At 44.8% G+C, this 72,089-nt stretch overlaps 1 protein-coding gene across 1 annotated transcript; it reads right to left on the bottom strand.

The window, feature by feature from the left end:
• Positions 1-31,584: 31,584 nt before the first annotated feature.
• On the bottom strand, positions 31,585-63,844 carry LOC141129119 (uncharacterized). Its single transcript, XM_073616929.1, has 4 exons — positions 62,207-63,844; positions 60,845-60,922; positions 57,175-57,315; positions 31,585-33,590 (listed from the first exon to the last, which is right to left on the bottom strand). The coding sequence occupies exons 1-4, from the start codon at positions 63,842-63,844 to the stop codon at positions 31,935-31,937; spliced, it is 3,513 nt and encodes a 1,170-aa protein (XP_073473030.1). The 3' UTR covers positions 31,585-31,934.
• Between the last annotated feature and the right edge of the window lie 8,245 nt (positions 63,845-72,089).

Genomic DNA, 72,089 nt, shown 5'->3' with positions numbered 1-72,089 from the left:
TCTTTGCAAATTAAGGGTTTTTTTTATTTTTTATATTTTTTCAGAAAATTGTCATTGTAATAGCTTATTTCTCTCACATGGAATGTGCATACCACAAATGACACCACAAAATACATTCGGCTACTCCTCCTGAGTATTACAATACCACATGTGTGGGACTTTTTCACTAACTGGCCACATACAGAGGCCCAACATGCAGGGAGCATCATCAGGTGTTCAAGGAGCATAAATTACCCATCTAACTTGTTGACTACCTATTACACTTTTGAAGGCTCTAGAGCACCAGGACAATGGAAACGCCCACAAAATGACCCCATTTTGGAAAGCTAACACCCCAACGTATAATCTATGAGGCATAATGAGTCTTTTGAACAGTTCATTTTTTTCCAGAAGTTTTTGGAAAATGTGGAAAAAAATGAAAACGCATTTTTTTTTTTACACAAAGTTGTCCGTTTATAAGATATTTCCAACACATAGCATTTACATAGCAAAAATAACACCCCAAAATACATTCTGCTACTCCTCCTGAGTAAAACGATACCACATGTGTGAGACTTTTACACAGCCTGGCCACATACAGAGGCCTAACATTGAAGTAGCACCTTCAGGTGTTCTAGGAGCATAAATTACACATCTCGATTCTCACCCACCTATTACACTTTTGAAGGTCCTGGAGCACCAGGACAATGGAAACGCCCACAAAGTGACCCCATTTTGGAAAGCAAACACCCCAACGTATAATCTATGAGGCATAATGAGTCTTTTGAATGGTTAATTTTTTTCCAGAAGTTTTTGGAATATGTGGGAAAAAAATGAAAACGCATTTTTTTTTTACACAAAGTTGTCCGTTTATAGGATATTTCCAACACATAGCATTTACATAGCAAAAATGACACCCCAAAATACATTCTGCCACTCCTTCTGAGTATGGCAATACCACGTGTGTGAGACCTTTACACAGCCTGGCCACATACAGAGATCCAACATGCAAGGAACACCATCAGGTGTTCCAGGGACACATAGCATGCATATACCAAGAATTACACCCCAAAATACATTATGCTGAGCAAAGAGAAACAAAAGATTACCTGTGGTTTTAGTAGTACAGTTGTCCACAGGAGGATAGCACTGGTCCAGGCAGCAAGCAGGAACTTGGTCAGCAACAGTGAACACAATTTTTCAGGCAGCAGGCAGAAATACTGTTCATTGTCAGTACAGGCAGCAGGCAGGGATACTGTCCATAGTTCAGTGCAGTGCAGGGTCAGTGCAGGCAGAGATTGTCAGCAGTGCCAAAATATTGGTCTTGGTAGTAGGCAGGAACAAGGTCCATGAGCTGTGGTCAGTGCGACAAACAGAGGCATGATGGCAGGAACTCCTACAGGCAGCAGGCAGAAGTAGGGCCTCGTTCAGGACAGAATGGGGACAGGGGTAGAGGCTTCTCCCACCTAAATCTCTTTGAAGCCTCCGAGTCTCCAGACCCTCATCTAGGAATGAGAAAACAAAGAAAATTGTTTTCTTCATCCAGAAAAACTATTCTGGAGCCCCTCACATATGTGAGACCCCTGTGTTGAATCCCACTAGTCCAGTTGCAGGGTACAAGATCAGTCCAAGAGGCAGGCAAGAGGCATGGTCAAACAGTCCAAGGTCAGTTCCAGATCAGGCAAAGGTATGTACAGAATCGTTAGGCAGAAGCATGGTTGAATAACAGTCCAGGGTCAGTTCCATATCAGGCAGAGGTATGTAAAGAATCGTTAGGAAGAAGCATGGTCGAATAACAGTCCAGGGTCAGTTCCATATCAGGCAGAGGTATGTACAGAATCGTTAGGCAGAAGCATGGTTGAATAACAGTCCAGGGTCAGTTCCATATCAGGCAGAGGTATGTAAAGAATCGTTAGGAAGAAGCATGGTCGAATAACAGTCCAGGGTCAGTTCCATATCAGGCAGAGGTATGTACAGAATCGTTAGGCAGAAGCATGGTTGAAAAAACAGTCCAGGGTCAGTTCCAGATGAGGCAGCGGTATGTACAAAATCGGCAGGGAGAAGCGTGGTCAAATAACAAGCCAGGGTCAGTTACAGAGCAGGCAGTGGCATAAGGGGTGTGAAGGCAGGAACTGAGGATTACGGTTACCATACTTCACTAATAATTTAGTGAAGTATGGTAACGGCGGAAGCATTCACCTATACAGAGGCCTGGTTCGGAAGGACATTCTGCACAATAATAAGATGTGTCTCTTCTGACTCCTGCTCTGGTACACACCTTACATCTTTTTTGACGTCTTTGGCCTGTTGGTCTGGGAGGGAGTTTATCTGGAAAGTGGCGCTCGGAGAGTCGACTAACAACATCTGATCAGATGTTTACTGGTGGGCCGTTCGGGAATATAACGGCAGTGTAAATTTCCTCCTGGTAGCCAAGGAAGGGTTGGGGGTTTTGGGTGGATTTGCGGTAAATGATATAGGAGTTGTTTATGGCCAATTGAAAAAAATAAATCGCTACTTTTTTGTACCAGTGGTATGTCCTTCTTGAGGCAAGATATGGTTCCAACATTTGATTGTTGAAGTCGACTCCCCCCATAAACAAATTGTATTGATGGATGCATGTGGGTTTCTGGATGGGGCCATTCCTTCTGGGGATTTCCACATAGGTGTTGTTGTGGATGGAAGACAACATATACACATCCCTTCTGTCCCTCCACTTCACTGCCAGAATCTCTTTGTTACGCAGACATGCCGTTTCTCCTTTTCTCAACTTCTTATTAACCACTTCAGCCCCGGAAGGTTTTACCCCCTTCCTGACCAGAGCACTTTTTACAATTCGGCACTGCGTCGCTTTAACTGCTAATTGCGCTGTCATGCAATGCTGTACCCAAACAAAATTTGCGTCCTTTTCTTCCCACAAATAGAGCTTTCTTTTGATGGTATTTGATCACCTCTGCCGTTTTTATTTTTTGCGCTATACACGGAAAAAGACCGAAAATTTTGAAAAAAAATGATATTTTCTAATTTTTGTTCTAAAAAAAATCCAATAAACTCAATTTTAGTCATACATTTAGGCCAAAATGTATTCGGCCACATGTCTTTGGTAAAAAAAATGTCAATAAGTGTATATTTATTGGTTTGCGCAAAAGTTATAGCGTCTACAAACTAGGGTACATTTTCTGGAATTTACACAGCTTTTAGTTTATGACTGCCTATGTCGTTTCTTGAGGTGCTAAAATGGCAGGGCAGTACAAAACCCCCACAAATGACCCCATTTTGGAAAGTAGACACCCCAAGGAATTTGCTGAGAGGCATGTTGAGCCCATTGAATATTTATTTTTTTTGTCCCAAGTGATTGAATAATGACAAAAAAAAAAAAAAAATTACAAAAAGTTGTCACTAAATGATATATTGCTCACACAGGCCATGGGCATATGTGGAATTGCACCCCAAAATACATTTAGCTGCTTCTCCTGAGTACGGGGATACCACATGTGTGGGACTTTTTGGGAGCCTAGCCGCGTACGGGACCCCGAAAACCAATCACTGCCTTCAGGATTTCTAAGGGCGTACATTTTTGATTTTACTCCTCACTGCCTATCACAGTTTCGGAGGCCATGGAATGCCCAGGTGGCACAAACCCCCCCCAAATGACCCCATTTTGGAAAGTAGACACCCCAAGCTATTTGCTGAGAGGCATGGTGAGTATTTTGCAGCTCTCATTTGTTTTTGAAAATAAAGAAAGACGAGAAAAAAATTTTTTTTTTTTCTTTTTTCAATTTTCAAAACTTTGTGACAAAAAGTGAGGTCTGCAAAATACTCACTATACCTCTCAGCAAATAGCTTGGGGTGTCTACTTTCCAAAATGGGGTCATTTGATGGGGTTTTGTGCCACCTGGGCATTCCATGGCCTCCGAAACTGTGATAGGCAGTGAAGAGTGAAATCAAAAATTTACGGCCTTAGAAAGCCTGAAGGCGGTGCTTGGATTTCGGGGTCCCGTACGCGGCTAGGCTCCCAAAAAGTCCCACACATGTGGTATCCCCGTACTCAGGAGAAGCAACAGAATGTATTTTGGGGTGTAATTTCACATATTCCCATGGCATGTTTGAGCAATATATCATTTAGTGACAACTTTGCGCAAAAAAAAATAAAAAAAATAAAAAATTGTCTCTTTCCCGCAACTTGTGTCACAATATAAATTATTCCATGGACTCAACATGACTCTCAGCAAATAGCTTGGGGTGTCTACTTTCCAAAATGGGGTCATTTGGGGGGGTTTTGAACTGTCCTGGCATTTTATGCACAACATTTAGAAGCTTATGTCACACATCACCCATTCTTCTAACCACTTGAAGACAAAGCCCTTTCTGACACTTATTGTTTACATAAAAAAATAATTTTTTTTTGCAAGAAAATTACTTTGAACCCCCAAACATTATATTTTTTTTTTTAAAGCAAATGCCCTACAGATTAAAATGGTGGGTGTTTCATTTTTTTTTTCACACAGTATTTGCGCAGCGATTTTTCAAACGCATTTTTTGGGGAAAAAAACACACTTTTTTACATTTTAATGCACTAAAACACACTATATTGCCCAAATGTTTGATGAAATAAAAAAGATGATCTTAGGCCGAGTACATGGATACCAAACATGACATGCTTTAAAATTGCGCACAAACGTGCAGTGGCGACAAACTAAATACATTTTTAAAAGCCTTTAAAAGCCTTTACAGGTTACCACTTTAGATTTACAGAGGAGGTCTACTGCTAAACTTACTGCCCTCGATCTGACCTTCGCGGCGATACCTCACATGCATGGTGCAATTGCTGTTTACATTTGACGCCAGACCGACGCTTGCGTTCGCCTTAGCGCGAGAGCAGGGGGGACAGGGGTGCTTTTTTTTTTTTTTTTTTTTTTTTTTTTTTTCTTTATTATTATTATTTTTTTATCTTATTTTTAAACTGTTCCTTTCATTTTTTTTTTTTAAATCATTTTTATTGTTATCTCAGGGAATGTAAATATCCCCTATGATAGCAATAGGTAGTGACAGGTATACTCTTTTTTGCAAAAATTGGGGTCTATTAGACCCTAGATTTCTCCTCTGCCCTCAAAGCATCTGACCACACCAAGATCGGTGTGATAAAATGCTTTCCCAATTTCCCAATGGCGCTGTTTACATCCGGCAAAATCTAAGTCATAAAATGCTTGTAGCTTCTGGTTTCTTAGGTCATAGAGATGTTTGGAGCCACTCTGGTCTCTGATCAGCTCTATGGTCAGCTGGCTGAATCACCGGCTGCATTTTCAGGTTCCCTGTTGAGACAGGAGAGCCAGAGAAAAACACGGAAGACGTTGGGGGGGGGCATCCCCTCCCACTGCTTGTAAAAGCAGTCTAGAGGCTAATTAGCCACTAGGATTGCTTTTACATGAAAGCCGACCGCTGGCTGAAAAGAATGATACCAAGATGATACCTAAACCTGCAGGCATCATTCTGGTATAACCACTCAAAGTCGTGAATACCGTACCTGAAGACAAAAAAATGGTTAACAATAAAGCACAGTAAACGGTAAGGTATAAAAAATTGCATACCTGAAAAGCAAACATGATAAAACATAATAACAATAAAACATTGCAGAATAGAATACAGTAAAAAAGAGCAGAACAATAGAGAGAGAATAGAGAGAGAGAACAATAAAACGACAACTATTTTTTTTTTATTTTATATTTTTGTATGTGTTTTTTTTTTTTTTTTTTACACTTTTTTTTTTGTAACTGTAACTTTTATAACTGTAACCGGTTCCAGGTTCGGGTCTCTCAAAATGCGATGGCATCTTGGGAGACCCTGTGAAAGTGTGTCCTAGTCTGTGCAATGCTGTACCCTACGCTAATACTCAACTAGTGAATGGTAGCGTTCAAAACATTCACCAATGCAAAGACCAGGATTGTCAGGACAGGAGGGACAATAATAGCGGGTGTCACGCCTATATCCGCGCTTCCTGCAGACACAACATCTTTTTTGGGGGGGGTTCGTTGGGTAGGGGTACTCGGGAGGATATAAAGAAAATGCCTCTCATGCAGCCGACTGCATTTGGTTGGGGATGTGAATGGGGGAAGTACGGGCACTGCAGAAGTGGTGGGTTCCCAATTAGGATTGGCGAATGCAGCAGGAAGGGCACTATGGACACGACGGGCCTGTGTTTGTCTTCTTGGTGGCAGCGGGACACTACTTGTGCTTGCCACCTCACCAGCTTGAACTGCACTTATGGGACTCGCCACGTCACCAAGTGTTACTGCAGTGCTGGTTTGACTACGACCGGGGTGTACTAGGCCGCTGGTGCTTGCCAGTTCACCAAAACGCTACCAAAAAAACTGTTAGCGATCGCAAGGATCAGGCCTGACTCTGCGAACGCTGCAGTTACGCGTTTAGTGTTTTGTAAGTGACAGTGATCGATCGATACTGCACTTGGGTGGGCTGGGCTGGGCGGAGGGACAAAACGCAGGTGCTAGCAGGTATCTGGGCTGATCCCACTAACACTGCGTTTTTGGGAATCCTAAACTGCTGGGGACGCTAGTATAGATCTGATCGGATCAGATATTGATCCGATCAGATACTATACCACTAAGGGAGGCGTATGGTGCGTGCGTGGGTGTTAGCGGTACTGGCGCTAACCTGACGCTGCCTGGGGCTGGTGCTTGCCAGTTCACCAAAACGCTACCAAAAAAACTAATAGCGATCGCAGGGATCAGGCCTGACTCTGCGAACGCTGCAGTTATGCGTTTAGTGTTTTGTAAGTGACAGTGATCGATCGATACTGCACTTGGGTGGGCTGGGCCGGGCGGAGGGGCAAAACGCAGGTGCTAGCAGGTATCTGGGCTGATCCCGCTAACACTGCGTTTTTGGGAACCCTAAACTGCTGGGGACACTAGTATAGATCTGATCGGATCAGATATTGATCCGTACAGATACTATACCACTAAGGGAGGTGTATGCTGCGTGCGTGGGTGTTAGCGGTACTGGCGCTAATCTGACGCTGCCTGGGGCGACGCATATCACCGCCGGGCGATCAGGGGGCTAAACCTTTATTCGGTAATAAATGGCGGGTGCCCTGACACTATAAAAAACAAACGAACTAACCAGCGTCAACCGTAACGGTTATACGGTGATCAGTGGTGAAAGGGTTAACTAGGGGGCAATCAAGGGGTTAAAACATTTATTCGGTAGTATATGGGGGTCCCTGATGCTATAAAACGCTGACGACGAACCTAAATATTTACGTCCCTAACTACCGTCACCAGCGACACTAATACAGCGATCAGAAAAATGATCGCTTAGTGACACTGGTGACGGGGGGTGATCAAGGGGTTAAAACTTTATTAGGGGGGGTTAGGGGGGTACCCTAGACCTAAAGGGGGCTAACAGTAACTGTCCTAACACTGTAACTGTCACAAACTGACACCATGCAGTAATCAGAAAAAAAAAAAAACCTGCTTGGTGTCAGTTTGTGACAGGGGGAGGGGGGTCGGGGGGTGATCGGGGGGGGGATCGGGGTGTTTTGTGTGCCTGGCATGTTCTACTGTGTGTGTGTGTGTTGTGCACTCACATTGATGTCTTCTCCCCTCAGGGTGGGAACAGAAACTACCGAGCCGAGGAGAGATGACATTTCCTTTGCTGCTGTTTAGCATACAGCAGCAAAGGAATGTTCCCATTGGCCGGCGGCGATCGCGAGGGGGGGGCCACGAACGGATGGCCTCCCCCTCCCCTCCGATCGCCGGGGAACAAAACGGGACCGCCTCGGGCACCGGGGGGGGGTCCGATCGGACCCCCCACCCGCAGGAGGCAAATCACGTACATGTACGTGATTTTGCCTGCCCGTGCCGCCTTGCCGACGTACATCGGCGTGAGGCGGTCCTTAAGTGGTTAATGAACTGTTACTGCAAGTTAAAGAGGAAGTAAACCCTCCTGCAAAAAAAAATCTAAACACACACCCTGCAAGATAAAGGCATAATGAGCTAGCATGCATAGCATACTAGCTCGTTATGAATTACTTAACCGAGAACAAAGCCCCCGCAGCCGTCCTCGACTCCCCCTCAGGAAGCCGACATGTCGCCCGGGGCTTGCTTCCGGGTATCACAGCTCCGACGCTCTGATTGGCCGGAGCTGCGATGATGTCACTCCCGCATATTGGCGTGGGGGAGCCGCCGCGAACAGCACACAGTGCAACTGAAGCAATGGCACGTATGTACCATTGCTTCAGTTGGCTTAAGTGCTCATGTGCCGCATGACGTCGGCAAATACAGGGATATCTCCTAAATCGTGCAGGTATAGGAGATATCCAGTGCTCCAGGGAAGTCTAATTATAGGTTTGTCTGTAGTTTAGGGTGGTTATAAAGGGTTTACAACGACTTTAATTGCTAAATCATTACAGTTATTGATTTGCTGCCAATAGACGATCAATACAATTACTGCAAAACCATCGAATTATTGTGAAGTCTCTGAATTGTTGCCGACTGATGAAACTGTTCCTGATTATTACATATGGCTGCTAATTACTCTTTTATCTGCTTACCCTTCATATCTGTGAAATCCATCTGAAAAGATAAATATTTATTTAGAGGCTTGGGGGACTTTTTCCCATTTTTCTTGTCCATATTGGGGTGAGCAGCATTGATATCGCTCCTTAATGTGTCTTCCCTCTTTGCAATAAAAAAGTTAAACCTCAGAAGGATCACAAAAAGGGGTTTAAGGAAATCTGTCCAAACAAAGAACAGATTCTAATAAGATGACAAAAGCCATAATAAATGAGAATAGCAAAGCTGGAGCCAATCAGGATACTCAATGAATCTCAGAGTAATACAGAAACTACACCCCTGACCAGGGCTTTTTTCCCTCAAACAATAGGTGCTGGAACTTAACCACGGCCCCACAAAACTCCTCCCCCTACACACACCCTCCAAATCATATCAAATAGTGGGTGTGGTCAGTCAAATTTCACATAAACAGTAGGAGGGTCTTAAAGGAGCAATAAATATCAGGATTGCATTACATACAGAGTGCAGATCTGTCACTTGTAAACACAGAAACCAGACTTCTATGTTTACAAGGGATTGTGGTGAGCAGCACCAAAGGGTCTGAGCCAGAGGTGGTGGAACTGAGTTCACCAAGTTCCCCCTGAAAAAAAGCCCTGCCCCTGACATATATACTTCAGCACTCTACTGAATCAGTCCTGTCCTTTGCACAGAACCGTTTTCCCCTTTTAAACCCCAACATAGACGGAAATGGATCACCATTTTCAGAATTGTTAGTACATACCACATCATTAGGTTTAGATTTAACCCTTGTCTCTCTGCTACAAAGAGCATTGCATGGAGACAAGTCCTTATCAGTCCTCAAGCTTGCTGCAGGTTCAGATTTAAACTGGGCTTTGCTACTAGACGGGGTATTCATTTTCATCAAGTCTCTGAAAAGCAGATTTTCTCACTGGACTTCCTCCCACTTCACAGGGAATAGTCCCAGGACCCGTCTCTCTCTCTCTCTCTCTCTCTCTCTCTCTCTCTCTCTCTCTCTCTCCCTCCCTCTCCCTCTCTCTCTCTCTCTCTCCCTCCCTCTCCCTCTCTCTCTCTCTCTCTCCCTCCCTCTCTCTCTCTCTCCCTCCCTCTCCCTCTCTCTCTCTCTCTCTCTCTCCCTCCCTCTCCCTCTCTCTCTCTCTCTCTCTCTCTCTCTCTCCCTCCCTCTCCCTCTCTCTCTCTCTCTCTCCCTCCCTCTCCCTCTCTCTCTCTCTCTCTCTCTCCCCCTCTCTCCCCCTCTCTCCCCCTCTCTCCCTCTCTCCCTCTCCCTCTCTCCCTCTCTCCCTCTCCCTCCCCCGGTTCACACAGAGGTGACTTAGCCGCCTGACAAGTCGCGTTCCATTCTGTATTACGGAACCGTTCTAATAGAAGCGACACAAGTCACTCTGACTTAGAAAAAGGTTCCTGTACTATTTTTGGGGCGACTTCAGGCAACTTGCATTGACTTCTATACAGAAGTCATTTTGCAAGTCGCAATTGAAGTCGTGTGCAGGTCGCCTCGGTGAGTCGGCCTGCAAGTCGCGTTGCCCCTGTGTGAACCGGCAGTAACAGTCTTACCAATCCAGTTGTCAGGTGTGGAAAGCTTCCATTGAGGGTGTTGTCCCTTCTTTGCTGTGCTCTCTAATGCCCCCTCATGGACACGGGGCAACATTGCATCTTTCTTGGATTTTCCAACATTCCCTGCAGGCCAAACAGGTTTCCTGTTGCCAGGGGTAACAGCAGACCCACACACATTGTCACACCCCTTGCAGGATGCTGGATACGGTGCCTCTTCTCTGGGCTGACCACTTCACACAAGCAGCCATAACTTGAAACCACTGGTTTCTTGTGCTCTCCATCACCCCCTGCAGGCTGAACAACATTTTCTAACATTTTCTGTCTGTTGTCACCAGGGGCAACAACAGACACTTTTACACGAACCTCTTCACTCAGAATTTGAGCCACATCTATGCTCTAGCTCCTCCTTTCTGCAAACAGACTCTCTCCGGTTGCTATGGGAGACCACATTCTCCCCGCAGAACTTTTCCAGTGCTCCATAGACTGGATGTCTTCTAGATAATTATCGGAGTCATCTCACTCATAACCCATCAAGCGGTTCACCCCTTGGTACTCTTGTGTCAGAAAAGGTTGCACCAATTCAGCCTAGCGGTATCTGGGCCACCCTTGGTAGGAAGCAATCATCACAAATTCATCCAAAAAGTCTTCAACATGTTCAGAAGACAACATAGACCGTATGAAGTCAGCTGGACGGATTTCTGCTTTGTTGCCACGGCAACCGCACCCATCTGCTGACTCTTTGCACTAAGTGACGGCTTGCTTTCCTTTTGTCTTTGCTCCAGTGCCGCCAAATGCATCTTGTACCAGTCTGGAGCAGAGATCAGTGACGTGTCACAGCTAGCCCATCCCCCCTACAGTCAATATACACTCCCCTAATACTGACTTAACCCCTTCCGCCCCCTAGTGGTTAACCTCTTCACTGCCAGTGTCATTTACACAGGAATCAGTGCATTTTTAATCGTTTGTATAAATGACAATGGTCCCAAAAATGTGTCAAAAATGTCCGACATGTCCGCCATAATGTCACAGTCACGATAAAAATCGCTGATCACCGCCATTACTAGTAAAAAAAAAATTATTAATAAAAATGCCATAAAACTATCCCCTATTTTGTAAACGCTATAACTTTTGCGCAAACCAATCAATAAACGCTTATTGCGATTTTTTTTTTTTTACCAAAAATATGTAGAAGAATACGTATCGGCCTAAACTGAGGAAAAAAATGTTTTTTTATATATTTTTGGGGGATATTTATTATAGCAAAATGTAAAAAATAATGCGTTTTTTTCAAAATTGTCGCTGTTATTTTGTTTATAGCGCAAAAAATAAAAATTGCACAGGTGATCAAATACCTCTAAAAGAAAGCTCTATTTGTGGGAAAAAAGGACGTCAATTTTGTTTGAGAGCCACGTCGCATGACCGCGCAATTGTCAGTTAAAGAGACGCAGCGCCGAATCGCAAAAAGTGCTCTGGTCAGGAAGGGGGTAAATTCTTCCGGGGCTGAAGCAGTTAATGACCATTTTCATTATATGATGTAATGTGTAAAAAATAAAATATATCAAGCTAAAAGAAAACCTTAAATGACCACATAAGCCACATAAAAGATAACTCATTGCTTAAAACACTTAAATGATCGTTAATCTTCAATACAAATAAATAAACAGCCTAGCTATGTTCAGTTATCACACATTCTATGGACCTATTATAATGTAGAAAATCACAAACCAATGTGAGTTTTATACTTCCGGACGACGTGGAACCTTCTCCATGATTACAGGAAGTTCAGGAAAGAATAGTAAACTTGCGATGCTCAGCAGATTCTCTCTGTTGCTTTGCTGAGTTTTGGTGTCAGTTTTATAGTTATCTTATCTTTTCTTCTTCTACATGGGCGGGACAAGAACAATACCATCGGCAGATACTATTTTATTTTATATCATGGGGAGAGTTGAACTTTTTTTTTAGGGCTCATTAACATTTTAGTAAAACCAGCCAATCCGCTTCTAACTTCAGCTTCTCCCAATGGGCTTTGACAAGAAAACCCGGAATCTGAGGATTTCAGTATCTGAAACTGGGACACAAATCAGTCATTTTACCAACACAGTTGCAAAGACTTTTCTGAGTTCTGCACAAGTATTTAAGGGGACAACCACCCAGAAAAGTACCACTTACTTTATTTCTACTCAAAGTATTGAAGCCACAGACAGCCCTGCAACCAGCATTGTCCAAGATAGATTTTATCATACAAAATAAATAGGTTTTCTTTACATGTAGACTGGAGATCAACATTTGAGAAGAACCTACAATATCCTAAATGTCAAGGTCACTGCTTAGTCCTCATTGAAATGATCTAAACCAGAGTAAAAGAACCAATTTGTTAAGCGCTTTTCCTGAGTAGCAGATATTTTGTAACACAGAATAAAAAAAAAACTTCAATGAGATTTGAAAAAGAAGATTGATGGAAATTGGAGAAGACTTTCAGATACCTGGCAGTTATTGGTGTTGGCCGAGGTTCACACTGACAGCGGGGATGAAATTGTACGAGTTCAGCTGAATGTCAGTCCGATGTCAGACATCTGCAGGTTTCTACACAGATATCTATGGAAATCGCACACCCAAGTCCCTAATAGTAGTACAGAAACAACTTTTTGGGAATCGGTGCCACAAATGGAGCGTCACACCACTTTGGACAAATCTGCAATGTGAACCAGAACTTCATCTGACACTTTGTGTTCATTTCTTTCATTTTCTACACCCAATTGAACTGTCAGCCTAAATCTCGGTCCACACATCAGCTTATCGGACAAATATTCCTCGGTTTTTGGTGACATGCTGGTCTCATATAGAAAATGAACAGGTTACTGCAATGTTTGTAAAACCAAATACAACTTCATAAGTGATGTCATGTGATTAATTGTTTTGTGTGTATTTTTTTGTTTGCGATCATGCGCAGTCTTGCTTTTACAATTTTATTTTTTTACAAACTGTACTAATTAAATGAAAATCGAACTGTCTCTTCACGTACGATAACAATTTTACAGCCTGCACCATCAGTTTTTGTCATCCAAAAAGTCAGACTTGGCAGTCAGAAGCCCAATACTAAGAATCAGACGATCAGCCGATTGTTCATAGTATGAAATGTTACTTCTGATTTTCTTTTCCTGTGAACGGCTCTTTACTTTCCAGTCTTTCACTGACTACAAGATGGTGAGCCGTTCTAAAGTGACTGGAACCCTCCGACACCCCTCCCAACTTTCTGAGATGGGAATGAGGGACACCTATCAGCAAAAGTGTGCAGTCATAGGACACGCCCCTGGCCACGCCCTCTTAAAGGAGAATTGTACAAAAAAACAAAGATTGCTTAAACCCACAAGTCCTTTTTTTTACCACTACTATTCCTTTATATTGGCCTTTGGAATTTATAAATGCAGCAATTTAGATGAATCAGATGAAAGGTTTAGTGCTGGAAAACACTTTTTGATAGATAAAAAGTGCATTTTATATACATCTATAGAGATCAGACCAAAATGAGGGACAAATGAGGAGAAATGAGGGACAGAGGGACATTGCTCCAAATCAGGGACAGTCCCTCGAAATCAGGGACAGTTGGGAGCTATGCCCTCTGGCAGCAGGTTGTCCAGATGGAGGGCAAACAGATGACCCTTTCAGCCATAGCAAGAGAAGTTTGTCATTCCAAATCTGTGATTTCTAGAATATTGTATCTTTACAATGTCACAAACTCATTCAAGTCCCCCAAGAAGGCTGGTCGTCCACAAAAGACAAATGTAAGAGTGGACAGGATAATGCTGAGAATCTAAATGGGCGATCGAATCAACACTGCAGCTGGGATTGCTCGCCAGTTTAGCGCTGAAAAGAGTAAGGATCTGTCTCCTCAAGCAGTGTCTCTCCGATTAGGAGAATCTGGACTGAAAGCCAACTCTGCAATGACCAAACCTCTCTGTAATAATATTCCATTATAATAAGTCCCTCCATTTCATTTTGTTCCTGCTATTTCAGTATAGTCTCCATTGCTGTTGGTTTCAGTCTATATATGATTGTGTAGGAATGTCTGTATAATAGCACGGTACCGAGGGTCCAAGTGGCTTCTCTTTGTGCACAGGATACACACTGATGTGAAGTGGCCTCTTACCTTGCGGTAAAGAGGTAACCGCATATAATCGCTAGTAATGGCTGCCTCTCCCTTGTATTCCTAACTGCCTCTCCCTTATGTTCTGGGCTGGATGGAGCTGTTAGTAGGTCTTTGTCTCTCAGCGGAGCAGGAGGGGGGGTAAAGGAAAGAAGGGGCCAGATAGTGTAGTAATTCCAATCAGAGGTTGGTATTTATTAAAACAGTAGTGAGGGTAATCACATAACTTACATGTAAAACCAAACAGAAAACTTATCTCCTACGAGCGGTGAGCTTGTTAGCATACATCAGTCTGAAATGTCTATCCCATCCATACACGTGATGTCACGGTCACGTGACTTCATCAGGGGATAAAGGGAAGGCATAGTAGATGTCCTTAAAAAGTATCTCCCATTAAGTTCAATGGGCGGCCATTTTCTGTAGCTCCATAAGATACTAGCATTGGCGGCCATTTTCCCGTAGCTCCATAAGATACTAGCATTGGCGGCCATTTTCCCGTAGCTCCATAAGATAATAGCATTGGTGGCCATTTTCCGGGAGATCATGGGCGCAGACATTTTCTTGGTGGTCTATTACTCTATAATCCAGCCGCCAATCACAGCCTGTTTGATACTGAAAGGGGCGTGGTCAATACCCCAGTCCTCTGTAGGATGGGCGCGGCGGAGGGAGGAGGGAGAACTGTCAGCAGAGTATCGAAGGGCTAAGATACATACTGAAAAGTGCTGACGTGACGGACTGACATCGCAAAAACCGCAATAGAATAAGACAATCTAAGAAATCTAAAAAAATAATATATTTTTCGAGATAGACAAAAATAAACAGCAATATTAAAAAATAAAATATCAATAAAAATAAATGGATTTTATTAATTCGAAATATAAAAAAACATTTGTCTATGGCGAACGGTTAGGGCGCAACACTGACGTGTGCATATATACGAGCAAAATAACACAGGCATATAGTACAAACTCAACCTGCTAAAATCAATGATGATAAGAAGGGAAATATGTATCAAGTATATCTTGATCATAATATATATCTCCAAATGGGCAGGGGTAAGTAGCAGCAAGAGGAAGAAAGGGGAAGGTGGGGGGAGGGGAGAGGACTACATACCATTGGACTACATACCTAGTCCTATTATATTTTGCACACCGTTGCTTTGCTTGAATTTTCATGAGTTCTACAGTGGACCTTGTTTTCTGGCTATATGTGTTTTGCATCTTCTGCACATATTGATTGCACTCCGCACATTTAGTTCATTGTTGCTGTTTTTGCACATTATCTTTTGCTTATTTGCACAATCTATTGAGGTTTTTAGTGATTGTATATTGATTTTACCCATTCCAGCTAGATATTTATCACATCTGGTTTAAAGTCATTATTGATTGATTTTTTGCACTTTGCGATTATCACCGATTACTTTGGTATACCACACTGCACCTATTGGGTATAGAAGCGTTCTTATAGTGATTGTATATATTTTTATATTGTTTCTGACTTTTTATATTTATATTATTTCACGTTTTTATTACACTTTTGTGCTGCCACCTTTAGCAATATAGGTTTTATCCATTTTTTTAAGATCAGCGCAGCACCAACTTCTACGTATATCTTCTCTCTTGCTGTATGGGTCGGGTTTGACCCATATTCGGTGCTTGCAGCAGTTCAGCGGTTTTTGCTCTTCCTTTACATGGTAGCGCAGGAATAACTACACACTTCAGTTCCAAGTGACTTGCCGAATTAACCAAGGATGGCCGTCCAGAAGCAGAATTCCTTTCACTCTCTTTGGCAGGAAACCTCAACAGGCTGGACTAACCTTTGCTGAGGATCATGTTGTGTGGACAGAGGAGAACTGGTCCAACCTTCACTTTAGTGATGAAATCATGTTTAATATAAATGGGAAGCATTATGTTTGTCATCAAATTGTGAAAAGACTGAACCCAAAGTGTGTAAAGAAGTCAGTGAAAGGTGGGAGGGAAGCTTCATGGTTTGGGGGATGTTTTCTGCTGCAGGAGTTGGGCCTCTCATACAGATACATGGCAGAGAGATAACATGGGGTTCCTTCCCTGCATTCATCACCCAATCAACCAGCAATTTTCATGCACAACAATGCCCCCCGTCACACAGCAAAATGGGCATTGGTGTGCACAGCCTATTGTATTAGGGTGTGCACCCTAACGCTCAAGCACACATGTGTACCTACACATATATGGTGCAGGCATGGAGATCAGTCTCCCTGCTGGCACAGTGAAAGAGAAGTGCGTAAGTACTTCTCTTATGGCAGAGCAGGTAAGATGGAGATTTTTCCCATCTTCCTGCTGGCACACAAAGTGATAATGCTAATGTGCATGGGGTGATTAGGGTGTGCCCAGGCACACCCAGCACACCCTGTGCGTACACCTATGAAAATGGGTAAAACCTGTTTCTTGAAGCTGAAAACATTGAATAGGCCGGCCCAGAGTCCTGATCTAAACCCAATAGAAAACCTGTGGAAAGTTCTTGGTAACAAGGTTTGGGCCAATAAACATACTACAGTGACGGAACGGTGGAGGAGACTGGAAGAGGAGTGGAAGAAAATCACACCAGAGCAGTGTGAGAGACTAGTGATGTCCTGTGGATGCAGATATACTGAAGTCATTCCAAACAGGGGCCTGTACACTTCCTATTCATTTATTGAACCTTCAGAAATGTTCGTTGTAATCTTTGTCCATGCTACAGTCATTGCTGTCCTCTCATTCTGATCATTGTGTTTTCTACAAAATAAACCTTTTTTAGTTGAAGTGCCTTTTGTTAGTTTGAAATACGGGGGGGGGGGGTTATTTACTAAAGGCAAATCCACTTTGTACTACAAGTGCAAACTACAAGTGCAAAGTGCACCTGAAATTACACTGAAAGTGCACTTGGAAGTTCTGTCGCTGGAGATCTGAGGGGAAGATCTGAGATGAGGGGAAGCTCTGCTGATTTTATCATCCAATCATGTACAAGCTAAAATCCTGTTTTTTATTGTCCTTGCATGTCCCCCTCAGATTTCCAAGTGAACTTCCAGTGTAATTTCCGGTGCACTTTGCCCTTGTAGTTTGCACTTGTAGTACAAAGTGGATTTGCCTTTGGTAAATGACCCCCATAGTCTTGCATTGTATGTGTGGACAATGCACATTCGCTCTCTTGCTCTCTAGACTGCTTGTAATTGTCAGTCTTACAGAAGTCTGACATAGTTGCCAACATTGGAAAAAAAAATTTCGGGACACTTTTTTGGCTGTAGCCTATAATTAGGGGGCGGGGCATGCGTTAGTAGGTGTGTCATAGGAAAAGTGAAAAATATGGCGCGCAGTGCGCCGCGCAAAAAATGGGCGTGGTTTACGTGAAATAGTGTGCGTGGCTTACATGGGCGTGGCTAAAATGGGGTGTGGTTAGAGTCTGAGATGAATGAGGGATGCAGAGGGAAAGGAGGAAAGGGGGGTAGAGGGAGAGGGATGGAGGGACAGCAGACCCAGATCCTACACTACAATAGCAATGTGTATTCCAGAGTTTCACCATCAGCAGATAAAGATACTCCAAACACCTGGTGTTGGCGCTTCAATCATCCCGACACCATGGTTGTTATGGTGTCAGGATGATTGAAGAAGATTATTTCTATTATTACATTGTAATATAAAATGAAATCATTCAACTCACCATAATGCAGAATCAGTGGGACCACTGAGCGTGTCACCTGCTACGTCGCCTGCCACCAGATGCCATTAGTTTCCCCCAGCAGAGTCTGTCCTTACATAAGGTGCCCCCAGCAGAGTTCATCCTTACATCAGGCATTCCCAGCGGAGTGCCTCCTTACATCATGTGTCCCCAGTACAGTACCTCTTACATCAGGTGTCCCCAGCGGAGTGCCTCAAATCAGTGCCCCCAGCGGAGTGTTGGCTACAGTCTAGCTACATCTCCTCAAGAGTGGTGACAAGGGGAGAGAGGTGTGTGGGTGGAGGCATGGTGACTTGGGGTGTTACAGGCTGACTTGGGGAAGGGTGGAGACAGGGTGGTGATTTGGGGGTGCAGGCATGATGGTGACCTGGGGGGGCAGGCATGGTGGTGACTAGGCCGGAGGGGGTGCAGGCATGGTGGTGACTAGGCCAGAGGGGGTGCAGGCATGGTGGGAGGGGGATGCAGGCATGGTGTTGACATGGGGGAGGGGGGTGCAGGTATGGTGATGACATGGGGGAGGGAGGCAGGTATAGTGGTGACATAGGGGGAGGGGGCTACAGGTATGATGGTGACACGGGGGGGAGAGGGGGGTGCAGGTATGGTGGTGACACAGGGGGGAGAGGGGGGTGCAGGTATGGTGGTGACACGGGGGGAGAGGGGGTGCAGGTATGGTGGTGACACGGGGGGGAGAGGGGGGTGCAGGTATGGTGGTGACACGGGGGGAGAGGGGGGTGCAGGTATGGTGGTGACACAGGGGGGAGAGGGGGGTGCAGGTATGGTGGTGACACAGGGGGGAGAGGGGGGTGCAGGTATGTTGGTGACACAGGGGGGGAGGGGGAATCAGGTATGGTGGTAACATGGGGGGAGGGGGGTGCAGGTATGGTGGTGACACAGGGGGGAGAGGGGGGTGCAGGTATGTTGGTGACACAGGGGGGGAGGGGGAATCAGGTATGGTGGTAACATGGGGGGAGGGGGGTGCAGGTATGGTGGTGACACAGGGGGGAGAGGGGGGTGCAGGTATGGTGGTGACACGGGGGGAGAGGGGGGTGCAGGTATGGTGGTGACACGGGGGGAGAGGGGGGTGCAGGTATGGTGGTGACATGGGGGGAGAGGGGGGTGCAGGTATGGTGGTGACACGGGGGGGAGACGGGGGTGCAGGTATGTTGGTGACACAGGGGGGGAAGGGGGAATCAGGTATGGTGGTAACATGGGGGGAGAGGGGGGTGCAGGTATATTGGTGACACAGGGGGGGAGGGGGGAATCAGGTATGGTGGTAACATGGGGGGAGGGGGTGCAGGTATGGTTGTGACATGGGGTGCAAGAGGGGAGCCAGGACCATCAATGTCCCCAGCTAGTAGAGCCCCGGTCCTTCCATGCTGGACCTCAGCATTTGAGAAGTGTATTGCAGGGAAAGCTCCAAGCCTCCCATACACTGAGTACACCCCCTCCCCCTATCTCTCCTCTCCCCCACTACACTGACAGGCCACAACTACTACTACTTACAGGTCTGTCAGAAAACTCCTGAACAGCCAGGTGAAGCCTCCCTTCTTCCCTCCCGTCACTCCCACCATTCCCCGAGCCCCGTCGGACACACGGGGGTGGAGGGTGACGGTGGTGGAGGCTGATCACGTCTTCCTTGTGTTTAATGTAGAGCGGGGAGGGGTTGCCAATCCCTGCAGCCAATAGGCTTCAGTGTACAATAGAATTTTCTATTTGTACACTGAAGAGAGAAGCCGATTGGCTGCCCCTCTCCCCTGCACTGAACACAAGGGGAAACAACTTTGTGACTGACTCGTGGAGGCGACGGCGGCCATCTTTGTGGAGCCGTTGCCGCTTTTTACAAAAACACTCACGATTTTCTCGGGACAAACCCAAAAATTCGGGAAAACACCCGGAACAAGATTAAATTGGGACGAGGGTCCCAAAATAGGGATTATCCCGGGAAAATCGGGACTGTTGGCAACTATGGTCTGGATGGAGCTTTTTAGGACATCTCTTGTTTTGTGTGCCAACTTTAAATTCACCAAATATTTACATTGGCATTAAAGCTGCTCAGTGGCACATCTCTTGTCTGATTGGTTCTTGCCATTTGTTTTTATTGCCTAAGTTGCATCATTTTCATACTGTGCATTCAGACGGTGTTGCTTGGTCCGGCTCTCTCCTCACTGGCAGGAGTCAAATACACCGTCTGCTGCAGCCACCGGATTGTGTGTGATAACCCCCGCTGTCAGGTCTGTACGACGCATGGACCTGGCAGCCAAAGGGTTAGAGGGGATTGTACAATCAGATTGTATAATGTATGGTCAGCCTAAGCCTGTCACTGTGCAAAGTCCATACCAGACAAGCAATTTCTTCTCCCGAACAATATTCAGGTAGTAATGGAAGCCCAAAGATACATACATGTTCCCTAACCAAGTAGTAAATGTATCGTGTGAACATGCAGGTCACATGTCCCTGCAGACAAGACTGGCCCTTTTCACATTTGGGGGAAAAGTGAGATTTTGCTCTTAAGATTGAATGTTGAAACCTGGATGCAGTCAGCTTTGTCCAGAGATGTGCCCTTAAGCACATGTCCCCCCTTGGTGTGTGGCTACATGAAAACACATCAGCCGCTGTCAGCCTGACATGAGATTGTATTGGCTGAGCGGCCATCGCTCTTCACATTCTTCCCTCCAGCCTCGATCTTCTGACTCTTCCCCCTGGAATGGAGTGTATGATGATAAACTGCCATGTGAAGAACAATCCAGTACTGTTGTGATACTAACATCCAATTTGCAGGCCAAGCTTTCAGACAGCCCAAGGAGTACTGCTTGGTCCTTGAAGGAGGACAATCCCCAAAAGCTCGTCCCTAAAAATTGGATGCAATAATAGAGCTACAATCTTCTCATGGAGGCTTAATTATGGAATCCCCCCCCTTTATAAAGGGGTTTTACACTCGTTATTGTTGCACCTCCAGCAGAATGAAGTGAAATCTCCAACCAGGCAAGGAGGACCTGAAACTCTTCTCTGAAAAAGTGATGAAATGTGGTTGTTCTGGACCAGAGGTCTCCATAAGTTCCAGCGTACTGTTCTTCAGACTTTAGGGTTCCTGGACTGTGGGGGGGGGGGGATGTCTCAGCATTGGGGGTAACCAATAATATAGGCTTGGAGTACAAGCCTGTGATCAGAAGGACAAATAGTGCCCCATCCTTGTTGGGGTCAGTGTATTTATGACAGTTGTTGGTAGAAGGATTAGTGCCCCAAGAGACACATAGGATAGCAAAGGGCCACAGTCTGGAGACCAATGGTGAAGATCAATAATGTTCAGCAGATGATAGATGGTGGAAATGTAGACAGGCTGTAATAGAATGAAGCTGGAGAAAATTACAATGAAATGGCAAATAAGACTCAATAAAGTGTAAATATATATATGTATTAAAAACATTGAGATGTGGTGCTTACCTGTGAACTGCAGTAAATACATTGGGGGTTATTTACTAAAGGTAAATCCACTTTGTACTACAAGTGAAAACTACAAGTGTAAAGTGCACCTGAAATTACACTGAAAGTACACTTGGAAGTTCAGTCGCTGGAGATCTGAGGGGGACAGGCAAGGAAAATGAAAAAAACAGCATTTTATCTGATAAAATCAGCAGAGCTTCCCCTCATCTCAGATCTTCCCCTCAGATTTACAGCCTAAATGAAAATTGTACAATCAGATTGTATGATGTATGGCCAGATTAGATTTAGAACATGCAGAGTCAGAATACTCGCTGCTTTGCAGTGACCTTTATGTGACCTCCTGGCTCCGCCCTCTGATGTGACTTATTATAAGGTAAATTTGTGTCCAGTCATCCGGAGTTGTGAAATCTGCTCAACAGCACAGCAGCAGGTCACTATGGAAATGACATGTTCTGAGAAACTATCCGGGGCTCCATGTCAGCACCGCCACTGATCAATTGGAAGGCTGCTCAGCAGCGCCACACCAGGTTAATTAGGAAATGACATGCAGTTTAATGAATACATGTATTGAAGGAAAGTAAAGTGTTCCTCCTCCTCTCCCCTCCCCCTCTCCAATCTACACAGTTCAGACAAAGTGCCGCTCATGACAAGTGTCAGGGGGAAGAATGTTTAATAATTACTGGGGATGTAGAATTGATGATTTTATGTATACAACTATTAGTGAATTTTGGAATATAAATGGGATAGATAGTAGAGATTGTACAGATGATGGGAGAATACAGAAGTGATCGATATCGATCTTTTACTGACTTATATCTTCATAGTTTATGCTGAGATGGTGATTGTAATGAGCCTCATATATGAAGGTAAAGAGGGTGAGGGTTTAATATAGGGCTGCAACTAACCATTATTTTCATATTCGATTAGATGGCGATTATTGTTTTGATTAATCGGTTAATAACCTCAAAAAAAATGTATAATTTATATATAATAATAATGTATAATTTATATATAATAATAATGTATAATTTATTTATTAATTTATGTAAAGTTTTAAAAAAAGGCAATTTATTCTTAAATCTCTCTATGAAGTGCTAAATATAAATAACCAAATATATTGTTAGGGAGCAAAATCTCTAATCCACTCTGAGAATAACAGACAGAAGAGATATGCTCACACATCGAGTCCCCATGACGGTGAAGCACCGGTACACAGAATAAACACATAACTGGAATAAACATTTTTATGGGGTGTTGTTAGAGTGCTGCGTCCAGCATTATCACATAAGACATATCCTAACTTGTAAAACACCACCAATTACAGTGATGATATGGATACGCAAAAAAAAAAAATATATAGGTGTCCACAACTTAAATGTTACCGTTGTTTCATAGACGACCTCCTATTCATTTGGGAAGGCTCGCTTGAGTCTGTGATGAGGTTCTTAGAAGACCTTAATCAGAATACTAACAATATTAGGTTGGACCTTCAGATCAGTGAGAGAAGTGTCAATTTTTTGGATGTGATCATTGAAAAAGAGAAGATCAGGTTGATCACTAAGGTATACTTCAAACCCACAGACCGCAATAGATTTCTGTCAATTCATAGTGGCCATCATCCATCTTGGATCCGAAATATACCCAGGGGACAGATGTTGAGAATTAGACGTAACGAGAACAAGTGACTTCCATCAACAAGCTCAAATATTGAAAAATAAGTTCCTACAGAAGGGTTACACTGAGGCAGGGGCGTTGCTAGGTGGCAAAAAGACCAGGGGCTTCAGCCCGAAGTCCGCGCCTGGCACCGGGGGGTGGGGGGGTCATCCCTGACGCACACTGACCTACCTGACGCACACTGACCTACCTGACGCACACTGACCTGACATATACTGACCTACCTGACACACACTGACCTACCTGACACACACTGACCTACCTAACGCACACTGACCTACCTGACACACACTGACCTACCTGACACACACTGACCTACCTGACGCACACTGACCTACCTGACACACACTGACCTACCTAACGCACACTGACCTACCTGACACACACTGACCTACCTAACGCACACTGACCTACCTGACGCACACTGACCTACCTGACACACACTGACCTACCTGATGCACACTGACCTACCTGACACACACTGACCTGACATATACTGACCTACCTGGCACACACTGACCTGACATATAATGACTTACCTGACACACTGACCTACCTGATGCACTGTGACCTACATACACTGACCTACATACAATGACCTACCTGACGCACACTGACCTACCTGACGCACACTGATCTACCTGACGCACACTGACCTACCTGACACACACTGACCTACCTGACATACACTGACCTGACATACACTGACCTACCTGACACACACTGACCTACCTGAAACACACTGACCTGACATACACTGACCTACCTGACACACACTGACCTACCTGAAACACACTGACCTTACATACACTGACCTACCTGACACACACTGACCTGACACACACTGACCTACCTGACACACACTGAGTGACCTACCTGACTAGACTTCAGGTGACGTGACCTCTGAGTTCTCCTGCAGCTCAGCTGTACTGTGTGGCGCGCCCATCAGAGTAGAGTAGACTAGATAGCACTGCAGCAGGCACTCCACTGGTGACTCCAGGCAGCCAGAGCCATGACAGGAGAGGAGAGCCGAGCGGGGATCTCGTAGTGCATTGTAATTCCCGCCTTCTGAAGCCTACAGCGCCTATGATGGACGTCACATCAATGCCGTGGTCCCGGCATTGGCCCAGTGGGACGTCCATCATAAGCACTGCAGGCTCCAGAGGGCGGGACCTGCTATGTCACTCGGCCATGCTCGCCACTTGGGGTCAGATCGGTCCTCAAGACTCAAGTGCAAGTGCGCGCTTTTCATCCTGCCGTGGCTGTGCGCAGACGCAGTGTGTCTCTCCGGGCCGGCCGCGCGTGCCTATAATGACGTCACACGTCCCGCGATCCTGCCATTCATTGGACCAGTGTGATGTCCATCATAGGACATGGCAGCGCGGCGCCTATGATGGATGTCTCACTGGTCCAATGCCGGGATCGTGGGCGGGACCGTGTGACGTCCAATAGTCTCGGTCACTCGGAGTTAGGTGCCGCAGCTCGCGTGACCGGACTTTGTGCTCGCTCATGCGCAGTGCGGCGCCGCACTTTCAGCAGGGACTCGGGGCTAATAATTTTAAAATAAATGGCCGAGACTCGGGGCTTTTCGGGGTCACATTCGGGGCTTCAGCCACGTCTAGCCACCCCCTCCCGACGCCCCTGCACTGAGGGATCCTTAAATGACGTTATTCAAGAGATTTCTGAGATTCATGTTTGGTGAAGAAAACTGAGAACCAGAGCTCTAATGATCAACATCAGTTGAGCTTTATATCCAGTTTTCATTGCCAATACAAAGGAGTAGAGAACATCTACCGCAGGCATTGGCATATATTAGGCAGGGATAGACATCTAGGAGAAATTCTAAACAATCAACCTAGGTTTATCTATAGACGGGCCCCGAATTCTGGTGATCTGGTCGTTAAAAAGCTATTGGACCCTCCAGATCAACAAGCCCTTAAAATTAATCTGAAGGGCTTTTTCGCGTGTAGAAAATGCAAATGCTGCAAAACGGTCAACATTAGCAATAGAGGGACAACGAGGGTCACCAATAGAGAGGGTGAATCCTTTGATATCAAAGAATTCATCACCTGCAATTCATCACATGTGGTGTACCTGATGTGCCCATGTGGGCTTTTCTATATGGGAAGAACAAAAAGACTCCTCAAAGTGCGGTTTGGGGAGCATATCACCAACATCAGGTTGGGTTTTCGTCACCATAGTGTTTCCCTACATTTCAAAGAAAAGCATAATAAGGACCCGTCTCTGTTACAATTCTGCGGTCTGGATACCATCCATCCTTCTTGGAGGGGGTCCAATAGAGTAAGGGACCTATCACAGAGGGAAACCCGCTGGATTCTCTTGATGAAATGTATGGCACCTAGGGGGTTAAACATTGAGATGGACCTCAATTGCTTTATTAATGATTTTTAGTTTATGAGATCTCCCTTTTATGAAATAATTTGTATGTGCAATAATACCACCTTTATTCCATTAATAATTGTGTATTTCATTTATTGACCTTTATACATCATAACTTGGGGTTGTGCAACCAACTCATGGTTATGATACCTGTCCCCTTGTATAATAATATACTCTATATATATACTGCACACAAGATGGTGCCCTTTAATACAGACACCATAGTATGTAGCTATATATTCACTGTATAGGCTTACAGAGTTCACCAGTCTTCCACTTTAAATCAATATAAAGATCTAGTATAGCAAGAGTGATGTCTGTATAGTGACCACTGATTGCTTATTATCACCTTTCTCTTTTTACTTAGCTTTACATGAAGTCATCCATATTTTTTAATATTTTCTAATATTTTCAATGTCAATGGGATCAGACTGTGCTTGAAGCATTGTAATCTGTGTGTCTGAGTGCGCTACTCTTTTTCCATACACCACTTTTTATGTCATTAAGTGTCCTTAAATATACCTGATATGTTTTCCCATAATCAATAATAAAAAACCCATGTAATCAATTAACTAATAATTACTACAAACCACATCAAACTCCCCTAAATTTATATATATTTCCCACTTACATATCACCACACTACCAAAACATATATGTAAGTCACCAATATCCAACAATCTGTAAGTGAAAATTACTATCAATATAAGAGAGTTAACAAAAAGTCCATGTGCAAAGTGCAAATACGTAAATGAATGCTATATGTTCAGCCTTTTCATTAGGTTCCGCTGTGTATCATCTGTGATTCATCGTGACTTTTTCACCATGTTCGTGACACACCACCACCGTATAGATTGGCCACTCACCAGATACTTCTTGTATAATATGCCTTCGGTTCATTAATAGGGATAACCACTCCACCTGTTTGTACTGTTCCACACCCGCTATGCCTGAGCTTTGTTTTTCCTCATGCAAAATATATGGACAACGATCATTGCGCAATGTGTTTAAAACGTATTTATTATCGCTAAAATACAAAGTGTCAACTCACATTTAAAAGTGCCCTGGAGCCGGCACTAAGCTATTCCAGCAGTTATGGATGGGTGTCTCTAGTAGCGTAGTTAGCCTGTGTGCGATAAGGATTCCCCCCGCATCCGGCTTGCGCTTCACCCCTCGTTCCTGTTCGTTCCGGACGTTCACGCTCACGTGGTTGAGAATCTCCCAGCAGCCTCTACGCGTTTCGCATCAGTATGCGTCATCAGGAAGCTTCAATATCTGGTGAGTGGCCAATCTATACAGTGGTGGTGTGTCACGAACATGGTGAAAAAGTCACGATGAATCACAGATGATACACAGCGGAACCTAATGAAAAGGCTGAACATATAGCATTCATTTACGTATTTGCACTTTGCACATGGACTTTTTGTTAACTCTCTTATATTGATAGTAATTTTCACTTACAGATTGTCGGATATTGGTGACTTACATATATGTCTTGGTAGTGTGGTGATATGTAAGTGGGAAATATATATAAATTTAGGGGGGTTTGATGTGGTTTGTAGTAATTATTAGTTAATTGATTACATAGGTTTTCCCATAATCAATAATAAAAAAACCTATCAGGTATATTTAACCACTTCATTACCCAGCTATAGACATATGACGTCCACAGATGGGATCTCCCATCCTGGGTGGACGTCATATGATGTCCTGGGATTCCCGGCCGTCTAGGGGGCCCGCCGCGTTGCTCGGGACCCGGTGCGTGTGCCCGGCGACCGCGATGTCCGCCGGGCACCCGCGATTGCCCGTTAACCGGGCCGGAATGTGGATCTGTGTGTGTAAACACACAGATCCACAGCCTGTCAGCTCTGAGGAGAGCGATCTGTGTTCCCAGAACGGAGGAACACTGATCGGTCTCCTCCCCTTGAGCGTCCCCTCCCCCTTCAGTTAGAATCATTCCCTAGGAAACATACTTAACCCCTCCCCGCCCCCTAGGGGTTAACCCCTTCACTGCCTGTCACATTTACACAGTAATCAATGCAATTTTATAGCATTGATCGCTGTATAAATGTGAATGGTCCCAAAAATGTGTCAAAAGTGTCCGATGTGTCCGTCATAATGTTGCAGTCATGAAAAAAAATTGCGATCGCCGCTAAAAAAATAAATAAATATTTTTTTTAAAAAACTGCCATAAATCTATCCCGTATTTTGTAGACACTATAACTTTTGCGCAAACCAATCAATATATGCTTATTGCGATTTTTTTAACCAAAAATAGGTAGAAGAATACGTATCGGCCGAAACTGAGGAAAAATTTATTTATTTATTTTAAATTGGGATATTTATTATAGCAAAAAGTAAAAAATATTGTGTTTTTTTTCAAAATTGTCGCTCTTCTTTTGTTTATAGCGCAAAAAATAAAAACCGCAGAGGCGATCAAATACCACCAAAAGAAAGTTCTATTTGTGGTGAAAAAAGGACATCAATTTTTTTGGGTACAACGTCGCACGACCGCGCAATTGACGTTTAAAGTGCGACAGCGCTAAAAACTAAAACTTGGCCTGGAAAGGAAGGGGGTGAAATTGCCCGGTATTGAACCGGTTAAGGACACTTAATGACATAAAAGTGGTGTATGGAAAAAGAGTAGCGCACTCAGACACACAGATTATTGTTATATCCCATTTCACTGAATGTTTTTTTTTTGGATGCAGCAACTCAAAATCTTAAAGGGAAAGCAAAATTTTTTGCGCCGGTGACTGACACATATTGATTGTGCTTGAAGCATTGTTTGCCCTTTGGAGCTATAAGACAGCATCATGACTAGTTTATATAGCTTATATATTTTAACTAGATATAGTTATTATCTCCTGTTGAAACGTTCATTTTTATATATATATTTATATTTATGTATGTATATATATATATATATATATTTTTTTTGCGTATCCATATCATCACTGTAATTGGTGGTGTTTTACAAGTTAGGATATGTCTTATGTGATAATGCTGGACGCAGCACTCTAACAACACCCCATAAAAATGTTTATTCCAGTTATGTGTTTAATCTGTGTACCGGTGCTTCACCGTCATGGGGACACGATGAGTGAGCATGTGTGGAGCAGGGGATCACATGACTGATGATGGTCACATGATTGATCATGGGTAGTATATTAGGATTGAAGGACCGCTTGTGTAACCAATCCCATTTGAAGAAATCTTTTTGACGAAACATGTCTGGGGCGTGGTTACTCGGCATTCCATCGCACTGACATTAGATGCCGCTGTCTGGAGAGGACTACACCGATCGGACTGCTGGGCCTTAGAAGGTTGGGTGAGAGACACACCAGTTTACACTTCAGGTCCGCTGTGACCGCGGTGCACCGTTGGATCATTGATCCTGTTGTTTGCTGTGGATTTGTTCAAAGGCTTATTTGTTTCAGTTTAAAAGTGAGTGCAACCACTGAAGTGTGCTTGGAGTGATTTTAATAAATTTGTTAAAACGTTATCATGATATGTGGAGCACTTTATTCATTTGTCTTTCACATATGGAGCCGGCTAGATTGGAGTCACGGTTCATCACATGCAACCCAGGTGTGGTTCAATTGCTGTTTTGCCAAACACGAGAGTGGGAGGTATACATTCTGGTGAGTGCGCTCTTCAGAGGGAGTGGTGTCACTATCACAGTGGTGTGTTGGAAGAGTAGAAGATCTATCATATAGAAAGATTGAAAAACTACTGGTGTGCTGGATTTTTTTCATGTGAACTTCTTCCATGGACTTTTCACAGTTTATGATTTTTGTAATGTTTTTATCTTTATACTGACACTTTTCACGGGGTGTTATATTCCTATCTTTATTACTGTTTTTTGTATAGAATTAGAGTGTCACCGGTATCATGCTGTTTTGACTCATATCTTTACGAATATACATTAGCGCCACTATCTCTATCTGTACACATGTGAGAGGTAGGGATGAGCCGAACACCCCCCTGTTCGGTTCGCACCAGAACATGCGAACATGAAAAAAGTTTGTTCGAACACGCGAACACCGTTAAAGTCTATGGGACACGAACATGAATAATCAAAAGTGCTAATTTTAAAGGCTGATATGCAAGTTATTGTCATAAAAAGGGTTTGGGGACCTGGGTCCTGCCCCCATCGATCATCTATACCAGGGGGAGGCAACCTCCGCCCTCCAGCTGTGGTGAGACTACAAGTCCCATGAGACATCGCAAGACCCCGACAATCACAGGCATGACTCCTAGAGGCAGAGGCATGATGGGATTTGTAGTCTCACCTCAGCTGGAGGGCCGAGGTTGTCTCCTCCCGATCTATACCACCTCTTCCATCGATCAAATTTATATCTCAAACTCCTCGACTACACGCTAATTCCATATAAAACACACAGAGCTCCACACCACACCCATTTCTTATTCCTGTGATAAACCTCACACACAATATACATATCATACTGCAGTTATTATCCCCTAAACTAATATTCAACTCTCAGGATCGGAAACCCAACACAATTCTACAATTCTTTATCAGAACATTATTATCAAAAATGATTTATTTATGTCCACTGAACGATTTATCGGTCATTACATGATGGCACAATCGTTTGCGGTGACGGCCGAACGTTCGTTTTTCGAAAATGGGTTCAGCCAATTTTTCGTATATTGTATGGCCAGAAAACTAACAACAACCAACTATTAAATTATAAGTGTTTTCAATTTCCTTTCAAATTTGGCTGTTTGTGATCGTAACAAATACAAATTTATCTGAAGTTACGAATTATGCGAAATAACAAATGCCGCATCTAAACAAATTAATAATAAATAAATAATAATAATAATAAAAAGGTTTTATTATTGTTATGTATTATTATTATATCGTTACGTTCCATTCTCTCAGATACGACATTCGTTAAGATAATTCGTAACTTCGGATAAATTTGTATTCGTTACGATCACAAACAGACAAATTTAAAAGGAAATTTTTTCTGGTTTTTGAATTCTCAGATTTTTTTTTTCTTCATTCTTATTTTCGAATTTACAAATTTCCAAATTTTAAAATCTTCCAATTTCCGAATTTCGAATTTTTAAATTTCAGAAATTCGGAATTCGGAAATTGTAAAATTTGGAAATTCGGAAATGTTGAAATAAACACATTTATCAAAATTCATTAAAAACGAATTCGGAACAAAACGAATTGCACATGTCTGTCCTTCATTACAGTTTATTACACATTTTGGAGTATCCTAAAACATTCCCTCCCCCATCCCAGTTTTTTAAGCAAATAAACTACAAAAGGACATCCAAGGCCTGATCTATGACTTGATGGTGAAATGCGTTGTGCCTGGCTGCTCTGGGCCTATCAGGGAATAGAACCTGGGACCAAGCAGCAGGACCAGTCTCTGGTCTGTGCTATACTAGTAATAGTCCAATCTGTCTGATTGTTATATCTATATCCAATCATTGATCAATATTCCCATATACAGAGCCGAGGATTTCCACTTCCTGAGACTGTATACCCCTCCCCCGTCACCTGTCCACATTACCACACCCACACCACAATCCCCGCCCCCTCCACATCATAACCAATAGGAACAAGACTAGCACTGGCTGTATTCATAGTGACAATCATCACAGCCAATCACAGTGAGGGGGAGGAGCAATCACAGATCCATGGATTGGTCATGTAAAGGAACCTGTGAGGACAGAAATGTCGGAATTCTCATTGTGGATATTAAAGTGTGTGTCTAGACAAATCCTATTGTTCTAGATTTGGATGGAGTGGGGGAGGATTAGAACCCCTGTCAGGTTTTTACTGCTATCCGGGGCTCCATTAGAGAGATTTCCCCTCACTTCCTGTCCTGGTGACAACGTTTTATCAGACAGGAAATGAAGGAAAATCTACAACAGGGACACAGACAGAAATAAAGATCTGACAGGGGTTCTAATCCTTCCCCTACTCTACTAAAGAAAAGGATTTTTATTTCTGTCTGTGTTGCTGTTGGAGAGTTCCCCTCACTTCCTGTCTGGGGAAATGTTGTCACAGGAACAGGAAGTGAGAGGAAATCTCTCTAATGGAGCACCAGATAGCAGAAATAAAGATCTGACAGAGGTTCTAATCCTCCCCCACTCCATCCAAAGCTGAAAATACCCCTTTCTTCTATAGATAGACAGTGATGGTGGAGACCCCAGGGCCGTCATCCTGATCCTGGCTACACTATGTAGTGTGTCACTGACCCAGAACAAGCATGCAGCCAGTGAAGGCTGAACAATCTGACCTCCTGCATGCTTGTTCCTGGTCAGTGACACACTAGGTAGTGAAGTGAGGTTTAGGATGAAGATGACGGCCCCGGAACCTGCAGCTTTATAAATAAATCACTCATGTTTCCTGTCCTCTGCTTCCTCCTATTGGATGAGTATTCCACCAATCACCAATCAGATAATCCACCTTGTGATGTCTCTGGGCAGATCTCTCACTTCTCATTCCCCCCACATATCTTTATACAACCTCCCCTCCCCCCCCATACACATACCCCAGCATGGAGGGGCTCAGTGAAGGTGGTGGTGAAGGTGTGGAGATGTCGGATCGGGTCACACAGATCATAAAAGGAGATCCGCCCGGCCTCATAATCCAGATCTATCCTGACTCTCCTACTGGAGACATCGCCGGGTAATGGGGTCTTATTACTGTCATGTCTCACTGAGTACTGATTATCCCACCTCTGCAAACCCCAGGACTTCTTATTCCATCCAATCCGTGACTGATCTCCTCTCCTCTCTATACTGGGGTAACACATCCCGACTCTCCACCATCCAGACCCCCCGACATCCACTTCCCAGTAATGTCTCCCTGAGGAGAACCTCTGACTGCTCATCACCTGATAATCCTGAAACCTCTCTGGTGTTTCTGGATGATTCTGATGTGATGATGACTCGGATACAGTTTTCCTGTCATCTGATATATGTAGATAATTACCAGCTGTCCTCACATCCAGTAATATGTCTGTAACCCCCCTCTCTACATTTACCCCAGACATGATATCAGATAAACCTGTGTGTAATGTGTGTGAGATCCCCCCCACATCCAGATCCCCCCCATCATGGAGGAGTTTATCATGTCTCTCTCTGTCCTCATCATCTCCATCCTCAGTATCACACAAGTCACCTGTGTCTGATTCCTGTAGGACAGTCAGTGGATCCGTCATGTTACACAGCTCCTCAATGTCCTCCATCTTCCTGGACAGCTCCTCCTTCTTTATTTCCAGATCCTGGACCAGATCATTGATTATCCCGGAGATCCGCTCTGCCTGCCCGGAGATTTCCCTCAGGACTCTCTTCTCCAGATCTTCCAGACGTCTCCTGAGGTCTCTGAACAGGACAGTGACTCTCTCTGTTTCATCATCTGCTTCTCCTTGTACTTTCCTCCTGTGTTCCTGCAGACTCTGGACTCTTTTCTCCATCTCCTCTCTCTCTGTCATCAGTTTCTGCAGAACATTCCTCAGTTTCTTCTTCTTCATCTCAGAGGCCTCATCCAGAGTCTCCACCTGGTGTCCCCGATGTTCTCCATCCAGCCTGCAGGACACACAGATACAGGAGGAGTCCTCAGTGCAGTAATACTCCAGGATCTTCTTATGGACGGAGCATTTCCTGTTCTCCAGGGAAGTGGTGAGGTCACATAAGACGTGTTCTGGTGACTTGCTGTGGACTCTCAGGTGATTGTCACATAGAGAAGCTTCACAATGCAGACAAGATATCACAGCAGGTACAGGAGTGTGAATACAGTAAGTACAGAAGACCCCGGACTCCTCCCGATCTGGATGGGTGGACAGGAAATTCTCCACTATGTTCCGTAGTGTTATGTTCCTGTGCAGTGCAGGCCGATCCTGGAACTCTTCTCTACATTCAGGACAGGAATAACCTCCAGACCCCTCCTGTGTATCCCACACACGACCAATACAGTCCCGGCAGAAGTTATGTCCACATTTCAGGGTTACAGGATCTGTATAAATGTTCAGACAGACGGAACATTCCAGCTCCTTCCTCAGATCAGCAGACGCCATCGCTGAGAGCAGAAGAGAGAAATGACACTGAAAGTATCTGACACTCATTATAACCAGTTCTGTACATTCCTACACAGGGAGGGGCTGAGACACGTAGTCATAGGAACTTTTATACAGAAGAACACAGATAATACAGTATCTCACAAAAGTAAGTACACCCCTCACATTTATGTAAATCTTTTCTTCTATCTTTTCCTGTGACAACACTGAAGAAATGACACTTTGCTACAATGTAAAGTAGTGAGTGTACAGCTTGTATAACAGTGTAAATTTGCTGTCCCCTCAAAATAACTCAACACACAGCCATTAATGTCTAAACCGCTGGCAACAAAAGTGAGTACACTCCCAAGTGAAAATCTCCAAATTTGGCCCAATTAGCCATTTTCCCTCCCCGGTGTCATGTGACTCGTTAGTGTTACAAGGTCTCAGGTGTGAATGGGGAGCAGGTGTGTTAAATTTGGTGTTATCGCTCTCACTCTCTCATACTGGTCACTGGAAGTTCAACATGGCACCTCATGGAAAGAACTCTCTGAGGATCTGAAAAAAAAGAATTGTTGCTCTACATAAAGATGGCCTAGACTATAAGAAGATTTCCAAGACCCTGAAACTGAGCTGCAGCACGGTGGCCAAGACCATACAGCGGTATAACAGGACAGGTTCCACTCCGAACAGGCCTCACCATGGTCCACCAAAGAAGTTGAGGTCACGTGCTCAGCATCATATCCAGAGGTTGTCTTTGGGAAATAGACGTATGAGTCCTGCCAGCATTGCTGCAGAGGTTGTAGGGGTGGGGGGGGGTCAGCCTGTCAGTGCTCAGACCATACACCGCACACTGCATCAAATTGGTCTGCGTGGCTGTTCTCCCAGAAGGAAGCCTCTTCTAAAGATGATGCACAAGAAAGACCGCAAACAGTTTGCTGAAGACAAGCAGACTAAGGACATGGATTACTGGAACCATGTCCTGTGGTCTGATGAGACCAAGATAAACGTATTTGGTTCAGATGGTGAGAAGCGTGTGTGGCGGCAACCAGGTGAGGAGGACAAAGACAAGTGTGTCTTGCCTACAGTCAAGCATGGTGGTGGGAGTGTCATGGTCTGGGGATGCATGAGTTGTGCCGGCACTGGGGAGCTACAGATCATTGAGGGAACCATGAATGCCAACATGTACTGTGACATACTGAAGAAGAGCATGATCCCCTCCCTTCAGAGACTGGACCGCAGGGCAATATTCCAACATGATAACCACCCCAAACACACCTCCAAGACCACCACTGCCTTGCTAAAGAAGCTGAGGGTAAAGGTGATGGACTGGCCAAGCATGTCTCCAGACCTAAACCCTATTGATCATCTGTGGGACATCCTCAAATGGAAGGTGGAGGAGCGCAAGGTCTCTAACATCCACCAGCTCTGTGATGTCGTCATGGAGGAGGGGAAGAGGACTCCAGTGACAACCTGTGAAGCTCTGGTAAAACTCCATGCCCAAGAGGGTTAAGGCAGTGCTGGAAAATAATGGTGGCCACACAAATTATTGACACTTTGGGCCCAATTTGGACATTTTCACTTAGGGGTGTACTGACTTTTGTTGCCAGCGATTTAGACATTAATGGCTGTGTGTTGAGTTAATTTGAAGGGACAGCAAATTTACACTGTTATACAAGCTGTACACTCACTACTTTACATTGTAGACAAGTGTCATTTCTTCAGTGTTGTCACATGAAAAGATAGAATCAAATATTTACAAAAATGTGACTGAGGGGCGTACTGACTTTTGTTGGATACTGTATATATGGACATATATATTGTTTATATACTAGTATTAGTATTAATTAACTCTCTCCACTAGATGGCAGCGTCTACAAGGCACATAAAAGGCTTTTCCCAGCTTGACAAAGGAGGGTGCACTGTGTACATCTCCCCAGTGCGCATGCCCTGAAACGTGTCGCAAGCACGCCAGTGACAACATCACGCCCAGCGCTGCGGTCCAGCCCTCTCCATCGGACCTCAGCTGTGCTCCAAGCCTCAGTTTGGATCCCGCTTAAGCGCCACAGTATTTTGCTGGCCAGGACTTCCAACAACACCATCTGGATATGGGAGGCGAGGGTCAAACACACAGCCTGGACGGACGTTAGCATGGTTCATTGGATCCATATGTACCTGATTACATAGGCGCCTGTGTCTTCTCTCTCTTTTTCTGCATGTCTGGAGTCTTCTTCCACTTCCCCTGCAAGGCTGGCCCTGATACAGTGGACTGTTCTGTTCCTTTACACAGAGCTGATTAGATCAAAGGACTTTTAGATGGACTTTTGTTTTATTTAAAAACACCTAATAGGCTGCGCCACTACCCATGTGTGTGTTATTATATAAAGACAAAGCCTCTGAATGAGGCCGTGGTCTCAGAAGGGATACATGTCCCTTTACTTCTTATATCTTTCAGATTTGTCTACAAGAAAAGTTGATATACATTATACTCTATGGACATTTCATTCTTTCATTCCTTAGAAAACAATTATTATCCAATTCCTCTCCGTTTTGAAGATCCCCACTGACTATGGAGAGGATGTCGGGTGAGGATGTATTGGGTACGCTGAATGGTTCTGACTCCGGGTCACATCTTCCCATTATACTCTATGGACATTCCTTTCTATCATTTATCTGTCATTCCATAGAAAACAATAATAATCCCAAATAATCCCAATCTTATAATCCGCTCCTCTACTTGGGGAACACCTGTGGGAAAGGATAAAATGCTGAGCGTCTCAGATTTGTCTGCAAATGAGTATTTTGCATCCCATTATACTCTATGGGCATTCCCTTCTGTCCTTCATCCTCATCATTCCATAGAAAACAATAATAATCCCAAATAATCCCAATATTAAAGATCACCAGTGAATATGGAGAGGATGTCATGTAAGGATATATTTGGTAGGACTAAGGCCCCTTTCACACTCGTACGACCTGTATGGAAGTGGTTCTCAACCTCAGTCCTCAAGTACCCCCAACAGGACATCATGTTTTGGGAATTTCTCTTAGATAAAATATCTCTCCAAAATACCAAACCATTCACTCTGATTTAAAGCACCTGTGCAAGATAAAGGAAAACCTGCAAACATGGCCTGTTGGGGGTACTTGAGGACAGGGTTGAGAAGCACTGATCTAGGTCATCTCCTGTCCTCAGGACCCACTAACAGGCCAGATTTTAAGTATTACCTTGGGGGAGATGCAGACTAGAATACTGCAATCACTGAGCAGCAAATGATATCACCTGTGATGTGTTTCAGTTATCTTGCAGACCTGGCCTGTTGGTGGGTCCTGAGGACAGGAGATGAGAACCTCTGATGTAAGTCACATGACTTGAAGCAATGCCTGTGTAATGTTGGGTCTATGGACCTCCAGTCACATCAAAGTCTCACCAAAGTAGTGCAGGGACTAATCTGAAGTGGCACAGATATGAGCGGTGCTCATTGGAGATCATGGGGTACCACTTGTCATGTGACTTTGCACTAGGGTTGTCACCTCATCCCTTTAAACCCCAACACATAATAATTACCCGGGTTCTGTGGATGATTAAGGTGGTAATTAAACTCACTTGGTGCCTTATCTGCATTAAATTATCCTCAGAACCCGTGTAATTCATATGTGTTCGGGATTAAGGGATGAGATAAGAACCCAACCTACAGTCCCAAGTCACACAAGTGTGAAAGGGGTCTAATGGTTCTGTGACCAACTGAAATCTATTCTTCCATTATTCTCTATGGACGTTCCTTTCTGTCATTCCTTGTAGTATGTCCCCATATCCAATACATCCCGACATCCTCTCCATAGTCAGTGGGGATATTTAATATTGAGATGAAGTGGGATTATTATTGTTTTCTATGGAATGACAGAAGGGAACGCCCATAGAGAATATTGGGAAGTAAAATAGAAACTAATTTTCAGGCAAATCTGAGAAGCTCAGCAGATTGACCGCCAACGCCATCGGTCACAATGCCATACTATACCATGCTGACTCTCCGATTTGACTCTTCTGGTATTTTTTGTGTATGGAGGAGCCACAGACTCCGCCTCTTGCGGAATGCCCTGGGTTGTCTACCCGAGCCTCCATACCTCGAAAATGAGACATTTAAAATATGTGCGAACGACCGGGCGACCGCCAAGAGGAGCGTCGCCCACCACAGTTTCACTGTTTGCCCGCGTTTTGCTTTTTTCTCCTTTGCGGCTTTACCACAAGGAACCTCGCCTGGTCCCTTTACCTCAGGCACCGTAATCTGCCTTCTGGCGCCTGTGATAGCGGTCCCTATGCAGTCATCATCGTGAACTGAATACAGCGCATGGACGCGCCTCTGTGAGACACGTAGGGAGAAGCTCGATATCGCGCAAATGTAGACAAGGGTGTGATATCATTTTTTGGCCCAGTCACAAATTGTTGCGCCGTCCGGCGTTTGCACAAGGAATTTTTAATTGAAATGTTTACATTCCTGGCTGCAGAGGTGCAAACAGCCACCAGGTGTCATAAAGGAGTTGGTTTTAGTTGTCATTTCAAATAGCAGCCACTAGATGTCACTGTTGTATTAACTTTCATTTGATTGTGTTGTAAGCACTAGAAAAGACTCAAATACTTTTTTTAAAGATTGATGAAATGTTATCAAGTCCTGAACTGGTCAGTATAAAATTACATATGTATGATTTATCATTTTGTGTTTAGAGGGTTTGGTTCATTTTGTCATTTAGTTCATAAAAATGTTACATTTCTATTTTTGGTTGATCGCATATATTATAAAATATTATTTACTGTTCCTTATTTAGTGTAACTATTCCTTATGTTTAGTGATTACACAACCACTCATTGCTTTTCTGTATGTTTTTGCTAATGTCTAATCTACTTTTACTGGAAGCTGGAAGAAGGGAACAGGGTGCAGGGTACAGGGTACAGGGAGCTGGAAGAAGGGAACAGGGTGCAGGGTACTGGGAGCTGGAAGAAGGGAACAGGGTGCAAGGTACAGGGAGCTGGAAGAAGGGATCAGGGTGCAGGGTACAGGGAGCTGGAAGAAGGGAACAGGGTGCAGGGTACAGGGAGCTGGAAGAAGGGAACAGGGTGCAGGGTACTGGGAGCCGGAAGAAGGGAACAGGGTGCAGGGTACTGGGAGCCGGAAAAAGGGAACAGGGTGCAGGGTACTGGGAGCCGGAAGAAGGGAACAGGGTGCAGGGTACTGGGAGCCGGAAGAAGGGAACAGGGTGCAGGGTACTGGGAGCCGGAAGAAGAGAACAGGGTGCAGGGTACAGGGAGCCGGAAGAAGGGAACAGGGTGCAGGGTACAGGGAGCTGGAAGAAGGGAACAGGGTGCAGGGTACAGGGAGCTGAAAGAAGGGAACAGGGTGCAGGGTACAGGGAGCTGGAAGAAGGGAACAGGGTGCAGGGTACAGGGAGCTGGAAGAAGGGAACAGGGTGCAGGGTACAGGGAGCTGAAAGAAGGGAACAGGGTGCAGGGTACAGGGAGCTGGAAGAAGGGAACAGGGTGCAGGGTACAGGGAGCTGGAAGAAGAGAACAGGGTGCAGGGTACAGGGAGCTGGAAGAAGGGAACAGGGTGCAGGGTACAGGGAGCTGGAAGAAGGGAACAGGTTGCAGGGTACAGGGAGCTGGAAGAAGGGAACAGGGTGCAGGGTACAGGGCGCTGGAAGAAGGGAACAGGGTGCAGGGTACAGGGAGCTGGAAGAAGGGAACAGGGTGCAGGGTACAGGGAGCTGGAAGAAGGGAACAGGGTGCAGGGTACAGGGAGCTGGAAGAAGGGAACAGGGTGCAGGGTACGGGGAGCTGGAAGAAGGGAACAGGGTGCAGGGTACAGGGAGCTGGAAGAAGGGAACAGGGTGCTGGGTACAGGGATCGGGAAGAAGGGAACAGGGTGCAGGGTACAGGGAGCTGGAAGAAGGGAACAGGGTGCAGGGTACAGGGAGCTGGAAGAAGGGAACAGGGTGCAGGGTACAGGGAGCTGGAAGAAGGGAACAGGGTGCAGGGTACAGGGAGCTGAAAGAAGGGAACAGGGTGCAGGGTACAGGGAGCTGGAAGAAGGGAACAGGGTGCAGGGTACAGGGAGCTGGAAGAAGAGAACAGGGTGCAGGGTACAGGGAGCTGGAAGAAGGGAACAGGGTGCAGGGTACAGGGAGCTGGAAGAAGGGAACAGGTTGCAGGGTACAGGGAGCTGGAAGAAGGGAACAGGGTGCAGGGTACAGGGCGCTGGAAGAAGGGAACAGGGTGCAGGGTACAGGGAGCTGGAAGAAGGGAACAGGGTGCAGGGTACAGGGAGCTGGAAGAAGGGAACAGGGTGCAGGGTACAGGGAGCTGGAAGAAGGGAACAGGGTGCAGGGTACGGGGAGCTGGAAGAAGGGAACAGGGTGCAGGGTACAGGGGGCTGGAAGAAGGGAACAGGGTGCTGGGTACAGGGATCGGGAAGAAGGGAACAGGGTGCAGGGTACAGGGAGCTGGAAGAAGGGAACAGGGTGCAGGGTACAGGGAGCTGGAAGAAGGGAACAGGGTGCAGGGTACAGGGAGCTGGAAGAAGGGAACAGGGTGCAGGGTACAGGGAGCTGGTCACAGATGCAGGTACAAGAGAAGTACTCAGGAGCAGGTCCAGAAACAAGGATCAGGTAGGGACCAGCCTCACAGGAAGAACACTGAAGAACTGAACTCCAGTTAAGGGAATAATTGTATACCTTCCATCAGCACTTATTTACTGGGGCATAAAGCAAACAATGAGAAGCTACATCCTCCTTTCCTCCTTCCCATCAAGGGAGGCAGCTTTGCATTCACAAGACCCGACATTTCTCAATGAAGCCGCCTTACAGTATCCCTCAGCTCTTTATTGATAGTACAGACAGATATCAAAGTGCAGGTAATTCCAGTCCTCTAGTCAGGATCTTCATTCTCTCCACCTGTTTCTTACCATCTAGGAAGCCAGTTTCACACTCAAGGACTATTTTTGGCCAGGAAACATCCTGAAAATTTCCCTTAACCCATTTTCATACCTCCCAACTTTTGAACTTCAGAATGAGGGACACTTTAGGGAGGAAGCGACAGATAGCGCACTACGTGCACTGTGGCAAAACTGGGTGTGGTCAAACTCTTAACAGTGGGAGGGGTTTAATGGGTGTGGTTAAACAAAACCCAGGTTTCCTTGTACCTCTAAAATAGGCTTTAATTGCTGTGCCACAAGATAGAGTCTCACAGACACATACAAACCTCAGTACTATTATTTAAATAACAAGACAGACAGATGGCAGGAGAGTGCAGGGATGGTGTCAGCAATGGAGGTACTCAGCTGTAGTACTTACCTTCTACTTTGATCTGAATGGACGATGACAGGTTCTCTTTACTGCCCGACACCCCTAGGTGACTGATCCTCCTCTCAGATCTCCTGTAGGGGGCCCCAGAGCCCACACACTGGACAGATCCAATCTGCAGAGAGAGATCTCACCAATACATACAGAGAGCTGAGGGGGAGACCAGCCTGACACCTCATTTCCCCCCCACCAGCACAGTGAGTAGATGGAACCTCACACAGCATGTAATACCCAGGAAGTGATATCCTTAGCACTGCACATAGTGATAGCACAATCATAAACATCAAGGCTGCAGACACACAAACCTCCTCAGAAAGCAGCTGACATGCTGGGACCTGTATTCCCTCCTGTGAATGGCTTAGATACCCCACCAACCAATCAGAGTTTAGCCTCCTCTCACCTGACATTCACCTCCAGTGTTCTCCGTGTGCATAGTACTAACAGAAGCTGCTCATGCTGGAAAGGACCTAGGGGGAGGGGCTTAGATAAAATGTGCGAGAGGGGAGGGGCCGCTGTGTTCTGTCTAAGCGATGAATGGGGAAGTGTAGTGTGTGGATGTGATAAGGAGGGGGAGGAGCACTCCATGTTATGATGTACAATGGGAGCCGCTCTTTCATTACACTGGTTATTTGAGAGAGGGGGCGGGTCTGAGTTGCAGTCCCGCCCATACCCGACATCACATCTTGGATCTGACAGGTGATGTCTGTCATTGGAACTGCACACTGCACATCCAGCTGGTTTCCCAATCCGTGGCTGTTTACACTGCTGCAGGTCCTATCTAGCCACAAGTCCATATACAACATAAGCAACATAATTATGCGGGACAAACAACCCTTACAGCGGGATAGCGGGACAAACATCTGCATGCGGGAAAGTCACGGGACGGTTGGGAGGTATGCATTTTCATAAGATGTCCAGCTTGGTGCGCATAGCTAATTGTAGTCCTTTAGTCAGGAGCTTCATCCTCCCTATCTGCTTCTTCCCATCTAGGAAGCCAGTTTTACACTCAAGGACTATTTTTGTCCAGGAAACAGCCTGAAAATTTCCCTTAACTCTTTTTGGATAGTATGGCTGGCTTGGCACAAATAGATAATTGCAGTCCTGTAGTCAGGGGCTTCTTTTCCCACAATCACTTTCCATCTGAGTAAGATTGCTTCATTTTTTTATTACTGGGACATGGAGCTAACAATGGACAGCTACTCCCACTCCTCCAATGAGAAGATACAGCCTGCTTCCCATCAAAGGAGGCAGCTTGGCACCCACAAGGCCCCACCTTTCTCCATGATGGAGCCCTTACAATTTCCCTTAACTCTTTTTTGAAAGCACCTCCAGTTTGGCATGCGCAGTTAATTGAGGTCCTTCAGTCAGAAACTTCATCCAATGAGAAACTTCATCCTCCCTGTCTGCTTCCCATCTAGGGAGGCAGCTTCAACCTCACAAGACCACACCTTGTGCCCCAGAAGTCACAGAGGTTTTTATGTTCCACACTGACAGCTGTATAGCGTTCTATTTTCTCACTAGCAGCTTGGAGACAAGTGTGTAAGTGAGCGTGTTGTGGGAGGGTGACTTGGCGCTGCACGAGTGTGACAGGAGTGACCCCGATACAGCTCTTGGCTCGCAGAGTCATTGTCCTTCACCGCGGGTGTCACCGTTCATGGAATGTGGTGCTCAGCTGGAAAAAGAGAAAACCTCATCCATGTTCTATAGACAAGCGATTAACTCTGTAGGATCCATCCGCTTGTCTGCTGAACTATGCAGTCCTCTAAGGTGACCCTTCTCTGAGCATGACCAAATGTCCAATTCCCTCTTTTACAGAGCGAGTGCATATTGTTTTTAACCCTTTACTTCCCAACATTTACACTGTACAGGACGCCAAGGATGGGTCCTGAATGGGGTCCTATGTGGCACCAGTGTTTAAGTTAGGATCCCTTTAAGGGAAGAGTGTGGGTACTCGGGGGGTCACCATAGGTGGGTGAGGAATTTCTGGTTTAGCCATGTTAAGGAGAGAACTGACTCGCAGTCCTCTCTGTATTAATAGAGAGGTATTTGGGACCAGAGGTTTTGAGCCCCTAAAGTGACATTTCGGTGAGAAATAAATAAATTGGTTGGATAATGCACTAGACCAGTGCGCCCCATTTTCTTTTTCTATTGTCACAAAAGGGCCTCCACCCCCCTGACTACAGGGACTCCAGTCTCCAAAGGTCTAGGAGCCTCTGGGAAGCAGCACTTAAACCAGAAAGTAGTATTCGGTGTGGTGGTGTGAGAAGGAGTTGGGGAGAGACACCTGTTTGGAGTAATAGGCAGACTGGGGCTGTGCTGAGCCCGGGGTAAAGTCCCATCTATGAACCGGGTTTCATTATATTTTGTACTTTTGTAGACAAGCAGACTTTTTGTGTGTTGCACTTTGTTTTGCTGCTGGAAGCATTTCTTTGTGTTTGCCTTCAGAAAAAGTAAACAGCTTTTAGTTTGAAGTTAAATGTCTTTGTACATGGCGCTGTGGAGCTACAACCCCCAAACTTTACAATGCTTAGATGGGGGGGCAGTTTTGTGTTTTCACAGCACGAGATCCACAGGAGATGGACCAGGTGTGACGAGCCACAATGCCCATAACTCTCTCAGACATTATTAGGTAACCCTTGTGTTGGGAAGCTTTACCATTGTTGGTGACATTGTGCAACCAACCAGCCGGATCCACTTGGCCAGGGCAGCTGTTAGGCTGAATGGGTCCCCTTGATGTCTGTCTGGCAGGACCCCCTCCCTCTACCCCAAAGCAGACAGTCATGAAGAAGGTGGTGGCATGGACTGTGTGCAATGAAGAACGATCTGTATTATCATCTTCTTCTATATTTGATTTCATATCATCTGTTTATATTTAAATGTCTATTTTATATGTGTGTTAGATGGTCAGCCTGGCTTTTGCTTTTTGATTAGTTTGTTATTTGTGTGATTTATTATAACATATTGGTTTTATGCACTTGTTTATATTTTTGTTCTAGACCCTCTGGTGTGTGTTCATCTCACATTGTTACTTAGAACAAGTTCTGCTGTGCTTCTCAATTCCTATTTATTACAGTATGCAATAAGGCCAACCTAACACTCAGAGCCTGGGTTCAGTCCCCTCCCCCCCAACCAGACTTGCCAAGCACCTGGTTCGGAAGACTTCTTCTGTCTGGGGTCCTTGGGCAGTGCTTCTCCGGGGGGCCCCTCCTGGAGCTGGGAGCCTGGGGACCATCCATAGGCTGGACCACATTTCATTTTGTAGTTGCAAGAAGCCCACAATTGTCTGTAGAATCACAAGATCTTACAAACTGATATGAATGATTCTGAGTATGTTCTCTAGATCAGCCGTTTTCCCCCAGAGTGCCCTGGCAAAATATTTACCACAAATGTATACAGACCAGCAGGTGGAACAAGCCTGCCTTATAGTGAAATAAAGCCACAGGTTTTCATTGTGCACCATTACCACCTTCTAGCCACCGGAGTCCTAACAACCAATCATCCTCCCTTTGCCCCTCTCTGTAAGTGCTGGGGTTACATTAGATTAGTGATGGAGAAAAACTGAGGGAGAAGAGAAACTTTGGAATACTAGTCAGTACCAGCGTGTAAAAGTATAGTGGATTTGGAAAAATACATCACACCCAACGTTGGGTGTCCTTCGTGTGTGGATGACGATGTGTTATGTAAAACTATTAGAATAATGTTTTACATTTTAGAATGGGGTGCCCCGAGACTGTTCATAATTTTAGGGGGTGCCTTGACTAAAAAATAGGTTGAGAAGCAATGCTCTAGAACAGGGGTCTGCAAACTGTGGCCCGGGGGCCAGATGTGGCCCTTTGCTTGCTTTTATCAGGCCCTTGGGGCACTATGTCATCCACTGATACCAATAATGAAGCATAATACCCCCTCCCCCACACTGAGACCAGTGAAGGGGCACACTTCCTTCCAATTATACCAACGATGGGACACAATTCCTCCCAAAGACACCAACAACTGGGCAAAATGACACCAATGATGGGGCACAATTCCTCCAACTGACACCAATGATGGGGCACAATTCCTCCCAATGATGGGGCACAACTCCTCACACCAACACAGGAGCACAATCTCACCCAATGACATCACCGATGGGGCACAATTCCTCCCAATGACACTAAAGATGACGCATTATTTATTCCCACTGACGTTGGGACCTTTTCTACTCCCAATGGCCACAGCCCCCCCCCCATCAAAGTCTGAGGAACAGTAAACTGGCCCCCTGTTTAGAAAGTTTGGAGACCCCTGCTGTAGAAGATCACCATTACTGTGAATATAGTTTATATGAGATTGTTGTTGCTTAGAAAGGCCACAAGATGTCCCCATTGTCTGCAGGATGAGCTCTTGTGAGTTGAACAAAACCTCCTATGAACTTGTCTGCCCATTGTCTTAGGTTGATATTATTATGACCAGGGCTTTTTTTCTAAAACAATAGGTGCTGGAACTCAATCACAACCCCTCAAAACCCCTCCCCCCACACACACCCTCCAAATTACATCAAATATTGGGTGTGGTCATATTTTACAAACAGTAGAAGGGTCTTAAATGGGCATTAAATATCAGGATTGCATTACATACAGAGTGCAGAGTTCATGGGGGCGCAGAGCTGTCACTTGTAAACACAGAAACCAGACTTCTGTGTTTACAAGTGATTGTGGTGAGCAGCACCAAAGGGTCTGAGCCAGAGGTGGTGGAACTGAGTTTCACCAAGTTCCCCCTGAAAAAAAGCCCTGATTATGAATATACAGTTTATTTGATTTTGTAGTTGCAAACCGAAGCCAAAAAAAGCCCACATTGTCTGCAGAATAATGAGATCTTACAAAGTCATACAAATGCATTTGAGCATGTTCTCTAGATTAACATCACTGTATATGGGAGTTTATCTGAACTTGTTGTTACTTAGAAAGACCACAAGATGTCCCCATAGTCTACAGGATGAGCTCTTGTAAGTAAACCCTCTCATGTGACCTCCTCTGAGCATGCTCCAGCTTGTCATTACTATGAATACACCTTTTTATATGATATTGTAGTGTAAAAACAATGACAAATGAAGCCCACATTGTCTGCAGATTAATGAGCTCTTACAGACTCCTATGAATGCTTCTGAGCATGCTCTCTAGATTACTATTACTGTGAATGTAGCTGACATGAGGTTGTTGTTGCTTAGAAAGGCCACAAGATGTCCCCATTGTCTGCAGGATGAGCTCTTGTAAGGAAACCATCTCATGAGAACTGGTGTGATCATTACTATGAATACACAACCGTTTATTTGATTTTGTAGTTGCAAACCAATACAAAAAAAAGTGCATTGTCTGCAGATCAATGAGCGCTTACAAACTCCTATGAATACATCTAAGCATGCGCTGTAGAATGATTACCATTTATAAGAACTTGTTGTTACTTAGAAAGGCCACAAGATGTCCCCATTGTCTGCAGGATCAGCTCTTCTAAGCAAACCAACTCCTATGAACTTTCCTGAGCATGCTTTCCATTGTCATCACTAGAGATGTCACATTTCCAGAAATTTAGAAGCTCGGAAAAAAAAAAAGTTTTTTTGAGGGGGAAAAAACAGAATTTTTCGGAAAAATTGAAAAAAATACTACATTAGCACTTTTTTGTCTTTTTAAGATTGGAAGTCATTCTGTTACTTTAGGAACATAAAATATGACTATGGACAATTTGACTTGGCATAAAATGATCACAACTAGCATATTAAATATATAGTGTAGCCAAACAATTATCACAAACAGAATTTACTTTTTTATAATATTTATTTGTAACAAAGGGAGCGACAATCTCCTGAACTGATTACTAGTTTATGTGGAACAGCCAAAAATCCTCCACAAAACAATTTTCAAAACCAAAAGTAACAATTTGTCAAATTTCCTCTCCACAGTATTAAATAAAAATAAAACCCCCATTCTCATAAAAAGAACTGAAGATGGGGGAAGTGTTAAGAAGAGAGTTGGGACTAAAGTTTCAATGGACATTTAATCAGAATCATTTTCTGAAATTCTCATTATCTGTCTCTCTGCTTCTGCAGATTCTCTTTTCTGTCCGTCATCACAATTAGGAACTTCTAAAAACTTAAGGTGAACACCCTGTCTTCAAATATTTTATTCCTCATGTTAAAATTAAATATTCTACTTTTTTTTTTTTCTTTTTTCAATTTTCCCAATTTTTTGGAAAAAAACAAAAAAAGTCTTCAGGAAAAAAAACGTTTTTCCGAATTTTTCCGTTTTTTTCCAGGCCTTCACATCTCTAGCCATTACTATGAATACAGATCCATTTTGTAGTTGCCAACAGAAGCCTCACTGTCTGCAGAATAATAAAATACTCCTGAAAAGTAGCAAACAAATAAAATCATATGAGTGTGATGCTGTATTCCATTACAATGTATAAAGAGTTTGTACAATGTTGTTATCACAGAGAAATGTCACATGATGATATTTCCATTGTATTTAGAATGTGAGATATAAAAAAAGGTATTTGTGTATTCACAGTAATGTCTTAGTGGATCCCCCGCAGAAGGTTTTTTTGTGTAAAATTTCTGGTTCAAATTTTCATCTTGACTTTTATCCCTCAAATATTTCTATGTAGTTGCCGGGAAACTCCAAAAGTCTCTCATATGTGAAATACATATGAAGAGAACTGAGCATGCTTGCAGCCAATGCCTTTGGTACCGGGGGGGGGGGGGGGGGGGGTGGAGCCCGATTGGGACCTTCAGCTTCATTTTTGCTTTTGATTGGCCAGACACAGAAAAAAAAGGATCCATATCTAATATTCAGCCCAATGTCGGCTTTCAAACGTGTCCTCTGCAGACCTGATGGGAAATTAGTCTCCGTTCTCCATCACACTCCGCCCATTTAATGACAAACCATTCCCATATATGGACATTGTCCTGTGTTTGGACTATGGCATCACTATTATCCCATTTACATTTATCTTTCAGACAAGAAATCTCCCAGCCGACATGTAAGTGGGGGCAGGGATACAGCACTATATTGTGTACATACAGCCAGCTTCCCAACAAAGGCACTGCCCGCTCTGAAAGTGATGAAATCACCTGTGCAAAACAATGGAAAGTCTGAAAACATGACCTGTTGGGGAGCTTTGAGGAATGGAGATGAAAACACTGGCTTAGTGAGTGTCAGGAACATCTAGCGCTCCTACTCTTTATTCCGGCATCCTGGTTTTGGCTATGGCATTCTCCTTGTTTGTCTGTCCACCTGCAAGGTGGTTAATGTGGCCAGTCTCTGGGTGGAAACCAAGCCTGTTAAAAGCCAGAAAAATCGTCAGTTGCATGCTTGTGATATAGTGTGTTTAATTCCTGATCAAGCTTCCTGTCTGTTAGTTTTGATTTTCCTGTGTATGACCTCGGACCAGATATCGGACTATTATCAGAGCTCTGCCTGCCTTTTACCCGGACTGTCATAGAACCACTCTACCTGTCTGCCAACTGCAAGTACCTGTTTGCTTTGCTCAGTTTGCACTTGCCCTGGCATGATGGTCAGGCACTATAGCATTGTGTATAAGACCTGGGGGTAACAGAGTACCGGTAGGCCTGCTTGTCTTATGGGAAAAGGGGGCTGCTATAGGTGAAGAACACAGTAGTGATCTATAGTGTCTGACCACCTCTGTTTGGGGTAAGTGTGACAGCGAGGTTTTACTCAACTCTGTCCTAGAGATTTTAATCACAGGGATAAGAAATGAGAAATGGTAATGTATGCAAACGATGGAGCAGTAAGGAATGTTTAACTGGACAGACTGAGGAGACACGGCCCAAGAGAATGATAAACACACAGGTTCCAACTCTTTGGCCAACACTTTATACAATTTTAGCTTGTATATAAAAACAGTTACAATGGGTTTACTCCACCATTCATTTAAGGACATTGTTCTTCTATAAACTTACAAGGGATATTCTGCCTAGTGGCTCTACTGTGGTCCTCCCAGGTCCCAGGGTCAGCCGGGAGAAAGATCAGAATTGCTCTGAATTATTATTTGTTGAGAGGCTCACTAGAGAACCTCCTGTCCTGATAGTTCTATGTAGGGCACTTGCTTCAGATCTACTAGAAGCCTCGCGTTATTTTGATATGCATTTTCCACCAACTCACTTCAGGAAAACATTCTGGATTTTTAGATGGCCTTTCCTTTAAGTCATTACAGCGAGTAGATTGGTGTTCAGTTTCAATTCTATACAGAAGTCCTAGACCTAAACATGTACTTCTCTGAATATTGCTGCAAGCCTAACCTGTACGGGACATGGCAATTTACAACTATCTACAAAGTGGTAACTGCCTAAGGCCTCAGCAAGTTCCTATGGAGGGAACATGTTGGCTGGGTGGTTTATAGAGAATATGATTAAAAAAAGGTGAATATATAATATATTAGAGTCAGCCTGGGTTAGGGTCAATAGTAGACGGCAAGTACTTCCCTTTCAGGCCTGTTTATGAAGCAGCTGGTCAGTGAAGCTGGTTGGTGGCTGTTTTGCTATCAGTGGTAACATGCCTGGATCCTGGCTGGAAGACTCTTTTTTTCTGACTTGAACCTGTTGGGTGAGCTGGCCTGTAAAATAGACCACCAGGGATGCCCACAACAGATGGATGACCAGGGATGCCACCCTAGACCGCCAGGGATGCCATTAAGTGCCCAAATAATGCCAGTGCCAACACATCTTGCCAGTCAGTGCCTGCCAGATGTCTCCTCATCAGTGATGCCCAGCAGTGCCACCCATCAGTGTCCACCTATCAGTGCCCATCAGTGCCACCTCATCAGTGCCACCTATCAGTGCCCATCAGTGAAGGAGAAAACTTATTTTATTTACACAATTTTATAACAGAAACAAAGAAAAATGATTTTTTTTCAAAATGTTCGGTCTTTTATTATTAGTTGCGCAAAAAATAAAGATGCCAGCAGTGATCAAATACCACCAAAAGAAATCTCTATTTGTGGGAACAAAATGATAAAAAACAATGTTTGTGTACAGTGTTGTATGACCGCGTAATTGTCATTCAAAGTGTGACAGCGCTGAAAGCTAAAAATTGGCCTGGGCAGGAAGGGGGGAAGTGCCCCCCGGTATTGAAGGGGTTAAATAGTTTATATATCTGAACCTCAATTAGTACTGTCTGATGTTGGAGGCCATTTATCATCACTTTCTGTACCGGTTGATCAGGACACTGAGGGAGCATTCCCTAAGAAGGACACATCTTAAAGCCGAGATCCACCCAAAAATGGAACTTCCTCTTTAAAGGAGGTGACCCCTTGACATGTCACATTTGGCATGTCATTTTTTATTTGGGGGGGATACCCTCATTTTTAGATCCCCTTTTTAGAGGGTCCCAGCTCCCACTTCCTCCCGGCGCACTGGAAGGGAGATCACCCCTCCCCCTCTCAGCAATCATCTGGGACACGTCACAGGTCCCAGATGATTGCCCGGCCAGTTGCGGCGTGGCTCGTGCATGCGCAGTGAAGCCACAGCCCGGTGCCCACAGTTATAGAGGAGGGGTGAGAGGAGCAGGGCTTCATTCCCCCACATCGCTGGACCCCCGGGACAGGTAAGTGTCCAATTATTAAAAGTCAGCAGCTCCAGTATTTGTATCTCCTGACTTGTAATTATTTTTTTACCAGAACTCGGCTTTAAGTCGATATTTTCACTCAGTTTCTGGAATGTCTTCATTGCAGGAAAAGAATGGGGAACCCCCCGAACCCCAATGGGGCCTTAGACAAGTCTAAAAATGCCAAAAGCACAAATCCTTCTCTTTTCTAACCAGAACAATGAAAGTGATTTTCTCTCTTGCAGTACATAGGGGGGGCATCCAAAAATATTTGATGTGTTTGTAAAGTCCAACAATGGCGTCTGTATGTACATAGACCACCTATTACTGCTAGAAATCTTGTCATCTGATAATAATCAGACAGAACTTCATCCACAGCTCTTTGAACAAACACCTCCGCCTCTATGAAGGAGATCTAGAGGTCATCTAAAGTGGGGGGTCACCAACCTGTAGATCACAAGACAGGTTACTAGTAGATCATGGTCTGGGCTTTCTGGACCTCCCCCCATCCCAGACCATCAAACCCAGTGCAATGCAGAGGGACTACTTGTAAAGTTGGAGCAAGAGCCGCATAAGCTGCTCCTTCCTCTGTAGTGCCGGATCCTGTCCCATGTGGAGTGACAACAACTGGACTCCACCTCTTATCCCCCCCACTAGTGACCTCCAGAGTGGTGCCAACAGCAGGAAAGAAGAGATCTCCATGTCAGTGTGAAGGAATACAGCGAGTATAATAGTAGAAGACGCCTTTCACACTCATGTGCTGTGCTTTACCCCACACCGCCGCTCCAGTACAGGGGACCTGCACCTTTCCTGCCCTTACCCATACACTTCTATTATGTGGATTAGGAGCACTTTCTGAAAGAACATTTCATCTACTGAATGCCGGAGATTTGATGAGCTTTCAAAAAGTGCAACTCACCCGCAGGATATAATAGTAGTCTATGGCAAAGTGCAGATCACCAAGGAAAGTTGTAGATACACCTGGGGTTCAGGTAATCTGCAGCACATCAGTGTGAAAGCAGCCTTATAGGGTTCTCAGAACAATAAGGGGTCATTTACATTTGTAGTTTGGGGGGGTGGTAAAACCTTAAGCTGTGTTTTTATCACCCCTGCCCTAACCACACTCCTTTAGTTGCGGTGTCCAGGGGTGTACACATGTTGTAGTCACAGCAGGACTTGTATGTCCCGTCATGGTTGGTGGGTGTAGCACCTACCAAACATGACCCATTCAAGTGAATGTGACCGCTCTGCAAGTGTCCTGCAACTCTGTGCAGTACAGCAAACCAGGGGTTAAGGCTGGCAGCATTGTTTTGTGTTCTCAACACCTGATTTAACCCCTTGCACCCTGCAGGTGTGGCACCCCTTGTAGTGGCCCATTTACTTGAATGGGTAGCAATTGTCAGGCGGAAGCCCCCACCAAAACCAACAGGGGGTGTAATTCCTGCTGCGGCATGTCTACACCTTTATGGCTGCTGCCTCAGCAGATAAAGAGAGTCGGGATTGGGGGGCAGTAAAATCATGTCACAACCGCATGGGTTCCCCCCAACTTTATATGTGAACAAGCTCTAAGGGTGCAACTAAGAGCTCAATAACAAGTGCAGCAGGCATTGCTGCTCCTCTGAAAAGCGATCCCAGTGTGTGTGACAGGTGGTGAGGAGGTCACCCCCTCCCCCTCTGATATAAACCCATGATAGCCGTGTAATGCCCGTGATGGGCACACAGTAGTGCGGCAATGAGAGGTGTGAATTGGGTGTGAGGAGGTGACGCTGTGCCCGGTGATCTTCTGACTCCTCCCATGTTCTTCAGGTAGATCACCACCTCTATAGGGTTCCCTTCCCCCGCTCTAAAGTCATAAAACATTTCCTGTGCTAGGATGGCATTGCTGCCTAATCCAGTAAGGTGAGTGTTCCCAACCTCGGGTAGATGTGATCTCCAGGGGGCATCGCTGGCTGAAAACAACATGAAGAAAAAGATGGCAGCCGCCACATGTGAAAAGTGGTGATGACAATATATACACCATATGATTGGAGATTATATCCCCTTTATCCCGGGTCACACGGCTGCAGGATGGAAATGGTACCAGTTCAGCCAAAACTCACACAATTTCATATCCGCATGTCAGTCCGACTTCGGGGTCATTTCACACATATGTGCATGTCATTTGTCACATGACATCAATGTGAACCTGGGCTTAGCAGATTTATGGCTCATTACCTTGAAGTGTTTCCTTGTCTGCTGGTTGTCCTCCTCACACCTTCTTCTATAACCAGTACAGATGTATGACAGGTCCACTTATTGTCTTCTCTCATCCATCTGCACCTCACATTTCTGTGTCACACACATTTCACAAACATCAAAACCATCAATGTTGGAATATTCTTGTATTGTCCGTGTCTCACATATTCTACGGATTGTGTGGCTCCTTATATTTGGTAGCTGAAACCTAAAGTGAAGAATGAATTGGGGGAGGGGGAGCTGTATGTCAGACCATTTATTTTGCTTTGGATAGAGTGGGAAGAATTTCATCCCCAGTCAGATCTTTAGTGATACAATATCTATGGAATGTAAATGTAATACTAAAAACCTCTAAACCATATAGTCCTTTAAAATATTACAGCAGCGCTCTTGTCAAATCCAATTAGATGATAAGCTTTCATATATAGTTCATATACGAGTCAATGGAAAGAAAGGAGATCTATTATAGCTGTGATCTGTAGAGAACAACTTCCACCATACACTTCACCACGTGAGGGAATTCTCCCCTTTGATGCACTCACCAAAAATACAGCAATAATGCGCCTTTAATTGTAAAAGTGTAGCCCCCTCTACTTACAGGTAGGTGCTAGATTAGTATTTCTCTAGTTGCAGGTAAATTTAGCCAGGCCTGTGTTTCTATTCTAGGCCTTGTTGTTTTGATCTGGGGAATGGGAGTGTCAGTATAGTGGGGGGTGTGGCCACCTGTACTTTGGCTCAGAGATCCTCTTCTGCTTTCAGAGGAATTGTTCTGGAAGGGGGGTTGGACTTGAGACCTGATTGGCAGGCAGCTCATGTGAGGAGCTCTGACCAATCATTACCTTGCATTGGCAGGGGGCAGGCCTCCCATATAAGCTGGGGTCACATGCTTCCAGGGAGGAGTTGTGGAGCACAGGAAAGACAGCATAGAGTGCTGAGGTGCTGTACCGGGTGTCCCCATGCGGTGATGCGCCGTGTGCAGAGGAGGAATGGAGGAGCTGCTAGGAAGGAGTCCCAGGGAAAGGTCTTCATCTCTATGAGAAAGTATCAAGTTCCTGTGACTGGGGAACACAAGACTTGCATGCTGGAGAAGATCAAGTAGGAGAAGGAGCAGTGAAGGGGCAGAAGTAGATTGGCGTTCTGTGACCGGGGAACACAGGACTCTGATACAAAGTAGAAGGTCAGTGTAATGTAAAGAAGTTGAAGCAGGAGCGAGTAGTGTAGCATGTTGTGTGGCCGGGGAGCACATCATGAACAGAAGTGGACAGGAACTTCCAGAGACTGTGGGGCTATTTAATCTTTTGAGCCATGCAAGATAGGCGGTATAGGCCTTTGGCTCTCTGATATGTAACAGGAAAACCTCATCAGTCTAGAGGGGAATTATTCAGAGTGATTCTTCTTGTTCTAACTGGAAGCAGCGAGTAGTAAATCTTCAGTCAGATATGCCAAGTAACAGAAGAAGCAATAGTCTGCAGTGAGGATTCTACAGGGAAACATCCATTTACTAGGCCAAGGCCATGGATGATATCATACAAAGTGAAATCTTTATGGGCATCTCATAGCTCCTTTGTTTCTTCCAAGTTATATCCCGACAATAAAAGAGAAAGAAAACTAAATAATTGATTGTTTAATGTCTTTAACATGGTGAATGGGAGGTCGGCAGCAGGGTGATTGGCGGATTGCGATAACCAACTCAGCAGCCCTTACGAGGATACCGCTACAAAAGCTTCTCCACCAATCCAACCAAAAACTTCCACCAGATGTCCATCACGCTGTATAGGGCTCCAGTAAACCATGTGAAGTAATCACTTGTGTACAGCAGCGATCGCTTTCCTCATCTTTCCGGCGACTGAGGAAATACACCGGCACAGCACACTTTACTTTTGCTTCATTTTGACTTGTATTTGGTACGCAGAATATGTAAGGGGGCTTTTGGATTTTATAAAAGTTTTAAGCAGTATCACACTATGTGGATAATTTATTCCCTTCACATGGTTTACTGGAGCCCTATACAGCGTGACAGATGGTGGAACTACACACAGGTGTCATAGGTATTGTCGCCCAGGACGCAGAGCCATGCTTTTGTAGGTGTGGGTTAGTTATAAGCATCTTTGCAGATACAGTATCTATGGCTTCATTGGAGGACCCTTCTTTCTGTTCCTGCCAACAATGGCTGGATAGGGAGTGAAGAAAACCAACATAACTATAATAACATTCTCACAGACCTAGAAATATAAACTGACAGGGGTTGTAGCCAATCCTACTCCATTAGAAAAATCTGATGATATTTTGTGGATTTTGCTTTTGGAGATTCCCCTTACAGGTCTTATTCAGCAGGGGGAGGGGTAGGCCTGTAAATCAAGAATAATGTACAAGTTAATGTAGGAGATGACATCACTAAGCTAGGGAGGAGGTGGAATCCTTATGGGTAGAGCTCCAAAGGGATGAAACTAAGGGGAAATACTGGGAGCATGCTATAGGCCCCCTACCTTGAGGGAGGAGGGGGAGACAGACCTCCTCCTATCACAATTTGGATTAGCAGCAAGGATGGGAAGTGTCATCATAATAGCCTACCGTGAGCTGGGAGACCCTGGGGGCCGCAACCTGGAGCCAGTTGCAGCGCAGTCCATCCTTACCACTAGAGGCTCTGGTGAACACATGTTGGCTCTTAGACTCCACGCACTGGGGAATCTTATGCTCTAGCTCCCAGTGGGATTCATGTTGGTGCTCTAGTGGACCTGCTTTTCTGAACCATCCAGAGTTCCATCTGCAGCAGTCAGCCATAGGGTCCACTACCATAGCGGTGCACTCCTGACCCCAACGGTGTGCATCTGTCACCTGGCCTCAGGTGACCTCACAGAATTAGAAATTGACTTGGAAAACGTAAAATGAATAAGTAACTGGGACCAGATGGCCTGCACCCGAGGCTCCTTGGGGGGAACTCAGTCAAGTGATTGCCAGACCGTTGTTCCTATTTTTTACTGACAGTCTACTGACTGCAATGGTACCAGGTGATTGGACAAAAGCCAATATAGCACCAATATTTAAAAAAGGGCCCAAAATACATCCCTGGGAATTACAGACCAGTTAGCCTAACATCAGTAGTATGTAAACTCTTGGAGGGGATGATAAGGGACTATATACAAGATTTTAGTAATGAGAACAGTATCATTAGCAGTAATCAGCAATTCATGAAGAATCATTCTTGTTAAACCAGTCTATTAACCTTCTATGAGGAGGTGAGTTGCCACCTAGATAAAGACGTACCCAAAATCCAGATATACCCATAGATGTGGTATATCTGGATTTTGCAAAAGCATTTGACACAGTTCCCCATAAACGTTTACTGTACAAAATAAGGTCTGTTGGCATGGACCATAGGGTGAGTACATGGGTTAAAAACTGGCTACAAGGGCGAGTTCAGAGGATGGTGATAAATGGGGAGTACTCAGAATTGTCAGGGGTGGGTACTGGGCCCCCCCAAGGTTCTGTGCTGGGACCAATCCTATTTAATTTGTTCATAAACGATCTGGAGGATGGGATAAACAGTTCAATCTCTATATTTGCGGACGATACTAAGCTAAGCAGGGCAATAACTTCTCAGCAGGATGTGGAAACCTTGCAAAAAGACCTGAACAATTTTAATGGGGTGGGCAACTAGGAAAATTGAAATGCATTAAAGGGGATGAACTAAAGAGATAAAACGATAATTCTCCCGCTCTACAAGACTCTGGTCCGGCCGCACCTGGAGTATGCTTCCAGTTCTGGGCACCAGTCCTCAGGAAGGATGTACTGGAAATGGAGCGAGTACAAAGAAGGGCAACAAAGCTAATAAAGGGTCTGGAGGATCTTAGTTATGAGGAAAGGTTGTGAGCACTGAACTTATTCTCTCTGGAGAAGAGAAGCTTGAGAGGGGATATGATTTCAATTTACAAATACCGTACTGGTGACCCCACAATAGGGATAAAACTTTTCAGCGGAAGGGAGTTTAAGAAGACTCGTGGCCACAGAAAAGACATTTAACAATAAACTGTCAAGTGGGTTCATTACTGTAAGAATGGCAAGGATGTGGCAACATATGGCGATCTACAATGTAATACTGACATATAATTACACACACACACATATAGGTTGGATTTGTGTCTTATTCAACCTCACCTATTAATATACATATATAGATTATTCAGATTAATATAGATGGGAAGAGGGAGGGGCAAACACCCTCAAAAGAAGCCCTGAATATCGGGGACTTGCATGTTTTTTTTTTTGCACAGATAATTTCATAGTTTAACCCTTAAATTACCTCTCATGATATCTCTGTAGGTCATTTGACACATTGTAAATACTGTGACAAAAATAATTGCTTCTTCTGAGAGTCTTCTTTCAGCAAGGTTGGCCTTACCTGCTCAAAGTATACTTTGAACCACAAAAAAAAAAAAAAAAATCAGTATTCTACTTTAATTTTCCATCTCTCCAAACCCTGTTCTTTAGCATATCACCATTTCCTCTTGTTCCTCCAAAGCAAATGCTGCTACTTGGTTTGTGGCCGTCTTATGTAGCTGAACCCCAATGATTGGATAAGAGGCCGTGTTTTCGGAAGTGACGTATCTGTGGTGCACTCGCTTCTTCCTCTCGTAAACCTAGGAGTACAAAATAAAGATAAAACACGCAGAGACATCTTCTGCAGTCACAATTTCTTACATTTTGGGATCTAGCGATCGTAGGACGATCTCATTTCATGTAAAACATAGAAAAAGTAGGCCCGAGGGTAGCAGAAGAACACTACATTTCAAACGAGCAATTTTTTCTGAACTGTGGTCTTTACTACATGACATTATTTGGGACCAAATCCTGGGAACATTGAACATGGAAGAAACGTGGGAATGTTTTAGGAGCCTATAAAATGAAAGGTATCACACAGTGCATTCAATATAGAAGAGTGAAGGTTAAACCAGGATGGCTAAACTATAATGTAAAAAGCCTCATTAAAAGAAAAAAAAAAAGTCTTTAAACAATATAAAAGGGATGGGTCATTGTCACCATACAAACACTATAAGGAATGCAATAAGGAGGTGCAAGAACGCAATAAATGTGGCAAAAAAAAAATAAATAAAATGAATGATTACGAGAGACACAAAAAAAATCCAAAAGGAATTTTTTTAGGTAGATTAACAGTAAAAATGCAAAATCAGAGCATATTGCCCACATAAAAGGATGAGGAAGGGAGGATGGTTACGGATGACCCAGAGATTGTACTAAATGTCTTCTCCTCAGTTTTTACACAGCACAAGGAGGGGGTATACCGACTGAGGAAGTAGTGTTGGTGAAACATCACAGGATGTACCCTTGTGGCTAACAGAGGCCAGAGTGAAGGAAAGACTAGATAAACTTAATACAAATAAATCACCAGGACCAGATGGCTTACACCCGAGAGTCCTCAGAGAACGCAGTCGATTCATAGCCAAACCATTGTCCCTAATCTTTGGATAGGATAGGTGTTGATTGGCTTTTCTCCAATGTTCCAATATTCAAAAAAGGACAGAGACAAATCTCTGGGAACTATAGGCCAGTTAGTCTAACATCAATCATTGGTAAATTATTGGAAGGGATGATAAGGGACTATATCCAAAAATTTACTGAGGAAAAAATCTTAAGTAGTCAGCAGCATGGGTTTACTGAAGGTTGTTCTTGCCAGACCAATCTGTGAACATTCTATGACGAAGTGAGCTGCCATCTAGACTGGGGAAGACCTGTGGGTTTGGTGTATCTGGATTTTGCAAAGGCATTCAATACAGTTCCCCATAAGCTCTTAATCTAAAAGCTGAGGTCTGAAGGCGTGGACTATGTTTGTTCTTAGGTCAAAAACTGGTTACAGTGGCGTGTCCAAAGGGTGGTGATAAATAACGTGTATTCAGACTGGTCTGGAGTGGTAAGTGAGGTGCCCCAAGGTTCTGTCTTTTGACCAATTCTATTCTATTTATTCGTAAATGATATAGAGAATGGGATAAATAGCTCAATCTCAGTTTGAGGACACAAAAATAAGCAGGACAATAACATAAGAATACCGTATATACTCAAGTATAAGTCGTTCCGAGTATAAGTCGAGGCCCTAATTTACCACAAAAAAAAAAAAAAAAAATGGGAAAAACTTATTGACCCGAGTATAAGACGAGGGTGAGAAATGTGCAGCTACTGTAAGTGGAAAAGAGGGTCAACAATGCCCATTTGCAGCCTCACTGTGCCCATTTGCAGCCTCACTGTGCCCATTTGCAGCCATAGGTCCCCCGAAATTCAAACTCGGTAGTTAAGGGTTCCTAGATGCCCCCTAGCTGCAGCCAAAATTTGGGGTCTCTGAACCCAAAGGGTCCCAAAATGACATTGCTGCAGATGGACACAGTTGACCGAATCTGGGGCTCCGTATCTTGGGGCCACTTAGTGCTAAGAACCCCAAATTTGGTGTGCAAACCCAGTGGAACTAGCACCATAAAATTTCCAAAGCTAGGGTTTCTAGCACCAAGTGGCCCCGAGATACGTGGCCCCAAAATCAGTTCAGAAAATGTCAAGCACTTTTCTGCAGTAGAGAATGACATTTTCCGAACCGATTTTGGGGCCCCGTATCTCGGGGCTACTTAGTGCTAGGAACTCCATCTTTGGATATGTTGTGGTACCAGTTCCACTTGCACACCAAATTTGGGTTTCCTAGCACCAAGTGGCCCTGAGATACGGGGCCCCAAAGTCGGTTTGGAAAATGAAATTTTTTGCTGCAGAAAAGTGCTTGACTCGAGTATAAGTCGAGGGGGGCACTTTCAGCACAAAAAAATGTGCTGAAAAACTCGACTTATACGGTATAGAAATTTTACAGAAAGACCTGAACAAAATAACAGAGTGGGCAAATACATAGCAAATGAGGTTTAATGTGGAAAAATGTAAAGTAATGCACTTGGGGGGGCAAAAAACAAATGCAAACTACTGCCTAGGGGGAATGAAGGATGGAGAAAGATCTGGTGGTCCCAGTAGAAGACAGATTGAGCAATAGCATGCAATGCCAAGCTGCAGCTACCAAAGCTGACAGAATATTAGCATGCATAAAATTATATATATATATATTCCAGGGATAAAACTACAATCCCGCCACTTAATAAAACTCTGGTTAGGCCACATGTGGAGTATTCTGTCCAGTTCTGGTCACCAGTCCTCAGGAAGGATGTGCTGGAACTGGAGAGAGTCCAAAGAAGGGCAACAAAGCTAATAAGGGGACTGGAGGACCTCGATTACGAGGAACAACCGCAAACCCCAAATCTTTTCTCGCTGGAGAAACAACGCTTGAGAAGAGATATGATAGCGATTTACAAAGACCTCAATGGTGATCCCAGCATATAGAAAAACAATTCAGTCTCAGGAAGTGTAAGAGGACACACAATGAGATTGGAGGAGAAGCGGTTTAACCTTAAACTGTGCAGGTTTTTTTCACTGTCAGGGCAGTGAGGATGTGGATCTCTTCCACAATTAGTGGTGGCTGCGGGGGGTATGGATATTTTTATGAGACTCTTTGATTTGCATCTTAAAGAACACAACATACAGGGATATGGGAAATATAGACACTGACACATGTGCAGGTTAACCTGGATGGCCTTTTGTCTTTATTCAGTCTTACCTACTATGTAACTTTTTTTACTTACTGTCATGTTCTTTACCTCCCCTGGTCTCTGAAGATGCTTAAGCACCAAAACTGCTTCCAGGTAATATATAATATCACACTTGGTGCTCACTTCCAAATTCTATTTATTTTGGGCTTTCCCGATTAGCTTCCAGAAAGGTCTCCTTTGCTACCTCCAGCGGCATTCGGTTGGAGTTTTGGAGGCAGTCATCAAGGTTTCAAACCTGTAATTGATGTGAAGGGTACAGCATTGCAGGAAGTTCTAAGAAATGACAAAGTCAGAATAATCGGCACAACCAAAGATTAGATTACCTTTTACCGACATTCTCACGAGATATGAGCTTCATTATCCTATTTTGTATATTGTCGGTGATGTTCATAAAAAAAATGTACAATGTTGAAAAAGTTCAGGATCTTTCACAGAGAGATTAGTTCCCTTTAACTGATTGCAAAGCGTCTCACGTGCTTCAATAGCCACTTATGGTCCGGTTCTTAAGGGGACGTTTATTTACTTTTCCTATGTCCTTCACAAAATGTAGGTTTACACGTTTTGGATTCATAAAATATAATAATCTGGCCACATCCTCAACCTAGGAGAAAACAAAACATAATTGATTATAAATTGGATGAAGGGTGTACTGCAGTGTTGGCACAGAGAAGCAGATTGATAAGTTTAGAGGAAAATCTGGCTGGCATATTAAAAGTAGAAGTACAGCCAAAGCTCATTTGGCTGTACTTCTACTGTGGATCACAGTTCATTCTGCACTCTGTGAACCATTTTCAGTAGGCTGAAGCCCGCTGTCGGCTGATGTCACAGAGCCAGTCCATGCTCGGGAAGGGTCATGACCATATGGTCGGGATCGGCCCACATGCCTGGACCAGCACCCGGCTCAGGCTCCCAGTGAGCCACCGAAAACCTGAGCTGGCTGCTCTGCCCCCTCCACAGCCCAGCACTAAAGTGAGCGAGGAGGGGGCAGAGCAGAGAACAGCGACTGACAGTCACCAGATCTCTGCTCAGGGAGCTCTGAGAACCAAGCGATTGGCAGGGTTTGCTCGATTCTCAGTGTTAGAGCCAGTGTTCCATCAGAATCAGCAACCCATCAGATTAGGTAATGGGAGTGACGTTCCGTCAGCTGAATACTTACTGTGCATGAGCAGGTTTGCTAATCTGAAAGAACACCTGCAGTCATAAAGAAACAGTGGACATGTTGCTACACCCAGCTACGTCTTGAATTTCATAGTCCTTTAACAAATAAAGTGAGCATATATGACTCAATATAGTATATGGAGATCTGCCATGCTGTTTAATGTTAAATTTTCAGTGTAAAGGTTTAGTGCTGACCAGTGCGGGGTGTACCATCATGGCCTCTGCCAGCTTCCTACTGCTGGCATCCAGCTATTTTCAAAACGGCATCACAGATTTTAACATACTACATTTATATCCACTCAGTTTATTGCTAAAATGACTGAAATTCAAGACTTAGCTGGGTGTAGTAAAATGTCCGCTGCCACCTTGTGACTGCAGGTGTTCTGTCACATTATCAAACCTGCTACAAATGTGTAGTAAGTATTCATCTGACGGAACGTTCCCTCCATTACATTATTTGATGGGTCGCCATCTGTGTCACTGACCCAGAACAAGCATGCAGCCAGTGAAGGCTGAACAATCTGACCTCCTGCATGCTTGTTCCTGGTCAGTGACACACTAGGTAGTGAAGTGAGGTTTAGGATGAAGATGACGGCCCCGGAACCTGCAGCTTTATAAATAAATCACTCATGTTTCCTGTCCTCTGCTTCCTCCTATTGGATGAGTATTCCACCAATCACCAATCAGATAATCCACCTTGTGATGTCTCTGGGCAGATCTCTCACTTCTGATTCCCCCCACATATCTTTATACAACCTCCCCATCCCCCCCCTACATATACCCCAGCATGGAGGGGCTCAGTGAAGGTGGTGGTGAAGGTGTGGAGATGTCGGATCGGGTCACACAGATCATAAAAGGAGATCCGCCCGGCCTCATAATCCAGATCTATCCTGACTCTCTCACTGGAGATATCGCCGGATAATGGGGTCTTATTACTGTCATGTATCACTGAGAGCTGATTACCCAACAACCCCCTCTCCAAACTCCAGGACTTCTTATTATATCCAATATATGACTGACCTCCTCTCCTGTCTATACTGGGGTAACACATCCCGACTCTCCAGAACCATGACCCCCCGACATCCACTTCCCAGTAATGTCTCCCTGAGGAGAACCTCTGACTGCTCATCACCTGATTATAATCCTGAAACCTCTCTGGTGTTTCTGGGCGATTCTGATCTGATGATGAGAAGGATACAGTTTTCCTGTCATCTGATATATGTAGCTTATTAGCAGCTGTCCTCACATCCAGTAATATGTCTGTAACCCCCCTCTCTACATTTACCCCAGACATGATATCAGATAAACCTGTGTGTAATGTGTGTGAGATCCCCCCCACATCCAGATCCCCTCCATCATGGAGGAGTTTATCATGTCTCTCTCTGTCCTCATCATCTCCATCCTCAGTATCACACAAGTCACCTGTGTCTGATTCCTGTAGGACAGTCAGTGGATCCGTCATGTTACACAGCTCCTCAATGTCCCCCATCTTCCTGGACAGCTCCTCCTTCTTTATTTCCAGATCCTGGACCAGATCATTGATTATCCCGGAGATCCGCTCTGCCTGCCCGGAGATTTCCCTCAGGACTCTCTTCTCCAGATCTTCCAGACGTCTCCTGAGGTCTCTGAACAAGACAGTGACTCTCTCTGTTTCATCATCTGCTTCTCCTTGTACTTTCCTCCTGTGTTCCTGCAGACTCTGGACTCTTTTCTCCATCTCCTCTCTCTCTGTCATCAGTTTCTGCAGAACATTCCTCAGTTTCTTCTTCTTCATCTCAGAGGCCTCATCCAGAGATTCCTTCTTATGGCCGATGTGATCTCCAATCAGACAACAAGACACACAGATACAGGTGGAGTCCTCAGTGCAGTAATACTCCAGGATCTTCTTATGGACGGAGCATTTCCTGTTCTCCAGGGAAGTGGTGAGGTCACATAAGACGTGTTCTGGTGACTTGCTGTGGATTGTCAGGTGATTGTCACACAGAGAAGCTTCACAATGCAGACAGGATATCACAGCAGGTACAGGAGGGTGAATACAGTAAGTACAGAAGACCCCGGACTCCTCCCGATCTGGATGGGTGGACAGGAAATTCTCCACTATGTTCCGTAGTGTTGTGTTCCTGTGCAGTGCAGGCCGATCCTGGAACTCTTCTCTACATTCAGGACAGGAATAACCTCCAGACCTCTCCTGTGTATCCCACACACGACCAATACAGTCCCGGCAGAAGTTATGTCCACATTTCAGGGTTACAGGATCTGTATAAATGTTCAGACAGACGGAACATTCCAGCTCCTTCCTCAGATCAGCAGACGCCATTGCTGAGAGCAGAAGAGAGAAATGACACTGAACGTATCTGACACTCATTAACCAGTTCTGTACATTCCTACACAGGGAGGGGCTGAGACTGAGACACGTAGTCATAGGAACTTTTATACAGAGGAACACAGATAATACAGTATATCACAAAAGTAAGTACACCCCTCACATTTATGTAAATCTTTTCTTCTATCTTTTCATGTGACAACACTGAAGAAATGACACTTGTCTACAATGTAAAGTAGTGAGTGTACAGCTTGTATAACAGTGTAAATTTGCCGTCCCCTCAAAGTAACTCAACACACAGCCATTAATGTCTAAACTGCGGACAACAAAAGTGAGTACACCCCTAAGTGAAAATCTCCAAATTGGGCCCAATTAGCCATTTTCCCTCCCTGGTGTCATGTGACTCCTTAGTGTTACAAGGTCTCAGGTTTGAATGGGGAGCAGGTGTGTTAAATTTGGTGTTATCGCTCTCACTCTCTCATACTGATCACTGGAAGTTCAACATGGCACCTCATGGAAAGAACTATCTGAGGATCTGAAAAAAAGAATTGTTGCTCTACATAAAGATGGTCTAGGCTATAAGAAGATTGCCAAGACCCTGAAACTGAGCTGCAGCACGGTGGCCAAGACCATACAGCGGTTTACCAGAACAGGTTCCTCTCAGAACAGGCCTCACCATGGTCGACCAAAGAGGTTGTGTGGACGTGCTCAGCGTCATATCCAGAGGTTGTCTTTGGGAAATAGACGTATGAGTGCTGCCAGCATTGCTGCAGAGGTTGTAGGGGTGGGGGGTCAGCCTGTCAGTGATCAGACCATACACTGCACACTGCATCAAATTGGTCTGCATGGCTGTTGTCCTAGAAGGAAGCCTCTTCTAAAGATGATGCACAAGAAACCCGCAAACAGTTTGCTGAAGACAAGCAAACTAAGGACACGGATTACTGGAACCATGTCCTGTGGTCTGATGAGACCAAGATAAACTTATTTGGTTTAGATGGTGTCAAGCGTGTGTGGCGGCAACCAGGGGAGGAGGACAAAGACAAGTGTGTCTTGTCTACAGTCAAGCATGGTGGTGGGAATGGTGGTGGGAGTGTCAAGGTCTTGGGCTGCATAAGTGCTGCCGGAACTGGGGAGCTACAGTTCATTGAGGGAACCATGAATGCCAACATGTACTGTGACCTACTGTAGCAGAGCATGATTCCCTCCCTTCAGAGACTGGGCCACAGGGCAGTATTCCAACATAACGACCGCAAACACACCTCCAAGATGACCACTGTCTTGCTAAAGAAGCTGAGGGGTGAGGAGCATGGCCTGGACATGGCAAGGTGAGGACGCTGTGCTTCTGAGCTCCCGGCTTCATCCAGGCTGGCCGAGCCTACTATGCTTTAAAACCCACCCGGAGTGCGAGGCATGTACTCGAGGAGAAGGAGGACAAAGGGGAGAGTTAAACCTGCCAAGTCGAGAGACTCTGGGGGAACTATAGAACACTACCTCACTCAACCCCGGACTCCCACCCCGGACCCCAATATGGCGGAACCACGTGGAGAGACGAGCGGTATGCAAGTGAATCGATCGGCGTCCCCGGCTGCCTCAATGGACTCGAACTCTTACTCGGACGTTCCGGTGGCCCTGCAATCCGGATCGGGGACCCCCCTATTACATTCTAGAGGCATTGGAGGAGAAGCGGAGCTATGGGCACTGCTTAAAGCCCTCCCCACTAAGATGGATATAGAATCCCTCATCGAACGCCTGGAAACACAACACCGCAAAGATATGCAGGAAGTGAGAGGAGAGCTGAACACACTATCCACTAGAGTGACGGCGGGGGAGACCTCAGTGACATCCCTGGAAAAACGGGTCTCAGAATTATAACATCTCCAAGAGGCTCATGTGGACGCTGCTACAATGCTCCAACTACATCAAGAAGAAATGGAGGACCGCAGCAGACGCAACAATCTTTGTCTGCGCGGACTCCCAGAGGCGACGGGGCCTGAAGATTTGGCCGCCACTGCGATTGCTATATTCCGCAGGCTTCCAGGTGACTCGCTCCCACAGAATATGGAGTTCGACCGTATCCATCGAGCGCTGGGTCCAAAATCGCAAGACCCTAATCGACCGAGGCATGTTATATGCCAACTCCATCATTATTCCCACAAGGAAATAATCATCCGCAGAGCATGGGAGGCGGGAGATTTAGACTTTGATGGAACGGTGGTTAAAATTCTACCCGACGTCTCCCGAGCCACCCTACAGAGGAAAGCTATGTTGCGCCCAGTGCTAGAGACAGCCCGCAGACAAGGTGCCACCTATCGCTGGGGATACCCACTTTCAGTGCTTTTCAAGAGAGGACAAAGATCATTCCAGCTACGCTCCCAGAGGGACCTACCGGCCATTTCTACATTTCTGGAGACAACCCCCATCCGGATACCGAATTGGCTGATGTTCCTTCCCCAAACGGGGGGACGACTAGGCCCACAACCGTCGCAGACAAACCTTCACCCGAGGCCGCAGAGGCAACGCCGTAGATCTCGTCCACCGACACCAGATGGGACACGTGAGTCATGAGGGGTTGCTGTTCTCCCCTGAGGCAGGACGTTCACTTTTAGTTTTTTTCTCCCCTGTCTGCTGAGATACCCTCTGACCGAGCCCAATGTATGCACCACGGTTGATCTGAAAGACTGCCTGTTCCCTACCAGGAACACCCCCCTTTTTTTTTTTTTTTTTTTAAAAAGCAGAAAGGATGATTTCACCCCCTACCCCTGAATGAGGAGGGTCTGAGATGTATAGGGACTGGCTCAGCCACCTATGTAACTGTGACTGCCACCGAGCCCTCACCCTCCCCCTGTGCAAGGGGCAGGTAAGCCTGGAGGCTTTGGGGGATTTACCCCCGGGGAGGTCTGGGGGACGGGGGGCTGTGCGGGGGGCGGGGCTGTAGTGATGAACCCAATGTTTACATATGCTGAAGTTAGGGGGATAGTTTTTTACCACCTGGGTTGACGCGGGAGATGAGGAAGCCCGCCCCTCCCCCCCCCCGGTCTCTTAATCCCCGGAGATATCCGGAGTACAGTTTAATGTTTTTTCTGTTACAGGGGTTTTGTTTTTGATTTCTGTTTTTTCTTTGTTCTTGTTTTGTTTTATTACAGCTAAAGGCACAGATAAGGGATGCAATGCCTTAGATATTAATATACAACAGGCTGCATAGATGTATAAGACAATGAGAATACATGCTATTTTTCTAAATGCTAGAGCCAATGCTTTGTTATACCAGGCCAGATGGCCAGTTTAGATAACTTAATTAGATTTCCTGACAACTAGTGAAAGATGCAGAGCTGGAATTCAGTCAGAAAGATACTTAAATTTGATGCATAGAGGTGCTAGGTCGGTTCCTGATAACTACACTGCTCAGCACTCTTGACTGGGCCTGTCTGAACCCTCTGGGGTTCCTCTGTGTGGATGCATGCCCACGAAATGCATACGTAACCCGAGATCTTCTTCCAGTTGTCCCTAGCTGGTTTAGACCTACCATAGAATGCTCCAACATGCTAATTTAACCCATATAAAATCCTAGGGGACCACTTATGTATCTCCAAAGGCCCGGGCTGGTCTGGATGGGTCGGGAGCACCCCTCTTTCGCCTTCTCCAGTCACTCCCCCACAGGCCAGCACGTTTCTCGACTGAGATTCGTAGTGACGTGCAAAAGCAAGCTAATAGCTTGCAGTAGTGTTACCCTACCCCCCCCCCCCCCTTCCCACTTTATTGATCTCTTTTGTTTGCTTCACTGATATAACTGAATTCTCCCTGATAAAAGATAGGGGGTTTAAAGGTCATGTTATAGAGACCTAATACAACTCACCAACAGCTAAGTTTCTATCCTCAGTTTCCCCCCCTTTTCTTTCCTCCCCCACCCCGTCTAGTGCTCTGGTTGAGGATGGACAGCCTGAAAGTATTCTCGGTAAATGCAAAAGGCCTCAACACACCGGAGAAACAACGTATTCTTATGAATTAGTTAAGGAGAGCCAAAGCTGACGTGGCCTTCATCCAGGAAACCCATTTTAAAGAGGACAAATTGCCAGTCCTTAAAAATAGATTCTTCCCTTTGACCTATCATTCTACTAACAAGACTAAATCTAGAGGGACCTCCATCCTCCTGTCAAGTAAAATACATTGGACTCCTAAGGCCTCTATGGTGGATAGGGAGGGCAGGTACACATTTATTAAAGGTCTTATTGGAGATAAGCCCCTGACACTGGCGACCATATATGCCCCAAATGAAAACCAGGACACTTTTATACAACACACCCTTTCTAAACTAGCCAACTTCCGCGAGGGCCAACTGATACTAGGGGGAGACTTCAACACACCTCTAGCTCCAAACGTAGATACTTCCTCAGGATCGTCCTCTATATCGATTAAAGCCCGTAAACACATCACCAAAACCCTACATGAGAACCAGCTCATTGACGTGTGGCGCCTCCACTACCCAGGTGAAAGGGACTACACGTTCTACTCACCCCCCCCACAAAATACACTCAAGAATAGACTACTTCCTAATTCCCCATAGTCAGCTACATGCTGTTAAGGAATCGACTATAGGCCTAAGGACATGGTCAGACCATGCTCCGATAATGTTGACTTACGTATTATCGGACATCTCTACGCATAGGACCCCCTTCAATGAGAGCCTTCTGCAGAGACCGGAGGTCCTAGAAGAAGTGAACAGAGAACTGACAGGTTATTTTTGCACAAACACGACAGCTGACTGCACCCCAGGCTCGGTATGGGAGGCCCATAAGGCGGTTATCAGGGGGATATTCATAAAACAAGGCGCACGGATAAAAAGAGAGAATAGGAAACAGCTAGAGCTACTTCTTAACAAACTCCACATCACTGCGTCGCAACACAAAAATTCACCAGATCCCCTAGTAGAAGCCGAACTAAACTCCACCCGCAGTCAAATAAATGACCTACTTGGGTATAGGGCAAAAGCAGCGTTACAAAGATGTCGCCTCACCACTTATGAGTCGGGAGACAAATGTGGGCGGATACTAGCCAGAGCAGTTAAAGATCTTAAAATGGAAACATACATCCCCCATATCAAAACGACAACTGATACGAAAGTCAGCTTACCATGTCAGATAGCTAACTCCTTTAAGGAATATTACGAAAATCTTTACAGCTTGCCACCCATACCAAGAGCACAGTCGAGGATGGAGGCATATTTGTCATCCAGCCAGATTCCCACGCTGACACCAGAAAATATAGCGGATTTGGATTCTCCAATCACGCAAGAAGAATTGACTTCTTGTCACTTAAATCTGCCAAACCTGATAAAGCCCCTGGACCAGATGGCCTTACCCTTCCATATTATAGAACGCTATTCTCATCCCTCAACACTCACATGATATCCTTTTTTAATGCAATAGGACCTCAAACAGCATTTTCAAATGATACCACACGAGCGCACATTACAGTCATTCCAAAAGAGGGCAAAGACCCTCTAATATGTAGTAGCTACAGACCCATCTCCCTGTTAAACACAGACCTCAAACTGTTTACTAAGATCCTCGCATCCCGTCTAACCCAACATATGCAGTCTTTAATTCATTTAGACCAGGTGGGCTTTATCCCCACCAGGGAAGCTAGAGACAGTACAATCAAAGTACTGAACTTGATACATATAGCCAACCAGACTCATGAGCCCTCAGTTTTCCTAAACACGGACGCCGAAAAGGCGTTCGATAGGGTTAACTGGGAGTATATGTTTACAGTCCTCAGACACATAGGTCTGGGGGAAAAGATGATGGGATGGATCACTCAAATATACAATACCCCCACAGCTCAAGTCAAAATGAACGGAATTTTATCGGACTCCTTCCAAATTAAATACGGAACGAGACAAGGATGCCCACTGTCCCCCCTACTATTTGCCCTCACGTTAGAACCGTTCTTAAGCAAAATTAGAAATAACCCAGACAACCAAGGCCTAAAGGTCGGAGGGTATGGGGATGGGGAGGTTCCTGTATAAAGATATGTGGGGGGAATCAGAAGTGAGAGATCTGCCCAGAGACATCACAAGGTGGATTATCTGATTGGTGATTGGTGGAATACTCATCCAATAGGAGGAAGCAGAGGACAGGAAACATGAGTGATTTATTTATAAAGCTGCAGGTTCCGGGGCCGTCATCTTCATCCTAAACCTCACTTCACTACCTAGTGTGTCACTGACCAGGAACAAGCATGCAGGAGGTCAGATTGTTCAGCCTTCACTGGCTGCATGCTTGTTCTGGGTCAGTGACACCCTACATAGTGTAGCCAACATTGAGGTGACAGCCCTGGAGGCACTCTTTTAAAGTGTATCTATAGGCAAACATATTTATGTTTCAGTTTTATGTGTGGTGATTGTTTGGGACCCCTGTCAGGTATTTACTGCTATCAAGTACTACATTAGAGAGATTTCCCCTCACTTCCTGTCCCTTTGACGACATTTCACCAGACAGGAAGTGAGGGGAACTCTCCAACAGCAACAGAGACAGATATAGAATTCCTTTCTTTAGTAGAGTAGGGGAAGGGTTAGAACCCCTATCAGATCTTTATTTCTGTCTGTGTCCCTGGTGTAGATTTTCTTTAATTTCCTGTCTCATAAAACGTTGTCACCAGGACAGAAAGTGAGGGGAAATCTCTCTAATGGAGCCCTGGATAGCAGTAAAAACCTGACAGGGGTTCTAATCCTCCCCCACTCCTTCCAAATCTAGAACAATAGGATTTGTCTAGACACACACTTTAATATCCACAATGAGAATTCCTACATTTCTGTCCTCACAGGTTGTTTTACATGACCAATCCATGGATCTGTGATTGCTCCTCCCCCTCACTGTGATTGGCTGTGATGATTGTCACTATGAATACAGCCAGTGCTTGTCTTATTCCTATTGGTTATGATGTAGAGGGGGCGGGGATTGTGGACAGGTGACGGGAGTATACAGTCTTAGGAAGTGGAAATCCTCGGCTCTGTATATGGGAATATTGAGCAATGATTGGATATAGATAGAATGATGGGAGGGATTGGACGATGACTACAAACACCATTAAACCCTTCAGTCCCGGCAGCCAAGCAATCGTTCCATTTCCTCTATGGCCCTATTCATCTGATAAAGAGAAATAATTTTCATATGATTTACTAATGATGAAATGACATGACTAAGTGCTTATATGCTAATGTTAGGTTCTTTATATAATAACAGGTTCTCTGTCTAGAATGACTTTACAGAAAGATGTTATTAGAACAAATTGTTGTTCTCCGGATCCTTGGAAGGTCTTGTTGGGGAACATAGAGACAGTTGGTCTCCTTCTTCTACAATGAGGGATTTGGGAGTCTGGAGGTGGGACAAGGTGTTCAGAGATAACAGAAATGAATGTCTCTTGTAATGAATGATGTGCTGCTTGTACAAATTCTTCAGTAAATGATTCCATCTGTAAAATGTTGATGTTTGGGATGGTCCTCCATGCCAACTGTCCAGGATTGGAGGGTAAAAGCCTCCCGATTGATGAAGAGGTCAGATCCTTGGTCCACCTGCCATGTCTAATGCCGCGTACACACGGTCGGACTTTTCGTCTACAAAGGTACGACGGACACCGACGGACTAAAGCTGGCTGACAATCCGATCATGTGTGGGCTTCCCCGGACTTTCAGCGGACTTTTCCAGCCTCAAATCTAATGGACTTTAGATTTGAAACATGCTTCAAATCTTTACATCGTAACTACGCCGGACCCAGAAATCTGCTCGTCTGTGTGCTAGTCCGACGGCAAAAACCCACGCTAGGGCAGCTATTGGCTACTGGCTATCAACTTCCTTATTTTAGTCCGGTGTACGTCATCACGTATGAATCCTTCGGACTTTTGTGTGATCGTATGTAGGCAAGTCCGTTCATAAGAAAGTCTGCCGCAAGTCTGCCAAAAGTCCGCCAAAAGTCCGTCGAAAGTCTGTCGGACAGGCTGTCGGACTTTTGTAGACAAAAAGTCCGACCGTGTGTACGCGGCATAAGGATCTCCACACATCTTCATCTCTCTACTTTCTAATCTTTACTTTTACTTTGTAACTCTTCTTCTAAATAAACCTTCAGAACCTTCACCGGGATCAGAGGTTGTTATTTCCTCATCACATTCCACAAGAACTTTGTACCCCCCATGGAACACATCCATCATTTTATTGGGACACACAAGGCTTCCTATGGTCAGGATTGTCTTACAATGTTACATTTTCCTATATATAAGACACAATCACATCAC

Source organism: Aquarana catesbeiana, linkage group LG01, assembly GCF_042186555.1.
Source record: "Aquarana catesbeiana isolate 2022-GZ linkage group LG01, ASM4218655v1, whole genome shotgun sequence".
In the NCBI taxonomy this organism is placed as follows: Eukaryota; Metazoa; Chordata; class Amphibia; order Anura; family Ranidae; genus Aquarana; species Aquarana catesbeiana.
Note: the sequence above shows the minus strand (reverse complement) of the source record. Positions and strands in the feature narration are given on the sequence as shown.

Coding starts and splice junctions, on each gene's coding strand:
- LOC141129119 (XM_073616929.1), bottom strand. CDS start 63,844: ATGAGTGTCAGATACGTTCAGTGTCATTTCTCTCTTCTGCTCTCAGCA. Junction 60,923..62,206: donor AGATATGTGGGGGGAATCAG/AAGTGAGAGATC, acceptor GTTTTCTCCTAG/GTTGAGGATGTGGCCAGATT. Junction 33,591..57,174: donor TGGAGGAACAAGAGGAAATG/GTGATATGCTAA, acceptor CTCCCTGTGTAG/GAATGTACAGAACTGGTTAT.